The sequence below is a fragment of the Tachypleus tridentatus genome, chromosome 2 (assembly GCF_004210375.1).
Source record: "Tachypleus tridentatus isolate NWPU-2018 chromosome 2, ASM421037v1, whole genome shotgun sequence".
In the NCBI taxonomy this organism is placed as follows: domain Eukaryota; kingdom Metazoa; phylum Arthropoda; class Merostomata; order Xiphosura; family Limulidae; genus Tachypleus; species Tachypleus tridentatus.
The window spans coordinates 90,184,465-90,245,915 of record NC_134826.1 but is presented as its reverse complement, the minus strand read 5'-3'; the positions used below and the strand labels follow the sequence as shown (position 1 = coordinate 90,245,915).

The 61,451-nt window shown below is 33.0% G+C and overlaps 2 protein-coding genes and 1 long non-coding RNA gene across 8 annotated transcripts; 2 read left to right on the top strand and 1 right to left on the bottom strand.

Annotated features, from left to right (window-relative positions):
- Positions 1-2,626: 2,626 nt before the first annotated feature.
- LOC143236200 (uncharacterized) lies at positions 2,627-4,297 on the top strand. Its single transcript, XM_076474490.1, has 2 exons — positions 2,627-2,813; positions 3,471-4,297. The coding sequence occupies exons 1-2, from the start codon at positions 2,754-2,756 to the stop codon at positions 3,678-3,680; spliced, it is 270 nt and encodes an 89-aa protein (XP_076330605.1). The 5' UTR covers positions 2,627-2,753; the 3' UTR covers positions 3,681-4,297.
- A 5,994-nt stretch (positions 4,298-10,291) lies between these two features.
- On the top strand, positions 10,292-26,078 carry LOC143244490 (uncharacterized). Its single transcript, XM_076489276.1, has 2 exons — positions 10,292-10,570; positions 25,938-26,078. Exons 1-2 carry the CDS (start codon positions 10,489-10,491, stop codon positions 26,060-26,062), a joined length of 207 nt encoding a protein of 68 aa, XP_076345391.1. The 5' UTR covers positions 10,292-10,488; the 3' UTR covers positions 26,063-26,078.
- On the bottom strand, positions 11,437-23,154 carry LOC143244491 (uncharacterized). 6 transcript variants are annotated; one of them, XR_013025110.1, is made up of 4 exons: positions 22,924-23,154; positions 21,451-21,624; positions 13,937-14,047; positions 11,437-13,566 (listed from the first exon to the last, which is right to left on the bottom strand). It is a non-coding gene; the product is annotated as an uncharacterized LOC143244491 (long non-coding RNA). The 6 variants fall into 6 exon arrangements; XR_013025111.1 differs by lacking the exons at positions 21,451-21,624; positions 22,924-23,154 and adding an exon at positions 16,804-16,852; XR_013025112.1 differs by lacking the exons at positions 21,451-21,624; positions 22,924-23,154 and adding an exon at positions 14,775-14,878.
- Positions 26,079-61,451: the final 35,373 nt, after the last annotated feature.

Here is a 61,451-nt window from a genome sequence, read left to right as displayed (position 1 = left end):
TTAATTGCTAATATAGATGTAAGTAGTTCCCAATTTCGCCACTTTTTTCGGTTTTGACAAGGTTTTGAAAAACAAAAAATCAGCATAAACATATACTTGGGAATTATTACTTTAAATCCTTTTTCGAAATAGACTGAAGATACCAGTTATCAGTAAAGAAAAGTATAATGTATAACTAGGCAACACCACAATACAACCTGAAAGTGGATCTATGATTGAACTTAAAGAACGCTTGCCGTCTAGTGGATAATAGTCGATAACAATTGAAATATAGTGAAATCGTAATTTGTATTTTGTCTTTTGTACAGTGATATAAAATTAACCCAGCTCCAGGTGTTCTGTATTCGTGACTTAACAGGTAATAATAAAAGAGGTACAGCTGGGCTTGAACTGGTCAACATTCAAGTTACAATTTCAATACATGGTAAATCCTGCACTTGAAAACACAAGATACTTGGAACCGCAATTATTTTCTAAGCAGAGATTCTCCAAAACATATAAATTATTGTTTAAAATTGTAACGCTAAAATTATTTTGAGAAAGGTATGGGCTTACTCCTAGATCTTTGTTGCGATCTCCTTTAGATGGTTATAACTAGCAATATATATGTACAAAAAGAAAGTACATGATTAAACATTTAAAAGTTGATAAAATATTGCTAGTTTCTGTAAAGTAATTTTTTATCGGGTCTATTTACTTTTGTGAATTATTACAGTATATATAATGTACCCAAAGCACAACGTGGTGTTTTCAAAACCTTTGAAATATGTTCTATACACTATAGTTCAAGTAGTTTTAGTGTTGTGCTATACAACAAGAATCTGCATGTGAGAGATTTGGTTAAAATAATTTGTTGAAAGGACTGATAATAACGGTATTAAAGGGCTGCAAGATACCAGAGTATATGCATAGATTTATTACTGTCATTTCTGAAGCTGTGTTGAAATTTGTCCATGTTGAATCATTGAGGTTGAAGATGCTATGTATATGTTACCACCGAATGAACACAAATTGATGCTGTTGATATGGTTGTTTCACATTCTCACTACACCTCCTTTGGATATAATAAAAAATAAAGTTTAAATAAAAATAATAATTATAATTTCTGAAATTTATGCATATCAAATTCTAATTATGATTAAAAACTGCAATCTTGCGTATCTTTTTTTGTTGTTGTTAAAAATATTATTTTTCTTCATACATAGTAACATACATAGCATTAGGTAAGCACATGAATAAAAATTTAAAAGTTTACAAAAGGTTCACTTTATGGAATGATAACATGTTATTAGAGATGTTTATGATAATGTGTTGAAAACATAAAAAAAAAATCTGAAATCTGGAATAAATGTAAATCTTTTATCTATGATATTTTTATAGGACTATAAAATGACTCAGTGTAATTTATCAGATATCGATGCTGATAATGCATGAAATCTAAATTTCTCTTTGTTGTTTAATTCTTTAAAACTATATAAACTACTTTATTCTTCTGGTTTTAAACAATTTAATATTCTAATCTGTCTCTGCTTTGGTAAATTTACTGAGTTCCAGTGTAAAAATCAGGAGTTTAATTTATCTTGGTGGACACAACAAATAGCCGAATGTGTCTTTGCTACAAAAATAACATACACACACAATCTTGTAATTTCAATTTTGGAATGATATATATAACAATAACTAGAGAGTGACCAAGATTTATTAGGTTAATGTGAATAGTGGTAATTTTTATGAACAACATTTTGATAAAACCTGTTATCAAAAAAGGATTAATTCATTAAAGTTTCTAAAATATCTTGAAATTCTAGATTAAACATTTTTTTAAAACTTATCAACAGGAAAACCAAGTATAGATTGCTGAAGCCAAAAGTTTTATTCATTTAACCTCAATTTCTTTAATTATCTTTTCATGTTCGAAAGAATTAACGTTTGCAGTGACCAATTTGATACTCTTTTTTCTTTAATAAGACAATATTTGTGTAAATGCTCTATAATGTATCACCTGTTTGATACTCTTTTTTTTTTTTTAATAAGACAATATTTGTGTAAATGCTCTATAATGTATCACCTGTTTGATACTCTTTTTTTTTTTAATAAGACAATATTTGTGTAAATGCTCTATAATGTATCACCTGTCATTACCCATTAGAAGTAACAAATCTTTAACCATTAATTTTTCTAGCCGTCACAATGAATTTACTTCTTTGGTGTTTGATTTAGTTTGAGAATAAAAGATCAGCTGCATTTGATGAATTCTTACAGAATGGTCCCGAGATTTAATAAAAATGTGATGTGTTACTGTATGATACAATTTATATCTAATGTAATATGTTTGTACACACTTTTCAATAAAGTGTTTAATTTTTTAAATTAAACATTAGTTCTTTATATAAATGTTTAATACAGTTATTTTTACAATTTTAAACAGTTGTTAACAGCCTTATCAGCAAGCGTTATTTTTCATCTAGTTATGCAAAATCTACTCATTCAGTAACTTCTTGCTTGCTCATGACTTCTTCATTGTTTTATAAAAAGAATTTATATATGTTATCTATGTATTTATGAATTATATTCTTAATTCAGTTTATCTAGTTACTAATTATAGTTACTGTTTTCTAACTCAATAAACCTTTTACAGCAATTCACTATCAAACAATAAAGTATAAAGGCAATGAAAAACGTGTTTGTTTCATTCTATCCCATAAGATGAGCTGCGATATACTCTGGAGTCCACTAATGCTGTTTATATTTTAATGGAAAAAGGAATCATTGAAAAAATTAAAAAAGCTACTCAAAACCTTGAGAACTTTAAGGCAAGATTTAGATAAATTTATGTTCTTATGTGTTTATGTTACTATGTATAATTATATAGAGTATACTTTTTTGTACTTTTGTGTTTAGAGATCCAGTGTCTTAAATAATGATATAAGAATAATTTTAAACTGAAAAAGTAAGCTATAAAACGATGTTCTTTTCACAGTCTCTGTATTTAATGTAGAACTTTGTGATAAATTAGACTGGGAAGTATATCAGACTTCCATATACTTAATGAAAATTGATTAGTGTTCAAGTACATATACTGATTTTCCTGCATTTCATATCACTATAACATATTATAATTTACAAAACATTAGATTTTTCCTGATACAGGCTAGTTATGTTTTTTTATAACAACATTTATTGAATTTAAATACTTAAAAATATGTAAATAATATGTGATATCTCTAAAATTATAAATTATATAATATTATAACTTATAGATGTATATTATAACAATACATAATAGGGGATTATATGCATCATTTGATAATTTTACTTAGGAAATGTCACGTATTTTTTATGAAATTACCTTGTAATTTTGCTCTAACTACATAAATCAATGGTGCTGTGAAATACTGAACAGTTTTCTAGAAAGGATAACGGTACTTGATCAGTAAAAACATTAGTTACTAAAGTTATTTTTTATACAGGACGTCTTCGTATTTGGAGAAGCTGAGGGCTGTTTTAACTTTTATGACATAATACAAGATGCTGATGGTTCAACTTATATTGGCCCTTCAAAAATCAACCCCAAAGAAGCTCCCATGATTTTGACATTTACAAGTGGGACAACTGGTTTACCAAAAGCTATTGTTCATACTCACCATGGAATTATTGCTTCGATTATGCAATCTACGTGAGAAGAGCATTATAACTGAATCAGCTTGATTTATCAAATTTGTAATCCTATCTTAATGACTGAAAGATTTATTATCTAAAAACATATCTGTATTTTACTATAGTAGCCAATTACATCTAACAATGTTCACCTACTAGTAGGTAGAAAATAGAACCTTTTTCTTCCAACTTACAATAATCTACTTACTATAATCTTTGTGAATAAGCCAGTAAGAATGAAAGGGAACACCTATAGATAACAGTACATAACAGAAGTGTTTTCAAGTTATAGATTCAGAAAATTTTATTGATTACCTAAAAAACTTTGAATGATTGTGAAAGTAAAAAAAAAAATTCTAACTGCACTTTATAGCTTGTGTCTTAATATAACTTAAAAATTAAATTGATTTAGGAAACCTTACCTATCCATAAGGTAAAGAAAATTATGTTATTCTAAGTATTCTAATATTAGTTGTATTTGTGTATACATGTTTCTCAGTTTATTCAAAAAATAATGCTTTTGATTTTTCACTAGGCATCCTACTTCATTTAAGTTCTCATTGGAAGATATCGTCCTGTCAACATATCCATTTTGTCACTTATCTACCTTAATAATACTAGGCTTAGTAATAAAAATCAATGTATCACTCAATGTGGCTCCATATTACGAATTTGACTTGGTTCTGAAAGTTATTCATTATCACAAAGTAAGAATCTACAAATAAGTAGAATTGTGTTAAATCTTAACAAACAAGTAGAATTTGATGTTGTTATTTTAAATTAAGCACAAAGCTACACAATGGGCTATCAGTGCTCTGCCCACAACGGGTATTGAAACCCAGTTTTTAGCGTTGTAAGTCCGCAGACATACCGCTGAGCCACTGAGGGGCAAGTAGCATTTTAATGAACAGTAAAAATTAAAACAAAGGAGGAAATAAAAAGAATGTGTAAAAATATATAACTGCCATATTTATAATTAAGATAAACATATTATCTAATTAATAAGATAATTCCATTGAGGTACAAAATCAGAAACTTGACTGATAAAAAATTTTTAAGTTGTTGTTTTAATATCAAATAACATTTAATGATAAAAACAAATATATTAAAGAGCTTTTTTAAGGATGCATATTTTCTTTGTTTAGTTGTTTCATCATATCCTCATCTTTTATACTGTTTATGTAAATAAGTTGCATGCCACTTAATTCATCATTTCTTGTAACACATCTAGGTTAAGTAACTGAGCAAGCCAGTAAAAATCTCTTGTAGGCTCAGTAAAGGTCTCTTCTTTCTGGGTATGCTATTGTGGAAGTCTTGGAAGCCAAATTTTCATTCTCAGTTGTTGTACAGGCAAAGTCTTGTCAACTACATAACTATTTTCAATATTCCTTCAAACACATAACAAATATTTCAACATAATTTATTTATTTAAATACAGCAAACCAAAACTCTTTTCAAAAATAATTTTCAGACAAAACATACTGTAGTGGTTAAAGTTTCAGGCTGTTGATATAACGATCTGAGAGCTGTAGCCATGATGTGTTGCTAAACACACTTCACACTTTAATTATGAACTGTGTAATCCTAACTATCAATTATACTATTCAATGAGGAGTTGCCTCAGAATATGCTGAATGGGTTGTCCTCTACCTGTCAGAAATTCAAAATTAGGGATTTTTGTACCTGGAAGTAAAGGACCTGTGACCTTGTTGTTTGATATGTTTTACATAAAGTTTCAGTGAGGTTGAAAGCTAGAAAATCAAAAGACATTTCATGCCCATTTAAGAAGCTGTAAAATTTTGTAATATTATCCCAATTATCATTCGTGTCTTTATTTACAGTACTTTCTTTTCCAGCCAAAAGTCGTTTTTACCATTGTTTCCTTTGTTTATAAACTACTAATGGTGCAAAAAGTTCAAGAATATGATCTTACCAGCATAAAGAATATTATAACAGGTGGAACACCTTTAAATTGGAAAGCAAATGATGAGGTTATCATGAAAAAGTTCCCATTCTTGGAAAGTGTTCAACAGAGTAAGAAATAAGTTTTAGATATCAATTATTAAATATGATGTATCTATATGGTGATCGTAAGTAAATATTTGTTAGAAAAATATTTTTTGAAACACTGCTACAGAGATGTATCTTATTTGTCATCCTTCACACTTAACTATAACTCTGTCACTAGAGTTTAACAGCAACACCCTTGTAAGAGCTGATTAAGACTTCTAGTACTGATATATTTATTTCTGTTTCATAATACTGTCACGTTATAACAAGTGAGATTCAAAAGTGATATTTAAAGTTTTCCTAACATATACATTTTTACGTTTAATATATTTTACACCTGCAGAAAGTAAGATATATTTCCTCTGATACTGTATTGTTGCTTGACATTGCAAGATGTATGCTTAAAGCAGCTATAGTTCCACATAATTAAAAGTACGAGTAGCCTGAACCAAGACATGCACATAATTTTGTACCACAATTACAATTAAAAGAATAATTTTACACCCTCAAAATTTTACATATCAGAATTTATACATTTTTCACAAAAGAAAGTGTGTAAAACTAAGAATAATAGTATCTGCTGAACTTTACCCTCTGGCTTCTCTATTCACACTTATAACAAATCTGAAGTATAAAGGTAATATAACGACTACCTCATAAAAACATAAATGTTAGCAGTTATGGAATAAAAGGAATAGTATATTCTGTATTATGACAGAATAAAGGCAATTATGTTCTGTACAAATACACATTTAGAATCAATATTTAAAATACCTTCAAGAATACTTATAAAAATAACTAAACTTTAAATAATTGTATAAGCTGATAAGTAATTCAAACAAAACCTCTTCTCTGAAGCAGTAATAGCTACAGGCTGGGTTTCACAAACCTTTTATTATACCATAACAAAACAGATAATGTGTTACAGTGAACGTTCAAGATGACAAGACTAATTCTTTTACATTATATGTTAAAGAAATTATCTTTGCTTTTATTTTTCTTTAGTGATATTTATAAAGAAAAACAATAAAATTTACTACATTGTATCAAAAAACAAACAGTTGTCACTTAAACCATAAATATGAAAGCATTAAAATAATAACTCAAACGATCTTTATTCTTGTATTTAGGATACGGTTTGAGCGAAATGATGCCTATCTCATTCATAGAAGAAGGAAGTGTTCTTCCTAATTCTGTTGGAAAGTTAGTTTCATCAACTGAATTAAAGGTTTGTAATTTTAAAAAGTATAATAACATCGTGTAATATATAAATGGTATATTTTAGATTATTACTTTAACATGTAAAGCTAAACTGAAATTTTAACTTTCAATGTCAATAACCTTCATGATCATTTATTCTAATTTTTAGAAATAATTGTATCTGATCAATAAAACCATGATGACAAGAACAAAGAGTGGAATAGTGTGAAGTTTTGTGAAGTACAAACATGAAGTTTATCCATATTTAATGTTTTATAGAAGTACGTATATATCTTTTTTCTAACATACGTAATGTATGATATAGAAAATCAGAAGATCGAAAATATCATAAAATAAAACATGGACACAAATGAAATTCAATAACAAATAAGGAAGATACAGGCATAAAGTCCATTGGAGGAGTTAGCACCGGGCTATTTTATGTCTTGACTCAGAAGTGACAAAATTCATTGTTATTGCCTCCTGTGCCAGAAATATGTGGTATATTGAGATAGAACCTAAATTCTTAGATAAAGTTATTGAAAAAAATGAATTATTGTCACCAAAAATAGCAAACAGTAAAATAGTAGTGAAAAAATATATGAATGGCATTGAAAGCAAATCTGTGTATACAAAAAGTTAGTGTTGGGCATAACAGAGATTCCAATCATGCTACACAACCATGACAACTGATTTTAATAAATGTGTCAAATGGGATGAACGTTTCATGTTAAAAGTTAGTAATCTATGATTGTTTGATCAACAACAAGAACGTCTAGAGAGGGAAGAGTGTAGACAGAGAAGAGAGAAAGAAAGACAGCAATGAAAAAGAAATACAAAAGAAGAAAAGGAGGGAAGGAAGAGACTTGAAATAAGGAAAGATTAAGAACACAAACTGAGAGAAGAGGGGCTACAAATTGTGAGAACAAGAGTACAAACTGATATCATCAAATTCAGCAAACAGAAAAAAGAAGGATCCAAGAACATCATCAGACATGATATTCACTATAAGATACTACACCATCTCTCTCTTGCCTAAAGAGTGACGTTCTTCTGGTTGTCTTTAATCAGATTTAGCAGGAGAATGATTTTCGTGATGCTTGACACTAGACTATTGTTCTCACATTTCCCAAACCTGGGAAGGATTCCAAGAATCCTTCAAAATTATTGCCCAATCACTTTGACTAACTGACTCTGTAGGGACTTTCTGATTACAATTAGCGGATTTTTAATGCTTGTCTTGTCGCTTCTATGCCTCTTAAGTCACAATAGTTGAGAGTTAACTTTTGCACCACTGAAATTAGACTGCATCATTGGAAAGGGTGACACTGTCCATCTTGATTGTGTTTTTAGCTTTCTTTGAGTTTTAGGCCTTTCAATTTTATTTAAATGCTTTTCACTTGATTTTTCAACTTTTTTAAGTTACTAATTTTTTTTTTTGCATTTTACAATTATTTACTCCTGAAATTTTTATCAGTTGTAAAGATGAAAAATAGCCCTATTGTTTTTGCCATAAAATGGCAACCAGTCAATAAAATGGATAATATAGAATTTCCTTCTTCAACAAATACCATATTCACCTTATTTTGTAATTTAAGGATACTTAAATTTTGTACTGCAAAAACTCCTAATGTCAAGAGCATTGGCTTCCAGGTATACCTATGAATATGCCTACTAGGAATGCAAATGACAGTATAATATTGCATTATCAAAAATAAATTATATAAAATCTTGATTTACTTATTATAGTGATATTTTCAGATAATCTTGGGGTAAAATTTTACCTTCTTTTAGGTATTAAGTGTTAATTCTGGTTGATTTGCTATTAGACCTTACAACCACATGTTCTAACCATCAGTCACTGTGTCAGCTTACTTTCTTACTAGTGTATTTAGTACATCTTGTATTAGTGTACTCCTGTCATCACTAGGGTCACTAACTTGTATATCTTCACCACTTGCAACTTTGTTATAATCAAGGGTTATTTTTATTTTGCTGGTCTCTTCAATTACTCTTTCTGTAACTAAATCTTCTTAACAGAATAAAAGTAACCCTTAAACTCTTTTGAAGAAAGAATAATAAAATTTCACTTAATAAATTTTCAGAAAATGAGTGGATAAAGCAGAGATACACGATAAATGAGAAAAAAAAAAACATTCTTCAACTAAGGTTTATGTATGGTCTCATTTCACAGTATAGGATGTTAACTTTCTATAATAAAATAAGTATTATCTGAAACCCACTGAACCACTCCACCATGAGGTGAAACAATGGGAAATAAACATGTCTAAACAGATGTTCATCTATTATTACAATTGTGTAAAAACCAGTAATTCAAAACTTGTACCCACAATACTCACTGTTCATGTTCAACACTGTCTGACCTTACCATAACAGACCAGCCCATTGACCCTGAGATCATGACAACAGTCTACACTAATAGGAATACTAATCAATTGTAAGAGCCCTATCCATCCTATCCTCTCATTCATAGGTTGTCATCCATAGTAAATTTGTGTCTGGTGGTTTGGATTCCAGAGGAGGTAAGCTGTATAAGTAAGAACCTTCCATGAGAGATATTACCACCACCAGAAGTTCATCTCAAGTCTTCACAGCTTATCGTTACAGTATTTTAAATATCTTCAGAAATACACATACATTTGAAACATAAGTGGACATTTAAAAGCTAAAACTAAATAAAGCTACAGATACATTACTTATATCTAGCTATTTTTTTTTACACTTCTACTAATTGTGTATACTAGTTTCATACTAGCTTTATGTTACTGTAATTTAGGAGACAAATAACTATCCATCAGTTTTTGGAGGACTAATTCAACTGAAAAGATTGTTACTAAATAATGTTTGGGTTAAAACTCTCTACAGTCTAATAATATATCTGTCCTCTGTTGTAGGACCAAAAATAAACTTAAAGTTCTTTCACTTTTATTCAAACCATCATTTCTCAAACTAGGGATTCTACAATCAAAGAAGGGTTGTAAAGCTATTGTAGGGATGGGTTGGTCATGACATCATTAAAATAAAAAACAGAATAATGGATAATTCAGTGTATTTGCAGTATTTTTTTTGTTACTTTGGATGTAAATAGGAGTTATCACAGCTTAAAATATTTTCAAATGGGAGCCCAGCAGAAACATTTAAAAATAATTGATTTAAACAACAAGATTAGTCATATACATTTTCATTTTGATAATTAAGTTTTAAAAATACAAATATTTTTTGTTAGACATTTATAATTTGTTTTTCTCATTAGGCAGAAAAAGAAGGATTTGATGATACAACATATTTTAAATAAAAATGAATTACTGCAGAAGTTATTATTTTTATTTATTCTGAAAACTTATGAAAGTTATACTCTCAACAATAGTAAAGCATTTATTTATATTTACAATCATCAAGTGTTTTTGAGACATATTTTTAATATTTACGAAAGGAAACTACGGGTATTATGACTTGGAAGGAAACCTCTACATCACAAACAGAATAAAAGATGTAATCAAAACAGAATATCAACAAGTTTCTCCAACAGAAATTGAGTCATTGTTGTGCAGTCATCCTGCTGTTGATGATGCTGCTGTCATTGGAATAGTGGATTCTTTTATGGAGGAAGTTCCACGTGCCTATGTGGTGTTGAAGCAAGGTTATAACGTGGAGCCAGCAGAACTTCTTCAATTTGTGTCAGGTAAATGATGTTACATTTATGTGTATATACTTAAATTATTTTTGACAATTTTGATTTGTCACACAACAAGAAATATATCACTATGAAATAGTGTTGGTATCCTAAGAATATGCAGCTTTGTTGTTGGAGATATGCTTAGTGTTCAATTGTCATAGAATAACTACATCTATCAAGACTGCTTAGTGAAACTACCTGTTGTGTATCAGGATATAACAATGTCATAACCTGTCACAAAATTCATTATACTTGAATGTCAACATATATGAATGAATTAATGATAAATTTTGATAGAACATACTATTACTTGCAAGAGTCTGAATGATAAATTAACATAACCTAATACACCAATAAAAATTATCGCATTTGATTGCATTACATCATACTTCTCACATAATGTACTTTAAAATTTTGAACAATAGCACCTAATCTTTTTCTTTGCTCTGACCCAAATTACGGTTTCGGGACTAGTTTACAAGCCCATGCATTCAAGTAGTTCAAATGCAATACAATATGTAATGAAATAAATAGGGTGAAATAAATGAAGGATAAGTGACAAAATTTGTACTACAAAGGAAAGTTTATACAGACAAGCACTGGAGTCTTTCTCAACCCAGTTTTGTATCCTCATTCAAAGATTAAAATACACTGCTCTAATAGCAATGTTTTGAACTTCATAATGTACATATCTATATCTTAGGCTCTATTAAAAATGGATTACTGTGGTATTAAAGTCATTGTTTCTACTGATTTTTTTAACCACAATTAATATAAGTTATCAACTTCATATGATGCTTAAATAATAACACTTACATTATTTGTTTCTTTATATTTGTGTTTTACACAATAAGTGATATGAAACAGTGGAGAACAATTTATTCCTTTTTATTTAGCAAAACTGCTATGACATGAAAGACCTGAGTAATACAACAGTTCAACTAAGAAACTAAACACATGTAATATGTGTAAAAACTATAATATAAAGATGGATTGCATGTTCTAAGATAAGTTGGCATATTAATGAATTCCCAACCTCAATTTCACAACAGGAAAAAAAATTGAGACAGCTTTTGCTGAAAAAGGGAGTTTCCATTTTTCTCCCTAGATATTCTTGTTTAATAAAGCATGAGGGCAGCAGTGGGCTCTGGTAGCATGTCTCAGTCCAATTAATGTGAATGCCTTCACTCACAGATTGAAAATTATGGTTACATTACAAAATAGGATCTTCCAGCATAAGATTAATTGGTAATTAACCATACACCAATTCCTCTGATGCAGTTCAATTGGAAGTTTGAAAAATGTCTACTAATTATAAACAAGAGCAATCAATCCTGATTCTTGTACTAATTTTCTGTCACTGTAACTTAGCATATAAATGAGCTATATATCAGTTATATAATTCCATTTAAATGAAACAGTTGTAAGTAACTGGTGTTCAGGTGATACATGTTTACACTCTAATGATGCATATAAACTTTGTGAGGGATCTAGAATGGATCTACATGAAATAAAAAGTTCTGTTTGTTTTGTTTTAAACAGCAAGACTAGTTGTTTATATATTGGTTTTGATAATTATTTTTGTGTGGGAAGAATAAAATATAGTCTAAATTTTCTCAAAATAATTAATCTAATGCTATAATAATGTTATTGTTATAATGACAATTTTGATACATGTAATAATGGCAATCAAACTGTATATAATCAAAAAGACAACTCATTTCAAGTGGAGAATGTTATTTTCATAAATTGCACTTAATCTTTAGTTTTTTTCTAAACATTACAGCTATTTTAACAGGCATTTCTTCCCTTAATACGAGTAGTTAGCATAATTACCAGATATTGTATCTTAAAAATGTAGCTACTGTTCAATTTTCAAATTTGAGCATCAACTTTAATTTTAGTTCAAGGTTGTTTATAACTTCATTTTTCATAATTTTAAAGTAACTTGGTAAGTTATACAAGTATATATGTTGAAAATTATGTATGATTTGTAGAAAATTACCTAAACAATCTTGGATGAATATGAACTCCCTTCAGCAGCTTCCAAATACTGTCCTTCTGGCTTGATCATCTCATCAACATCTTTTGGTTTTCTATTTTAGGAATCTTAACATATCAGTAGACATGTGACCATAATCTGCTCACATATTAATAAATCAGCTAGCTCTTCAAATCTTTCTTCACACTTGACCATGTCAGTACACCTTGTAAATATGGTAGATTTTCAAAAAAATGTAGTATAGTTTCTCTAATGACAGGATTGACCTCCCTGAACTTCAGGTGAAAATCTTATTCTGTAAGGTCATTGTGTTTCAGCAAGCAAGGTCACTTTTAATAGCATCATCTCTGCACATAGTTGTAGGCTTTTTCTGTAAGAAGGGATTAACATATACTTACTGGTCCCTTTTGTCCAAGTCCTTACTTTCTGTCAGTCATTCATAAATATTCAAGATAGCATCTATGTCATCATTCTGTTCAACAAATCAATTTTGGCAATTTACATTGGTTGTTCTTGGCAACGTTGTCATTCCTGGATCCTTCATCTTTCAGTTGGATGAGCTTGATGATTTCAGTATGTACCTTTTTTGTGTCTAGTTCAATAATTTGATAATTGACAATCAGCACTCTTTGCAACCCTTTCCTCAATAAAGAATTCTGGATTTTTTTATGACAAATTACTTAGTCCTCTGAGTGTTTCTGTGTAATAAAACTATAACACACTTATAAAACAAGAGCTGTAATGGAGCTAGGAAATATCTTTGAACCATTTCTCTTAAAAATGGATAGCCCTGTTTGGCAACTTCAGGTCTATAATGAGCCTTCTGTTTGATTAATGTTGGCCATTTCCAAAGTCATCTTTTTCAGACTATCCTAACTGTGTGGCTTCCGTATAAGACGGGTGCTGATGTTCAACTGATAACTCTCTCTTCTCATCACTAGTCTCCCTGCTTGATCATTTTGTCTTTCTCTCCCTCTGACATTGCTGCTCACACCTCCTCCTACAATAAATACTAGAGCAAATATACCAAACCTATGTACCACAGTAAACATTTTAACACTTGTTTTTAAATCATATTAGAAGTAGGGGTTCTTATTTTACATATATATATATGGGCATGAAAAAGTGTGTGACATAATAGTAGTAATAATAACATAATAATAATAATAAGAGGAATAATATAATTCTAGCAATAAATTTATTTTAATACATTTTTCAGACTGTCCGAAATTAGTATATTACTATGTTAAACAGTGTTTTATCCTTAAATGTTTTTTTAATTGTAAAATAAGTACCACAACCACAATTATCTATTGTCTAACACTTTAAAAAAGTGGTAGATATGTTATAATATTTATGACTGTACTTACCTCTTTAACATGCTCCTTGTTAATACAGTGGTATGTCTACGGATTTATAATGCTAAAATCAGGGGTTTGATTCACCTCGGTAGGCTCAGCAGATAGCCTGATGTGGCTTTGCTATAAGAAAACACACACAAATCTTTAACTTACCAAAAACAGTTTAGTCAATGCTTACATTGTATTACTGTTTTTTGTAAAAAAATGCCTTATCTCTAAAGTTAAGTTCTTTGCTGTTTTTGACAATGTTGGTAACTTCTCCAAACCATAAATACACAACTTAGTTTCCAAGATCTCTGACTCTTGATCCTATTAAGACTGTTTTAGTTGTACAGTAAAAATGTATACAGAAAGATATTTTTCCTTTCACGATCAGTAATTTATAAATATCATTTATAAAGTTAATAAACTTCAGTTTTCACTATAACTCTCTATAAGATTTAAAAATGGGTAAGAAACATTGTATTATATCGAGTGTATTTAGTAAATAAAAACACTTATACCTGTATCTAAAAAAAATCACAGACCGCATTGCAATTTCAAGCTACACATTTTCTACATAAAAAAATAATAATATAAATGTTCCTTACGGTGAATGTAAATAAGAGATATTAATATGGTATCTGTTCTTTAGCAAAACAACTAGCTAAAAAAATTCCTAACTTACCAGAATAATAATAATTTGCTACTTGGCACTGTTGTATTAAAAATAAACAAATATTAGAATACAACAATTAAAAAAACTAATATGGCTCCCACAGTAAGTTTTATAATCAGTTTTGAAAATGCCCTTAATTAAAGAGTACAGCCAACCACATTTTTAAAATTAGATAATATTTGATTTTACCAGTATTTCCAAACCATGCATTTGGCTCATTATACTGATATTTCTTGCTTTTTTCTTAGCTGATACTGATAAATCGCCTGTCTGTATGTGAGTTTGTGCTTGGTCCTAATGCAGACTTTATTTGTTATAATAACTGGAGGGAGGTAGAAGTCCAGTGTCTACATGATCCTCAGTGTAACTTTACAATTCCCACTTAAAACCCCCCAACACCCGAATACGAAAAATTATTTTCAATAAAATTAATAATCATGTCGAAACAGCAATGCATTTTACGCTCTTAAATTTTAAGTAAATACAAAGTACACATCATAAGTGTATATCCCACAAGTTATAAGACGATGAAAATCAATTAGAATCAGAGAAACCTCAGTATTCATAAAACAAAAAAACAACAAAGCTCTTGATCCTAATTAGTTCTCCTAAAAAGGCAATACTCTGAGGCTGATAAAGCATCTAACATCTTTGTTGTTTTTAGTTAAGTAAAAAGCGACAAAAAAGTATTTGTGTTCTGCCCATCATAGGTTTCGAAACCTTGGTGTCTAGTAGTATGAGTTATCAGACCACTAGGGGGCTAAAACTATTGTTCAGACTTTTAAATCTGGATACACAACTTTCTTTTTTAAATCAAGCAAAGTGCTTAGGTACCTGAAGAATGGTAAACGAATAAACTGGAACTAGTCTAGACCCAACTAGGCAAAGTTTTGGAACAACTAATGAAACCTTGGTGTCTAGTAGTATGAGTTATCAGACCACTAGGGGGCTAAAACTGTTGTTCAGACTTTTAAACCTGGATACACAACTTTCTCTTTAAATCAAGCAAAGTGCTTAGGTACCTGAAGAATGGTAAACGAATAAACTGGAACTAGTCTAGCCCCAACTAGGCAAAGTTTTGGAACAACTAATGAATGACTGGCTCTCCAAATTCTTTAAAACAACATCTACAAATTACCAGAAGCTAAAAATCGTTTCAGAAAATTCATACAGAAAACTTGGATACATACCTTTAATAAGAAAGAATTTTCAGTTGTCTGCTTTCTTGTTTGTTTGTTTTTTTAATTTCGCGCAAAGCTACACGAGGGCTACCTTTCCTAGCCGTTCCTAATGTTGCAGTGTAAGACCAGAGGGAAGGCATCTAGTCATCACCACCCACCGCCAACTCTTGGGCTACTTTTTTACCAATGAATAATGGGATTGACCGTCACATTATAACGTCTCCACAGTTGAAAGGGTGAGCATGTTTGGTACGACGGGGATTCGAACCAGCGACCCTCACATTACGAGTCGAACGCCTTAATCAACCTGGCCATGCCGGGCCCTGCTTTCTTGCCATTGAAAAAGCTTTCGATAGTGTGTGGCATAAGTGACTAAGGTTTTGAATATCAGGAATGGAATTATTTACTGGTTATCGCGCGAGTAAATGTTGTAGGTGCAAACCCCAAAGGCAAGTTTTCCCAGTTTGTTGACAATACGACAATTTGCAAATGATCTCCTATCCCCTCTATATCTGCAACTACTCTACAACCATCGCTAAATACAGTAGCTAAATATACTGTAACATATGGGCCTATTATAATCATTTTCATAACCATGTGTAGTTTTATTCATTAAGTCTACAAAAACAAGTATACAATCTCTTAAACCATTTTTAGATGAATCTCTTCTCCAGGTAACAAAATCAGCTAAATCATTGGGTATTATTTGAGATTCTAAACATATATGGTCTTAAAAAAATATGTTCAATCAATAATATCTAAAATCTGGCAACTCTATATCAGAAGTCTGACTCGAAAACTCAAGATACATCTACATAAAATATACTCCAAATGTACAAAACCAACATACGGCCAATTACAGTATATACGTAATCGATAAGCACAAAACCATTGCAATTAAGATACCCTATCAAACCGTAGAACGTAATATTAACAGCACTTGTTAGTATCGAGAAGAAAATTGTTGCATACATACAAAAATGTACCGAGTTTGCCAAACAAACTGCTTAACTAGGCGGTTACTGTGCTAGACTTACAATATGCTGGTCACGAGCTCGAATCCCTTACCCACCAAACATGTTCGCCCTTTCAACTGTGGGAGTGTTATAAGTGCGGTTAATCTCACTGTTTACTGGTAAAAGAGTAGCACAAGACACACCTATGAGACATACCCACACATAAATATGATAACGAACCAGCACACGCAAAAACCGAGGCCTCTAGCCAACAGTTGAAAAACATATCCGATACGACAACTCATATGTGATCATTCACTTTTTAAATCAAATTAATGAACATGTTCTACATAATCAACGGATGTACTCACCAACTTCTCTGTTTAACATTAAAACCAATCAAAACACATACTAACGAGATGAAGACCGCCTAAAAAACTCGTAACTTTACTACAACTGATCGCACCTTACCCATAAAATAGACGAAAACAAAGCTTCAGTATATGAATACATACAGGCCATACTCCTCAAAAGAAAAAGGATGTTTAAGGTTGTTTGATCATCTAACAACATTCTTTAATCCTCTCCTAAATGTTGGTTCTTAATTTGGAAGAGTTCCCCGACCTCTCCATAAATATTTTCTCGGGAAAATAACGAAAAATCATTACAAAATATAAATAAGCCATCAAGAAAGAAGGAAAACGTCTATTTTGTGCGTAATCCACTCAGGTCTTTATTAAACCCAAAATTAGATCTCGGTTCCAATGAACCATGATTTTATTTATTTATTTATTATTTCTTGCAACGCATATGTATTTCTTCTACTTTTGGTTCACCCAACCTTAGAGATTTGGTTGCTACTAACTTTCCTATTTCCAGACGTAAAAGAAACTGGGCCTGGCATGGCCAGGTGGGTTAAGGCGTTCGACTCGTAATTTGAGGGTCGCGGGTTCGAATACCTGTCGCAGCAAACATGCTTGCCCTTTCAGCCATGTTATAATGTGATGGTCAGTTGGCGGTGGGTGATGATGACTAGTTGCCGTCCCTCTAGTCTTACGTCCCTCTAGTGCATCCCCAAATTAGGGAAGGTTAGTGCAGATAACCTTCATGTATAATAGCTTTGCGCGAAATTCCAAAACAAACAAAGGAAGCTGACAACTGGAGATGGAGAAAAATTAATGTGACAGCTTCCATAAGAGGCATCACACTTGTTACAGATAAGAAACAATATAATCATATGAATAAATTGTACTCCAGGAAAAAGTGGTCTGTTTTATGAATTATGAAACTGAGTGATCACTTTCCAACTTTCCAGTCTCGACATGCATAACACTAGAAATTATAATGTGTCAAATGCATTTGGCTAAATAGAATTTGTAACGTTTTAGTACTTTAACTGTTTTTAGTACTAATCTCTCTTTTTGACTAACACTTTTACTGTCGTCTACGTATTCTTTAAATCATGTAGCCGGTTCCTTTGAATGAGGAGAAGGCAAACTTTTATATCTCTTCTATTAGTAATGGAGTAAAAAATATTACTACCACTATTTTTTATATTTTAGTACAAGTTATACCTTTCTCAGTAAAGAATATATTTTTTAGATTTTCTTTCTGAGAATGATTACAGCAGCGATCTTCTGTCCTAATAAATAATGCCCCTCTCTGTAAAATCTGATACTTTAATAAAATAATAATTAATCAAAAATAAACTGCTATTTTATTTTCTCCCATTTGGCGCAGCAGTAGGTATGAGGACTCATATCACGAAAAACCGGGTTTTGATATTCGTGAGTAGCATAATATACATAACCCATTGTGCAACTTTGTGCTTTACAACAAACACAATAATATTCTTTCGCACTAGAATGCCCTGCAGTTCTTGTTTTCTCGTCTCGTCTGTGGTACATATGCATCACCAACGATACTTGGTTACACAATATATGTGAGTAAACATAGAGTGAATAAAATCCACCATAACTTTATAACTCATTTTCATTTAGATTGATTAAATGTTTCATCTTATTTTTCTCCTAAATTGTCTTGCAGTTTATAAACTGGTGGATATCTCTCTATTCTCTGGTCAATCATAAATATTTCATCTATCCATCCAGATATATGACCTTTCTTAAACTGATGCTACATTTTATTAATACGTAATTGATTGCCTACTTTGAAATTAAATTTTACTTTAATGATTGGTTTGTTAAGTGTTTTCCACACCACAGACTGACTATAGTGATTAATATCTATTGGTTTGATTTTAATGCTATGATGACAGAATTGATGATAGAAATGTTGTGCATTATTTTGTGTACAGAAGTTAAAATTCACAATAAAACTATAGAGTTTCTGAAGAATAGGATAAATTACTTCACAATGATAAGTTAATTCTTTATTTGCAATCTGTGATTTAACACTTCTTGTTGTACCTTACACTAAACATGAAAACAGTGTAGTAGACAGTTTTCCATCTCAAACGCTAATGGTGGGAGTTGTAATGTGACTTACCTTATTTAGATCATATTTGAATGTACTTGGATCCCTCTCTCAAGGCCCTCCACATAGCTTCTTTTGGGTTCATAAACCATGGTAAGAAGTTAGTTTGATGGGATGCAAATAAAAGCAGTATTCATTTAGAAGGGTGTTAAAGTCTGGAAGGATGTTTCATTTGGTGTAAATTGGACAATAATTTTTCCCTTCTACTAAATGAGTCTTTAAATTTCTGCAAAACTTCTTATGATTACTCAGTGTTTATTTGTTTGTTTTGAATTTCGCGAAAAGCTTCTCGAGGGCTATCTGCGCTAATCGTCCCTAATTTAGCAGTGTAAGACTAGAGAGAAGGCAGCTAGTCATCACCACCCACCGCCAACTCTTGGGCTACTCTTTTACCAGCGAATAGTGGGATTGATCGTAACAGTATAACGCCCTAACGGCTGAAAGGACGAGCATGTTTGATGCTACCGGGATTCGAACCCGCGATCCTCGGATTACAACTTGAACGACTTAACACACTTGGTCATACAGGGCCTTTACTCAATGTTATAGTAGTCGGAAAAAGACTGAATGTATCAGTTATCATAGATTTCAATCATGAAAAGTTTACTTTTTCACTGTTGATAAACTTAAAGGTAAGCCCTATTATCTTAGAGCATGACTTCCCTTCATTGTGTAAATAACTATGGTTTTTGAACCACAACTGACCTGCGATGTTTTAAGTGAACATCCAATTCGCCGGTGAAATATCCATGATAATCTCCTAGAGGTGGGTTCATTGATGCATCTGAACTGTAGACAGTACTATTTGCATCATAATACAAAATAGATGAATTTTTAATGTGTTATGTAATTTCAAATGAGCATGTGCTTGTATGATAGATGCAAGAAATGTGTTGGTTTAAACTTTATGGGGCAGATATTCGTATTAGTCTTATCAATAAAGAGTTACAACGTCTTTATTAATCAAATTAACATCTCTTATAATTTTGTTATCATTCATTAACAAATGTTATTGTTTAACAAAAGTCACGTAAATCAGTTGTAATTTGTCCTTGGACATACCCTAATCATCCTAGGAAGAGTTAATACAAAGTTTTGGAACATACCCTCTGCCTGGATTAAATTCTATATTTTCATGAGACATTTCTACTCCTTCCTTTTCAGCATACTGTTGAATATATTCTTGTTTTATATCTGATGTAACAGATTGAGAGAGCCAGCCTGAACGTTCCTGTTTTGTTTTACGAAATTTGTCTATATACGTTTTTAAAAGTTTTCGATCTTTCAGGAAAATGGCAAATTCCATCAATCTGTATTATCTTATAGCTACACTCGACTGCTTTTTTCACCATCTCTGTAACCCATGTGCCGATAAAAGTTCTGTCCTCCTTCGAGTGAATACATAGTGGCGATATTCTTAAACTGACACACTTTTCAAAGCAAAGAGAGAAAGTCAATTTCCTATTAATTCTCAGAGTTAATATTGAATAATGATATTTCCGTGGAGCTAAAACTTTACATTTAATTAATCCAAAATACCTTTTTAAATTGGAAAAAAAGTCATTATATTTGTTCGATGTCCAACAGCATATTTACAATACTTATTAGTCCATGGATATAAATATTTGAAGTCTACATACTTGATTTTCTATCTTTTACATTGTACAAAAATCTTGTAGCATTAATTCTTCTTCCTTAGACGTCTCGTACTTTATGGCAAGAAACTACTGTTTGGTCTTTAGGAAAATTCATCAACTCAGTGTTAGTAGTTTTAATTTTGTTGATTTCATACTCACGTATTGTTATAACTATGTATCTTAGACCTTAAATTTTTTTCTTATCTATCAGTAGCACAACTTCTTATGGGCCTATTTAAAACTAACATTTTTCATATGATAGTCACAACATATATAGTAACCATGGTTAGGTATTAGAGCTGCTGACCGTGATGGTGTAAACTTACTCCTATAAACAGGCATGCACACAATAGCAATCTTTGTGTATCTAAATAGGTCTACACCTTAGATTGTGAGAAACATTCCTGAACTGAAGACAACACACCTTTGAAGTATACCCACATCACATTGTGATAAAGATAAAAAGAAAAAAAATGACGACATTCAACAAAACAATTGATAAGATTCAATAATAAGATTTTTTTCAAACGAAACATTCTCATGAGAAAATAAAGAATAATTAATGATATGTAAGAATAAAAGTATTTTTCCTTACCTGTACACCTCTTCTTTAAAATCAAGAATGTACATTTCTTCTCGTCACTGACAGCGCCAATCCAGAAACATTTAATTGATGCTGATCAGGTGTCAGGAGACTAAAAACTGACACCAGAAACTGGACTTTGATAGTCTTGATGTTAAAAAATGAGGAAATATCCATTCTGCAATTCTTTGAAACAATGACAAAGATATGGATATAAAATTACAGCTGTCATTTATTCTTATTGCAAATTTCTGACAGTAATGATCATAATTTTTCCACTGTTCACAATAATCTCAAGTTTTACTTTTTGATGAATAAAATAATATAAAGTGACCATCCAAAGTTATCATAATATATATTATCGCTGTATAATTCCTTTGATATTTTTGTCCTGTATTCATTACAATGGTAAAAGTTTGGTAAAATTTATCACACCAAGAATTCTATTGCCTATCATTCATTGATTTATGTTAATTCTAACATTCTACAGATTTATAAATTCTGTTACAATCAAATCAAACAATAGATCGACCCTTCAGACATTCATCACTTTAGCAGACGTTAGAATGCTCTTATCAATAATGTCCATTTTTAAATGCTAAAATTATTTATCACTTTTTGAACAGTAATATTTTATCCCGAGAAAACCTTTCATTGACGTTATAACATCGACAATGTGATCGTGATACCATAAATAGATTTCTCTGATCATAAAGAATCTTTATATATTTTAGAATTAAATATTTCCAATGAACTTACATGTATATTAACATTTAAATGATGTTCAAATTTACTAATACCTCCTTAGCCAAGTGGTCCTTTGTAACATCAACCAAAGAATGTAATTCGTTAGCCATGTGTGTCAGAAGTGGCCATAGTTGATTTCTAATAATATTATATTTTGAATCCTTTTCGAGAGATGCTAAAGCTAATACTAGAGCTTTCGCACAGCAAAGATTGTCATTCTTATTAGTTATAGGAATAACTGATTTTTTCTCCGGTTGATCAAGACTGATAATTGAAAATTTGCATGTGGCGTAACCTATTGGTAATTCAAATGTTGTAGCTTGAATTTTAAATTAGTCATCTTGTGGTACATCTTTTTTACTATGACGTATTTTTTCGACTATTGATTCAATCGATTTAGTTTATTGAAATATTTTTAATGAACACTTCTTCTTACTTCATATTTAGCGTTTATATGCTTAGTTGTACAGTCCAGTATATTTGAAGTATGAATTTTTAATGTGACCAAAATATTTGCCAGTCATTGTGTGTTTTAAAATTAAAAGAAATACTGTAACTAGTAGATACTGTGTAATACTTTTAGACACTTCTACTTTCAGAAGTTTCAATGATAAATTCTCTACTTTTCGTTGAGAATGTTTAGCAGATAAAGTAAAATACAGAGAATATTTCTAAATATAATTTCTAAAGGAAAATTAGTTCAGATATGAGAATCATACATAAGTTTCAAAAACATACCTCGCATTCCACGGTAGACGATTTCTTAATACATTGACAAGTTTACCTTCATCGGTGTGTGTCAGTAAAAGAAAAAGTAAATGACGTGAATTAAAATATAATGAAATCTAGACATTAATGACTTGTACTGTGACAGTATATTTGTTAAAAGCATATGGTCATAATAGTGATTAACTGCATGAAAGTAGACCTTTCTAAAACATGTTTAAGACGCCACACACACAAAATATGAAACTTTTAACTCGTCATCTTTGAGATGATGTGATCACCCCTTCCTCTCCCAAACTTCCATTTTATACGTGACGTCACTTTTGTTGCTGAAGTGAGGCAGCTTTATTTCTATATTACAAGATCCGCTTTAGATGACTAAGCTGATAGTCAAGTAGCGAAGTTAGCTGTAAAAGAACATTTAGAAAAGCTGGTACATCATAAACATATCAAAATTTAAGCGCATGTTTTTAATTGTAAACAATTACATATGCTTAGACATTGAGTGTTCAATTTTCACAAGTATCTTGCTGCACATAAAATGTATATTTTACAAAGATATTTTGTTTTGGATTTCGCGCAAAGCTACTCGAGGGAAATCTACGCTAGCCGTCCCTAATTTTACAGTGTAAGACCAGAGGGAGGGCAGCTAGTCATCAACACCATCCGTTAACTCTTGGACTATTTTACCAACGAATAGTGGGAATGACCGTCACATTATAACGTTCCCACGGCTGAAAGAGCTAGCATGTTTAGTGCGACGGGGATTTTCGAACCCGCGAACCTCAGATTACGAGTCGAACGCCTTAACCCATCTGGCCATGCCGGGCTTATAGATTTGTGGTTCACTTGCTGGCTCGCCCTTTTTCAGGGATATTAAAACGTCTGCTAAGTTTCAAGCGACTAGTTCTTCGGCCGATTTTTTATGACAAAATAGAAATTACAACTACATGATCGTAGAAACGCAGAAGACATTCCATAACTAAAATATGTTTTATGCATCGTTGCTCTTTTGGCATTATGCTTATCCTTTTATTGGGGTGCAATATATCGGTGATAGGTTTAATAAGTAGCTGTGTTGCAATATCCTCCTATTTTTTGTTTGATTTACGTGTGATGCGACCGAAAAGATAGATATAAACAATACTTTGTAAATGTTTATGTTGTTTACTTTATTGTTGAAACGTGCTCATTCTGATTTTATAGTCTTGAGTAACTATTTGTTCCCTTTTCCTTTGGCTCGGCATGGCCAAGCGTGTTAAGGCATTCAACTCGTAATCCGAAGGTCTCGGGTTCGAATCCCAGTCGCAAAACATGCTCGCCCTTTCAGCCGTGGGGGCGTTATAATGTGACAGTCAATCCTACTATTCGTTGGTAAAAGAGTAGCCCAAGAGTTGGCGGTGGGTGGTGATGACTAGCTGCCTTCCCTTTAATCTTACACTGCATCATTAGGATCGGCTATCACAGATAACCATCGTGTAGCTTTGCGCGAAATTAAAAACAACAACATTTTTTCCTTTACAAAATCACTCCTACAACATCCAAAACCTGTTTCATTGGGACATAGTAGTTCATAATTAACTTTGTTAAACAATGCACAAACTAGATAGTAAGGATGCTATTCACATCATGCTTATAAAATAACTCAGACACACAATACAGTAGAATGTTAACGTACAAAAGTAGAACAAATTAAATTGTAATATATATATGTTAGAATACGTTAATTCTTGTGTATGATATTGTGCCGATATGACGCAAATGTCATACCTACTATCTTCTTTATGTTGCTTTCGTTGGATTGATAATAACTATCCAAAAATTTACTTCCCTTTTCAAACGTTTTTATTTACTTATATATATATAGATAAATAGATACAACAAACGTTTGTGTACAAAGCAAAACATTTTAACTAGCTTGGGTGAGTTTATTGCTTTTGTCATGAATAATAAAAAAATTGTTCCTTAGAGAGGCAATTTTTTAAACCTTTCTCTTATACCATTATTTAACTGCTGAATCTGCAAAATGTTCATACTCATCTATAAGTGTCTTGAGGTTATTTCTCTCTTCTTTAACTTTTGATTTAATTATCATAATTTCAACCTGTTTTGCACTGAAAATGTATTCAGTTATATAAACAAAACTTTTTAGATTTCTGATCTTTGTATTACTGACTTTTAACGACACATAGTTTTACTATAATATTTTTTGTTCAATATCATACAGGTTTCTCAAAAGTATATACTTTCTATTATACTCTTTTCCAATGGAAGACCTCTTACTTTTCGATATGTCCCAGTACATATACATCAAAATAAAGAATATTAATCACGAAAAGCAGGAGAATGCATAAAAATTAATTAAAGAGCCAAAATCTTCCAGGGCTCTAAAGGCACATTTTCCATATCTTCGTTTCATTGAATAATCCTAATATTGTTCCTTTACCTTTATATTTATATCTTGGTGGTGTTTAGAAATAAAAGTTGTCCAGCGAACAAAATAAAATCCTTAATAATGCTTAAAACAGATCCACAAATGCTTCTGGTGTCCAAAATTTAATTTATACATTCTAAATTTTCAAATAATGAACTGGATTTTTATGGGTTTTTTTAATAAATAAGGTCTTCAAACCAATTTCATACTATATTATTTTATGAATAAGAAAATATATTAAAATTACAATAAGATTATTGAAAGCATCTTTAACATTGATTAGAATTCCCGTATTCCTTCTTCTTTATTGTGTCTTAAAGTAGCAATTGCAAAAGAAATTTCATTGTGTTTTTTATTTGAAATAGAACAATGTTTCAATGGATTTAAGTAAACAAATAATTGTGTTTGATATCATATTAATTCATAAGCTATTTAACTAGAAACTCGTTAGTTTCTTAAGAGGATTAACTACACTCATAATTTACATGTAACAATAAATTCAAACTGCAAAATAATATTTCATTCTAAAATATATTTGTGTTAAATTTATTGTAAGTTTTTTAGATCTTCAATATTTATATTTGTGTTGTAGATCGTGCATCACGTCCCAAACACCTAAAAGGAGGACGAGAGATCTTGGATAAAATTCCCAGGTCTGAAATGGGAAAAATTCAACGAAGAACTTTGCAGAAATACTATTATCAAAATAACAAGTAAACCGAAGCTTTGTAACCTCCCTATATTTTTAAAATATTGGTATGATTTTGAATATTACATTGATTGTTGTTCTACTTTGAAGAGTTAATTTAGTTTACTTCAACAATAATAGGTTCTATTTTTAATTTTCACTTTCCTTTTTATTGTACCTTCAGAAGGGAGAGGGACTCACACTAAACCTATAAGAGAGAAAGAGGAACGATAAAAAATTTCTGTCCAATTTATTTTGTTTTCAGTTCTACAACTCTATTACAAACACTTGACTTTCTTGTGAATTATTTATTCATTTGTATAGTTGTCAATTTACAAGTTTTAGTTGTTTGCATTTTCTATATTGACACTTTTCTATGAGACCATACTTTATGAAATAATATTAGTTGGATCTTCTGTTTAGCAGACGTTACATATTGCTTTGTCACAACGCCCAAATAAAACTGAGTGCTTCTAAAACATTTCATTGTGTGTTACTGAAAATAATCAATCATGAGTAGATAAAATATCAGGCGAACAGGTTTACATTTGTCATGACACTTGAGCTCTACTATTGGTGAAGTTCACTTTCAACAGATAATTTCAACTGCTTACAAATACATGAATATATCTCAGTCTCTTAAATTCCAGAGGAAGCTCTTTGTTTGACTTCATATGTTTTTGATACTTGTGTTCCATTGTGTAACTTATTCATTTGTTTTACCTAACGTTCATGAACGATATTATGCCAGTGATGTTTCAATGTCTATCGTGCTGTTATTAGATGCTGTCTGAAAGTTATTAATCCAGAACATTTTGTAAGCACCATAAAAATGCTCATCATAAGAATTTAGCCAAATTAAGAATATTCAATTGCAATGATTTTAGTAAAGACTGACATCCATTTATCAATATATATTGAGACCAGCCTAAGATAAATGCAATTTTGCACAGTAAAATCCATCTTCAATCCAAGATGAACAGCAGCATTTTTGTTTCAGAAAATTACACAGTAACTCAGAATGTAAGGGTCACAATATACTTTTTGTTCAATTAATCTTGCCATCAAAAACTATCCTAATAATGAAGTGATGAACAAACAGTGAATTTGAGTCAAAAGTTCTTCTTTAGCACCATGAACAAAATTAGAGTTATCGTGTGTGTTTTCGCTAACCTTATTCCTCATCCAAATTGTGCAGCTAAAAGCTGTAGTGTATTAAAAGTAATGAAGATTGCAGAAGCATTTCATTATGAGGTCAAACAAGATGAGTGAATTAATTTTGAAGTGATTACGAGACAAATTAGAAGTTTAAAAATAATAAATCTTCTGAACCAGATAGTATTTCTTTAAGGGTTTTAAAGAAGGTTAAGGATTGGATATGTGAGTCATTATTACTACTTTTTGTCAGTTCTTGAATAGTATACGGGTATCAGACAATTGGAAGTTACCTAATGTAGTTCTTTATTTTAAGAAGGTTGAAAAATTATCTCAGTAGTTATGGATCCATTAGTCTTTTATCAGTTTTAGGAGTTTTTTGAAAAATATGTTAAAATATGCTTTCCACAGTCATTTACAAGAGTTTATAATTTTCATCGGGTAGTCAACATCGTGTCACGAAGGGAAAATTTTGCCTTATAAATCTTTTGATATTCTTTGATAGGGTTACTGTTTATACAGATGAGAGTAAGAATATAGATTTAGCGTATTTCCAGAAATCATTTGACAAGGTGCAACATAAAGGCTTGGAAAAAGTTCTCTCTGTGGGTGTGAGGGATAAGTTAACAATTTGGAAGAAGATTGGCTGGAGGACAGAAAGCAGTAGATTCTTATAATTTGAGTTCCGTCAAACTACAGTAATGTTACAAGTAGTGTACTATAGGTCTTAGTTCTAAAACCTCTGCTCTAATTTATTTACATCAGGGACATAGATAAAGGAACAGGCAATAAATTCCTTAAATTTGCCAATAATATAATAAATTGAAAATACCCTGATACACTTTCACTACCCTGATGAAATAGATTCTGTACAATGTCAAACACCAACAAAATCACATTGTGACTTCCACGTGTAAGAATTTGAGAAACTCGTTTATGCTCACCGTTTTCCCTCGTATGATTGTCAAAGCTAAAAAGATTTGGCTTTTCAAACTGTAAGTAATCATGAACCCTTTCAGGTAAGTCTTTAACAAATTAAAAGCTGGAATGTTGTGCATTAATTTTGTGTACAAAAGTTAAAATTCACAGTAAAACCATACAGTGTTCTCAAGAAGAAGATAAATTACTTCACAACGATAAGTTAAGCCTTTATTTACAATCTGTGACTTATCACTTCCTGTTAGACCTTACATTAAACATCTGTAATAGACAGTTATCTACCTCAAACTCTAATGAGACTTACCTTATATAGATCATATTTGAGTGCACTTTGGACCCTCCCTCAAGGCCCTCCACATACCTAATTTTGGTGTCATAGACCATGGTAAGGAGTTCGTTCTACGGGATACAAAAAAAGCAGATCCATATGGAAGATTGTTAATGCCTGGAAGGATGTTTCGTTTAGTATAAGCTGGACTATAATTTTCCCTCATCGTAAATGATTTGAGTTCTTAAATTCCTGCAAATCTTCTTATCATTGGTCACTGTTATAGTAGTCGGAAAAAGACCGAATTTATCAGTTATGATATACTCCAAACACGAAAATTTTAATTTTCACTGTTAATAAAATTAAAGGCAAACCCTATGATTTTACAACATGACTTTCCTTAATTGTATAAATAACTATAGTTTTTGAACCACAACTGACCCACGACGTTATATAGTGCCCATCAAGCTCGTCTGTAAAATATCCAAGAAGATGGATTAATTGATGCATCTGAAATGTAGACAGCAGTGGAAAGTCACTGTACAGTTTTGTAATCATATTTTATTCAGTCTATTTCAAGCCAGCGACTGATAGCGGTGTTTAGAAACAAAATAAGAAGGATCCAGGCCTGTATTGATGCCAACGGGGGTCACTTTCAACATTGTATATAATTGTCATTCATATTTACCTCCTGTATTCTATATTGAAACATGTCTGTTAATAAATATATAAGTGCACAGTGACTTTCCGAACACCCTGTAGTAACTATTTTCTTATTCCATAATCCTTTATTGAGTAATTTACTATTAAACAACAAAAACAAGGATATTGAGAAACATCAGAAGGTTATATGGGTTACTTAACGTGATGTTCTTGTTTTTTTTTATGAAAACCTCCTGGTTTTCTTTCCGTACGATATTAGGAATGTGCATGCCTGAAGTTGTGAATAATTTATATACAAAAGGGTTGAATTTAAGCACAGTAAGCCATGTTAAGCGTTGAAATTATAGGTATAAGAGAATTATATTGGTTGCTTAATGAAACTGTTACTGTGTTTTCTTAACGAAAATGCCCTTTTTTTCTCTAAGTTATGAGAAAGGATTGAATTTAAGCATATTAAGCGAGGTTAAGCGTTTTCTACATTAATTGTCGATGGGTTTTTTATATATATATGGTTTCCTTAATGAGATTTTATTTATTTTTTAATTAATGAAATATAAATTTCTTCTGTAAGGTATCGTCATGTTCTTACCTTTAAATTTTCAGAGTACGTTTCCAAAATATTTAAATTTCGGTACATTAAGCCGCGTAAAGCTTTCACTAGATTAAGCGTCGGAAAGTGATATTGGTTGTTTGAATAGACTCACTTTTTTCTTTAACGAAAATTTTCATTTTTTACTGTAAGATACTGGGATGTGCTGAGCTTAAATTGTTCAAAATTTGTATGAACTTAAGTACATTAACATAACATGATATAACGTTTTGGAACGATATGAGACATATTGGTCCGTCTCTGTTGTTCCATTCTCTAAGCTAAAGTAAAAGTATTAATAAATAAATTTTAAAAACGCTTAAGGTTAGCCCTTATCAATCATATATTTATCAAAGTTTCTCTTAAACTCACTTAAATTTATTGCCTCTACAACATCCGAAAATAATCCATTCGAAAGACCAAATACCTTGTTAAAAAAATAAAATTGTCTTAGCTGAATATAACAAGTACCATACCAAGTGTATTTTTTGTTTCTCCTTTGTCCTACTATTCTCACTATTGACTACGAAATAAATATAATACATCAACACTAATAATTTCCTCTTCAGACTTCGAAGCCTCAACCAGATCACACTAAGCTCTTCTTCTCTTAAGAGAAAACAATTTGAAAGATTTCAGCCTCTCCTCGTTTGACAACCTCTTCATTCGAGGAACCATTCTAGCTAGACATCTTTGAACCCTTTTTGATAATTTAAAGGTAAGGAGCCCAAAATGGACACAATATTCCAAATTACGCCAAATCAGTGACATGTAAAATAAAGTTGCAATCTCTTCTGACTTATTTTTAGTATTTTTGTAGATGTTACTTAAAATCCTTCTTACTCTACCACTAGAGCACACTGCTTGGGTGACTTTAGAGACTAATAAAGTATTATACCAGCAGCATTTTCTTTACAGCTAAGAAAACCTAATACCGTGGTATCATTTGCGCATTTAAATAACTTATTTATCATTTTTTCATTTTCGTTAAACGTTGTCTACATTAAACAATTTTATTCTTTTTTGTTTGTGTTCCTATTATATACAAAAGTAGAGAAGCATATATTTGTGTTATGCCTACCACGGGAATCAAAACACGGTTTCTAGTAGCATAAATCCGCAGAAATAGCACTGTGCCACAAGGGAGCATTGTTTCCTTTAAGAAAAATTTCAGTTTTTCTGTAAGATATTGGGATTAAGTAACATTTATTTGTGCAACGTTACTATTCGATACTATTTCTACATAAGCACACGAAGCCACCTTTATAACTTAGATTACACATTAGATGTTGGGAGTTTATATGGGATGCTTAAATTGATATTTTTATTGTTTTCTTACATTTTCTGTTTGTGATTCTTTGAACATACATAAATATTAATGGCCAAGCGCGTTAAGGCGTTCGACTGGTAATCCGAAGGTCGTGGGTTCGAATTCCGGTTGCACCAAACATGCTCGCCGTTCAGCCGTGGGGGCGTTATAATGTGACGGACAATCCCACTATTCGTTGGTAAAAAAGTAGCCCAAATGTTGGCGGTGGGTGGTGATAGCTACCTGCCTTACACTGCTTAAATTAGGGTCGGCTAGCGCTGATAACCCTCGAGTAGCTTTTCGCGAAATTCAAAAACAAACAAACATCAATATAAATTATTATACAAGGGAAGATTTACAATTATAATGCAAGTTCTTTGCTCAATATTGAAATAAAAAATACAGTTGTTTAGATTGTTGTCAATCCTCACCGTTTCTGTAAGTATATAGACTGATATGATGACTGTTATTTGTTTTTTAGGTAAAGGTTTTACTATATACTTGTAAACAATGAATATTTCCCTCTACAACGTTATGCTCAGTATTACACTTTGGTTGGGTGACTTCAGTTGCAGCTATTTTGGTCCTCTTTCTGCCCTATCCTTCACATTCCATTCTTGCCTCTTTCTGGATCTGAGTGTTCTTTTCTTGGCCAGCCTTAATAAAGTTCTGTCACTTCAATGAGCCTTAATCATAACGAAGAACAAAATGTGATTTTTATTGTAAGTATAAAAATACTCTTTTTCACCGTAGATTTTTTTAAATTTTATTTCCATAACCTGCAGAATCTCCTGAATGAATATCAAAAATTTTAAGGTTGGTGTTTTATATTATATTATTTTATAAACTTATCTAAGATTTTAATACCCTATCTAGTGCTTGAAGTTTTGTTATTAAGCATTAAAACCATCCAGTTCATGGGTCTGATTAATTGGAAAGGTTTTCAAGAACTGTACACTAAATAATACATACTAGACTTCCACAAGAGTTAATTTAGTCTCTACGATTCAGTATTATATACCTCAGTCATGTTTCTGTTTGTGTTATTCATAAAAGAACTGTTTTGAAACGCGAAAATAGTCGATAAACCAGTTTTTTGAGTCCTAAAAATTTAAAACTTACATGATAAATCTAATTAAGTAATATTTAGAAATCAAATATTTTGTCACAAACTTTTTATATCATTATGCTAAAAAAAAATGCGTAATAAGAGTTGCACCGATTGTGCTTGACTTACTTTCAAGGAAGTCTCTACCAGATGTAGAAATCAGTTAAATATACGTATTCGTTAAATTTACTTAAGTCAAAAAATTGTTCCGTATAATACGACACAATAACAAACAATAAGTCATAGGGTGAAAAGTTATATTGTCTAAATTTCCAGCATGAAGTGGATAATGAACTTATTTATGGATTTCAAATGCACGATATCTTTGGTAGAAATTCTAAATGAAGAAACGTTTATGTTTTGTTGAAAAAGATTTATTACATTTAATGACTTACATGCTAGAACACTTGAATATCAAGTAGGTTAACTGTGAAATCAACTTTTTTCTGTTTTTCAAACTATTTAACTGGATGTGGGATATTAATCGGAAGAAGTGACTTCGTGTAAACAACTGAGAACTAAATGTTCTTTTCAGGGCCATCAACACTTGAGAAAGAGAAAGCTATGTTTATACATATCACCTCTACAAATATAACTGTTTCTCACATCTAATAATAACAATCAATATTAATCTTTCTTGCAAACATTAGCAAAATATATTTGTTTGTTTAGAATTAAGCAGAAAACTACACAGTGGGTTATTTTTGCTATGCCCACCATTGGTATCGAAACCCGGTTTTTAGCGGTGTGAGTCCCCAGACATACCGCTGTGCCATTTTGAGGTTGTACAATAGATTTTACATACTATAGGAAAAACAAAACAACTAAAGCAGGGCAAATTTCAAGAGCTTTCTGGATCACGTGTTTATGTCAAACTATATAGAATATAGCTGAATGAAAAACGTAATCTTAGGGTCGAGGGTTCGAATCCCCGTCGCACCAAACATGATCGCACTTTTAGCCGTAGCGGCGTTATTATGTGACGGTCAATCCCACTATTCGTTGCTAAAAGAGTAACCCAACAGTTTCCTACGGGTGGTGATGACTAGCTGTCTTGAAATGTGTGATACGTCTTACAGAAGTGAGAAAGATCTAGCCTAATTAAAAGAAATGTCGTATGTCTTGTTCACCCTTGAATGACCTCCAACGAGACGGCAGTTGGCAACTTTCAATATTTCTGAATGATACGCTATTGGAACAACTATTTGATAAACTATAGATCTGTCCTCTGAAGCTGGTACAATTGGTAGACTGTTTTCATGAGTACACTATTTTTGCCAAATTAACAATTTGGAACTTTCTGTAGTTTATCTTTTGGGAGTGTATATTTAAATAGTGAAGAGATCTATGGATCCTTTTTTTTTTGCTTATAGATCAGTTTACCGTTAACAAATGGAACTTCACCAGGTTAACCAGATCCTTCACGTCCATCATTGGCACTGAAATACTTGTCAGTAGGATAATTTACTATATTCATATCAGACCCAAAACATATCTGTTACAAATCTGCAATGTTGTCCTCTGAACAAATGTGCAATATTTTTTTTTTGTTTAATTTCTCAGTCGAGTCACAGCACGTAAAGAAAACACTTTTAGGTTGTTCTCTACAACGCCATCCTTCGATGATACAGATATCGGCTTGCTTCCTATTTGGGGTTTGGCAACAACTTCTGCCGCATCCAAATAATTTTCCAACAATCATGATACACCCTGGTTTGCAGAGTAGAACTTACTAGAACCACAACTAGTCCCGAAACTATATCTGATGTAAAACAAATGTTATGAAGAGGAACATTAATAAAACCATCCTCAATATTCTGAGCCATAATAGAATCACCAGTGGCAGAACTAGAATTTAAAGGCGATACACCTTCAACAACATTGACTGAGCCATTCCAGTATCACATAAAATATGTACAAGTATGGAATTAGCAGTATGATTTGTCAAAGACACAAAAACAGTGGATGCAAAGGATCTAAAATCTTCCCTAACAACATCAGCCTTTTAATAAGTGGCGAAATCAAGAAAATCGGGTGAATTGGTGAAACTTTGTACATAAGTGGACACAAATGCATTGAGTTGTGCCTTCTTTTCTTTTTAGAACTCCCACAATCAGACATCACATAATCAGACTTATCACAAAAATAACAGAGAGGCTTTGAGGGTTTTAATAAAATCATATGGTCGTCTGAAGATTTCAAATCATAGGAGCTGTATGTTTTAGAAGAATCCTAAACTTTAGTGGATTGGACAGTAACTAGTTTCTGCTGAGATGGCAAGAATTTTTTTATGAAAGTGGTTTTCTAAGTTAAAGTATAATCCTCGAAAAAGACATTGCTTCCTGTAGTGTTTGAACTTCATTTTCTTCCAAATATGTTTTGAGGTCGTCACTTGTTCAGCGTTTAAATTCCACAATTATCAATAATTGTCTTAATTTGTCGATACTGTTGCTATTATGCATATAACTACACCATCTATCTAAATAAACCTCTTTTTTTCTTGCAGGCAATTCCATATATGTTTGGTTTTCTTGCTTGCGATAACCTTAAAACTTTTGACGACAAGTCTCCTGTAACAACTCTTATGTTTCAAGGATAGCTACTTTAACCTTATCATAATTGGTGCAGTCTGTCAGAGAGAGAGAGAGAGGCATAAGCTTCTTGTACTTTACCAGTCAAAGTACTTTATAATAACAATGTCCACTTTTCTGTGGGCCATTCGATGGTTTGGGCAACTTTCTCAAAACATTAGAAATATTTATTAATTTAATCTCCGTTAAATGGTGGTACCTTAATATATCGATTGAGTTAAGTTGACATTTTGCCTTTGTCGATCGGATTAGAATCTAATTTTCATTTTTTTCAACCTATTTTTTTTTTCTGCTTCGATATATACTTACTTTTTCTTGACTTTGATACAGGCTTGTTCGGCCTCAAGATGTTTACTTTCTCTCTCCACTTCGATACAAACTGGCTTTGCTCTTTTTCCCTTTGAGCCTCGATGCGTGCTTGTTCGAGCTCAATTTGTTTCAATTTTAACCGGATTTCTAGTTTATCTTTATCACTCAGCAATAGAGTATTCTTCCAATGCTTCCTCAAACAACAAATTATCATGACTAATATTTCAATAATACACATTTTAGTTCAATTTTTCCTTGTTGATTTTTTAACCTCTAATTCTAAAATTTTGACAATTTCAAGTAATCCATTTTTGTTATATTTTTTCTACATGTTCGAGGGAGGCGTATTCAAGAAAAACTTGATAATCAGACATGATCAAATATTGTTGTGACTGATAAATGTAAATTGAATTATTGTTTGAATTTAAATTTATTTCGAATTCTGTCTTTGATTCCGATTTTGGATACGAGTTCCCAGTTTATTACGTTACGTATTATAATTTGTTTTGAACGAGTATCCGTGTTATTATGTCATGCAAGTTAACGTATTACTATTTCAAATATCCGAAAATTTGACTTTGGATTTAATAGTTAATTAAATGGTATTATTTATCAAATCTACAGTATTTGTCAAGAAGATTGATACACAAAATTTTCTTTTCAACACAAATATGTTGTATTATAGAAACTTAAAAACCAATACAATTTATAATAACGGTTATTACTAAGTTATTACAAATGATGCTTTATATACAAGAGTTTTACAAAGTTACAAACAATACTGAGTCTTATATCCGGTCTAGTACTGAATATTTATCGACGATCCAAATCCACGACGAGCAATTTAATTTTGAGTTGATATTGTCTCACAACTAGCTTAAACTAGCTGGATGTCGTTCCTTATCGCCTCACACCACTAACAAGTATACTTCTTAACGATGAAAATATTTAATGCCGTCTTAGAAATAATAATGTTCGAAGTAATTTACCGAAGGTGAACGGTTTTTAATGTTCGAAATCTATACACGTTCCTGGCCCAATTATGTAGTTTTATGATTAAAAGGCATTAATCATAGTTACAGCAGCCGAGACTGTACCTAGCCAATCTCGAATAATCACACTTTTTATAGGAATCAATCGGTTTAAACAAATTTTGTTAATCTTCTAGCACAGTCGTCAAACAAGTATTGTTGATTTTTACACACAAGATTGTTCTACAAATCACGATAACACTATGCAGAAACAAACACAGGCAATAAACTCAATCTAAAACTGTAAAACCATTACACTTTTTGAACTGTTCATTCGAAGTCAATGTACTAATCTGAAGCCCCAAAAGGATCAAACCTTTATATTTCGCTTTCGAAAGAGCTGGAAATTGCTTACACTAAAACTCAAACAGTCGCCATCTTTACCTAAGGCCTTTAGATGCAGCTTTTTTTGAGCCCTATTCAAAGTCGAGTAGAGGTGAGAAAACTCTTTTGTGTCAAACATACTTTCATATTCATCGTTGTTTGATTCAAGTTAACTGTATATGGATTTTGCTTCATTATCCAATGCTGATTTCCTGCTCTGTTATTTCATTCACACAAGAAACATTGAAACATTATATGATCTGGTTGTTTACCCGACAACGTTCAAAGGAACGTTAAATCGATACAAAGCAGCTGGCTATACTCTTTTGTATTTGACCTTAATAAGAAGTACTGACGGTAAACGGAACACAGATTGCTCGTTGTGTGACTCTTTGGTTAGCATAACATTAATTCCATCAAATCTTCTAAACCAACAGATTGAGTGCGATTTTACTATGTCCAATGACCAATAGCGTGGAAAGCAGAGGCTAACACTTCCTTCCATTTATTGGTTTCTCAACTAATGACTCTTCTAGTTTATGTTAACTGTGGTAAATTCCAGTCATACTGATCATGACGCTTAACAATCTTTTGGAGCTGTTTCTTATTGCTACATTCACTACTTGTTAATTTGGATATTCGCAGTTTGGATGGTACGAAACATTATTTTTTCTAGTTGCTTTTCGTGAGAGATGTGCCTCTCTACTCACATCTACATTAACAACATTTGCTAAAATGAATCAAGTACTTACTTGCTGAGTGGTGGCTTTACTTGGAGTGCATTGAACACAGATGCAGTAAACAGTGTCCTGACAGGTCTTGTATCAAACAAGAACTATATTGTTTACCCCTGCGACATGTTTTTGCAATTATCTATTATTATATCAGCATGATATTCTTCTATATTCAAGTATTTCAAGAACAAAACATGTAATTAACTAAACCACATGTGCTAGAGCGATTCTGTTAATTATGTGATCTAAACAAAGTCAACAATTACACCACGATAAAAGATAAACGAATCAGAACATTTGATGGAGCTAAATAAAATTGTAAATGTTAAAGATTTCATGCTTAGATTTGTGTTGGGGTATATACGTATAGGAAGAAGAAAATTATTTTATAGGAAACATTTGAATCAGCAAAATTTATGTAAAGAGTTGAAAGTGTAAAACAGTTGAGAGCTATTATCGGAAAATTATGACATGGTAAATATACAAATTATCATATCTTAAATTTTTACGAAGGAAGACACAAATATTACGAACCAATCACATCTTTAATGTATTCGAAAAATATTGATGTGAAAGATATCATATTAAGTTCTGAAATTATTAGAGAAAAGCTGGGAACCTCAAAATTGATAAATTTCCTGGACCAGATAACTTTTATCCTACAGTTTTAAAGAAATTTGAATATTTTATTTGTGAACTACTAACTAATACTTTTTAATTCATTGAGTAATGTAAGAGTATTAAAAGATTGAAAGATGGCTAATGTTAGTCCAATGTTTAAAGAATATTATTAACTTTGTCCAGGGCAATAGATGAGGAAAATACTGTGGATTTTCGGAAAGCATTTGAGAATGCGCATTACAAATACCTTCTTTCAAAAATTAAATATGTGGATGAGGGATGTAATTAAATAGAATTGAAAATTGGCTGGAGAGCAGATTTTTGTTTGATTTTTGAATTTCACGTAATTCTACACGAGGAGTATCTGCGCTATCCGTTCCTAATATTGCAGCGTAAGACAAAAGCGAAGACGGCTAGTGATCATTACCCACCACGTATTTTGTTCTCCCCACTGTCATGTCCAAAGTTGCTGTAAGCGTAGCTACCAGTTCGACCGCTAATTTTGGTTTTATGCTTTTTAATCATACTCTCAATACTTTTTGATAACACTTTGTTTTTCACCTCTAAGTTGTTATTTATTAGATATCATAACTTTTTGTCAATAGACACCGACAGATATCAATCAAGAAAGTGACACTCGATTGTAACCTACATTTATTAGGTTTAGGATCGTAACTCTATTATTTGGAACGTAGATTTACTTTACAGAATCAAAAATATATTTTTTATAATACATGGTGGTAGTTTCCTCTTTATGACAGTGTTAATAGCTTCCCTTATTGTAATGCCATGGAATTTAATTTAACAATTTCTTGTATTCATCTGTATGCAATAAGTGTGTTTGTGTGTTTTTCTTATAGCAAAGCCACATCGGGCTATCTGCTCAGCCCACCGAGGGGGATTGAACCCCTGATTTTAGCATTGTAAATCCGGAGACATACCGCTGTACTAGCGGGGGGCGTGCAATAAGTAGAGAAGTATCAAACATTTCGTGGAGGCTAGATTCTTTTTTTAGAATGTCCAACAGTCATGAAGATACCCTTAGTATGATAACATTAAAAATATTTGTATATGTTGCTATTCTTTATCAGATATCTTATTCTAGCTTTATGTGGTTGATGAAGTTCTTTTTTAAACTATTGAAATGTTCTTTCAAGTTCAAAAACCTAAAGAAAAAGTTTTTCATAAGTTTCATTAAAAATTTACTTTCCAGTAAATATGCTGTGTTTTGTTTCTGCAGTTATGACATTTGAAAAGTGTGCTGATTAAAGATCTGTTCACTGTATTTTACACTGTGTTAAAACCTTTCTCTGTTTCAGACTCATTCAAGTTCTGATTAATTAGATATGTGCCATATTATGTTTTATGTTGTACCTCCTGCTATTAATACGAAACACGTTACCTTGGGAAATATGTGAATTAAAGAATACCACAGGATAAGCAGAAAGGAGACTGCAAGAGACTAGCTATACAATACTCAATATTTTAAATGTGTGTGTATAAGTCCATCATGTGCACTTAAAGACTTATGTTACTTCTCAAAACAAAAAGTAATTCAGGTTGTTATGAACTGGATTGTCCTATATTTGTTACTCGTGATAAGAAATGAAGCAATGGAATGACTTTTATAGGTAATATGCAGAAAATGGTGTTTAGCTGGGACCTAGATTGAATTGTGACGGGATGAATATGCCAGGCTCAAATCACATTAACAGAAAAGACTGAGTTCAAAAGTTAAACAAAATTTTGCCTGCGATAATTCGATTTGTGACGTAGACAAAGTTTATTGAGTTTGACAGCTTGTCAGTGGCACCATGTTACACACTTATAGGTATAGAAATGTAGATAATGGTTAGTTTGTTTGTTTTTGAATTTCGCGCAAAGCTACACGATGGTTATCTGCGCTAGTCATCCCTAATTTAGCAGTGTAAGACCAGAGGGAAGGCAGCTAGTTATCACCACCCACCGCCAACTCTTGGGCTACTCTTTTACCAACGAATAGTGGGCTTGACCATCACATTATAACGCCCTTACGGCTGAAAGGGCGAGCATGTTTGGTGCGACCGGGATTCGAACCTGCGACCCTCAGATTACGAGTCGAACTCCTTAACACACTTGGCCATGCTGGGCACCTATATCAATGAAGCTTGCCTTATGACAAAGACTAAAATTTGGGATAGCCGACCACTTACAGGAAAAAAAAAGCATAAGGTACCTTAAGATAAATCAAATCTTGATAAGTAAGATGTCGATAGGAGCAACATTGAATATGAATAGGCAGTTAATATAATTCAGAATATAAACTTTTAAAATAACGTGCGTAGAGTACCGCTGTAAAAAGCTAGAACCTGTGATTATGCATCTTGAAGATAGAATGACCTAGCCAATCATAGACGAGAGAACCATAATACAAACAGTAGCAAATAAAAGTACAATATACATATAATGAAACACATCTAATAATGTTCATAGCGTTCAGTAAAAGTTGCTTCTAGCTGAAAAGGCCTTTAACTATGTGAAAAAGATTAAGATTATGAAACAGATATAGATGCTTCTATCCTAACTGAAATGGCAGAATATTACTCTGCTAAAACACCGACGTTACCAGTAGTTATGCTTCTGTAGAAAGGATGATGATATATATAGTTTTAATATGCTGAGCTTTCTTTTCATTCTTCTATGAAGAACATTATCATGAAATAGAGGGGTTAATACACAAGAGATTACTATTTGCACTACTTCTATATTGGCTTCTCCCACCATAATGAATACAAGTGGGATGTCTATGATAGAAAGTGTTGGAAGGACTCACCTTTCCAGCAAAATGCACATATATTACGATCCAGAAAAATTTAATTAAACTGTCTTAAAACCAACAGATACAGGGAAAAAAGAATAGGTAATAATCCGGACATTAGTTGGTGAATGTTTCTAATTTCTATGGAGAGATTCTTGTTTACTGGTGTAGTACTTTGGCATTGCAGATTGAAAATAATGTCCTTTTCTGGAATATCATAAAGGAAAACTATGGTAAACAAAATATTCCAGCAAAATGCACATATATTACGATTCAGAAAAATTTAATTAAACTGTCTTAAAACCAACAGATACAGGGAAAAAAGAATAGGTAATAATCCGAACATTAGTTGGTGAATGTTTCTAATTTCTATGGAGAGATTCTTGTTTACTGGTGTAGTACTTTGGCATTGCAGATTGAAAATAATTTCCTTTTCTGGAATATCATAAAGGAAAACTATGGTAAACAAAATGGAAACTATTGTCCTAAGATGTCTGTGGCCAAATAAAGGTGGTTCTAACTAAATCTTCTTAACAGAACAAAGGAAATCCTAAAACTCTTTTGGAAAAAGAATGGTGAAATTTTACTGTATAATTTTTTTCAAAAAATGAGTCGAAAAAACACAGAATACATGATAAGTGAGAAGAATATTCTTTAATTTAAACATTTTGTTTTGTCTAATTTCACAGTATAGGATGTTAACTTTCGATAATAAAATAAGTAATATTTGAAACCCACTGAACCAACTCATAATGAATTGAAAAAAGGGGAAATAAAATACGCCTAAACAGATATGAATCTAATATTACAGTTTTGTGTGAGTACACCAACTCTAAAACTTGTATCCACAACACTGACACTTGTACTGATCTTACCATAACTTACAAGCCCATGGCTACACCATGACCTCTGTCTACAGTAACAGGAATGATGATAAGCAATGTGCAATCAATTGCTATAATCCTATTCATCCCATCCTCCCATTCATAGCTTAGCCTGCAGAGTAAACATGTGACTGGTGGTTTGGATTCCAGAGGAGGTAAGCTGCTTTAATAAAACCTTTCATGAGAGATCTTATCATCAACAGAAGTTTATCTCAAGACTTCACAGCTTATCAATACAGTAATTAAAATATTTTTAGAAATGCTCATACATTTGTAATATAAGTAAACATTGAAAAGCTGAAACTAAAGAAAGCTGCAGACATACTTCGTCATAAACAAGAACAATCTAACTATGATTCAATTAATTTTATGTCATTATAATTTAGCAGATAAATAATTATCAGTCAGTTGCAGGAGATCTAATTCAACTGAAAACTGACTAATGTTAAGGTGATAATTTTTTTACAGTCTAATATTATATTCTGTCATTTGTTTTCGGACCAAAATAAACATGAATTATACCTAAAGTTATTTTACTTTTGTTCAAACCATCATTTCTCAAACTAGTGGTTTTACACCAAAAGAAGAGTTTCAAAGCTATTGTAGGGATGGGTGGGTCATAACATCATTAAAAACACATTACAGTAATAGGTAATTCGGCATATGTGCAGTAATTTGCTGCTAGTTTTTGTGTGAATATGAGTCATCACGACCCAAAATATTTTCAAATAGGAGCCCAGCAAAGAGGTTTGAGACCCACAGATTTAAACAACAAAACAATTTGTTATCCACGTTTTGATTATGATGATTATTAAAAAACCAAAACTATTTGTTTCTGCTGGACATTTCTAATTTGTTTTTATCAGTATACCGGAAGGACCATATAAAATTCATAATAATTCATATAAAAATGAATTATTGCAGCAATTATTATTTTTATATTTATTCTGAAAAATTATGATAATTACCATCAAAAGAACAGTAACTCTTTTTTTTTGTTATGTTTAAAACGATGAAGTGCCTTTGATACAAAGTTTGGAAGTTTACAAAAGGAGACTATGGGAATTATGACTTGGAAGGAAACCTATACATCACAGACAGAATGAAAGAAATGATCAAAACAGAATTTCATCAAGTTTCTCCAATTGAAATTGAGTCATTGTTGTGCAGCCATCCTGCTGTTAGTGATGCTGCTGTCATTAGAATAGTGGATTCTTCCATGGAGGAAGTTCCACGTGGCTATGTTGTGTTGAAGCAAGGATATAAAGTGGAGCCAATAGAACTTATTCAGTTTGTGTCAGGTAAATAATGTTACATTTATGTAAATATAATTAATCGTTTTGACAATGCTTGATCTACTTCACAACATCAAAATATATCACTATGAAACACTGTTGGCAACCTCAGTACATGCAGCCTCGTTGTTCGAAATATGCTTAGTGTTCATTTGTCATAGAATAACTGCATGCAACAAGACTGCTTGATAAAATTTTCTGTTGTGTGTTAAGATACAAGATTCCTCAGAACACTGTCAAAACCTGTCACCAAATTGGTTGTGCCAAAATCATGTAGACTTACCATAATTTCCAAGCCTCAAACTGGAGCAGTTTTCAATTTTTATAATAGGTACCGGCACTGGTATAATAAAGAAGTGCTTTCACAACCTAATTACCCCTTAAGCTTTAATGCTACCACTAAAACAGGAATACTGGTAGTTTATATTTCTAACATTTATTTAAATTCAGCAAGGCAAGGAACATCAAAATTTAATTAATTTTTCACTCATAAGTGACCATTCATATTTTTCATTTGAATGAACTTTCTTCAAAAAATCTCTATTAGTTTTTAATTTTTCAAAGAACTCGCTACAACTTAAGTCAGTATTGAGTTTACGATACAACAGTCCTTTTACTATTGATTCATCCATTAGGCCTCTTTCTTGAGACTGAAAGTTATTCATCACTGAAAATACTCTTTCAACAGGGGCTGAAGTGCCTGGTAAACAAAAAAGGTACTCCATAACTTGCCTGAGATTAAGTACAGAAATACTTTAACCTTTAAAGTGGTTGAAAAGTTCTACCCATTTTTTTTCACAACCAATTTCTTTTGCTTTCAAGGATTTGGCAAGAACAACTTAAATAAACAGATCATGAACATTGATTGCAGCATTTTCAAGCGTTTCATTAATGTTTTCAGCAGCTGCTTCTATAGAAGACCACACGAAAACACAGTTTTTTATCCAAACAAAGTATTCCTCACCACCAAAACCTTTCCCAAAGCTCAATACAAGAAGACAGCAATCATAAAAACTGGTAAATTCCATCCTAATAAAGTCTACCTGGCATCCTTCCTCTTCGTCCACCACACGGAGTATTATTTTCACCACGGAAAATATAGTAATTATCTCGTCTTTCTTTCAAGTTCGTTTTCAACTTTTTACGTTCTGCAACAATATCACTTGCAGTTGTTTTTGTTTTCTCCATGGCTAAAATCACTTTGTTGAACAAACCTAGTTATCCATGAACAAATCATAGATACATTTCTCCAGATTTACTCTCAAAATGTTTTTATCAATAATGGACACTGTCCTTGTGAACAAAAATATGACTTCAATCCTTCATAAGTCCAGAGAATTCTCTCAACAGCTGGTAGCAAAGACAGAAATCACATATTTCCATATCGGAAAACCTTCTTGTACTCAATTTCTACAAACTCACTCAATTCTTTCAGGTGTATGCCACTCACAGTGTAAATATAAAAATACTTGAAAGTTTTGACCACCAAGCTTTCCACTTCAATTCATCCTAAAAAAGACGCTTAACACTAATTCATCAGTTAATTGAATTTCATGTCCCAAAAGTTGCTGTAAGCGTAGCTACCAGTTTCACCGCTAATTTTGGTTTAATTCTTTTAAGTCATACTCTCAATACTTTTTGATAACACTTTGTTTTTCACCTCTAAGCTGTTAGTTATTAGATATCATAACTTTTTGTCAATAGTTATTTCACTGCACAACAATTTTTTTCAAAGTTTTGCTTCCTGAAAAGGTTTTGCTGATTGTGACAGGTACCTGATGGGTATGCACAAATACAGTTTTGGTTTTGCTTCATCACGTAGGAACTCTGAGAAATAGACAGTTAACTGTTTACTGGCAATAACGTATTTAATTGCGTTTATGTTTCTAATACGCTATTAAGTTCAACATAATTAAAAGTGTTTTTCTCCTGATTTTCGTTTGTATTCAATGTCCGGTGCATCACGTTGCAGTGTCCAACAGTAGTCAGCAAGCATTGACGGATTCTAGTTGCGCTGATATCGTTTTTCCATTGTAGAAATGCCCTGGTGAAACATTTCACCGTGACACCACCGAGATTTGCGAGGAAGAAGTCCAAGTGTGAGTCTTGATCACCAATTTTACAGCCGAAGTACAGATGATATGCTTTCTTCACAAGAGCAGTCATTGAGCGTCTCTGATGAAAAAGCATATATTCGCTACAAATATAGCAGAATGTATGACGGCTGTTATGACATTCACGAGACACATTGACTGACACCAATGATCCCGTGAAACGTCTATAACATCTAAATTACTTGTTAGAGTGCTATATTCTGAAACAATACATACACACTATAAAATCTATATTAATCCAATGAGCAGCATCTGTGTATGCAAGCCACTTTTTTTATAGCTTGCTGAGACAGTGTCAAGCTGGCTCCGGCCTGCCCAGGCATGCCCAGATTGCATACTTCCACAGAACAGCTTCAAATCTGGCCTTATTTCATGTCTGGACATGCCCAGACTGCACAAAACATTGTTCATAGGTCTTTTACAGAAACGAAAATTTTTGACACAAATTAAAAAAAACAAAACATGACAAAACTGAAGATTTCGATGAAACGGTACGTGATGGGCAAATTGGGATGTGATTTTCGTGATCAGCATCCAATAATCTGTAAGGAACACTCCATAGTGTTCAAGAAGCAAAAATTGTGTTGTGCAGTGTTTTTAGTGATATAATAATATATCAAACAGTATTTAACGTAACACAATTATACTCACTTACCACGCACGTTCTACATGTATGTATGTATAAATGGCCCTAAAAATGTTGATATCATACAATAATTAAAACTTATGGTTTATTCAACAATTTGCATCATCAATAAAACGTTTATTATTCAATAACACTTTTACTAATTTGTAACATAATTTACACATGTTTCCTTATCACATGTTTTACAAATGCAGAGTCCGAAAAGGAATGCACATTAAATTTCCTTTCAAATTATAAGTTCTGAAAGGACGATATCTTACTTAAAACTTATTCTTTTATTTATCAACCAAGTGTTTAAATATTTTCAGTGGTATAATAAAATATCAAAAACAACATTTCACCTGAGATGATCACAAATATATACGTTTTACTACACACATAATACATTCTGTATGCAAGAACAATGTTGTACAATAATTAAAATTTTCACTTTATGCATCATATAACATCGTCAATAGAACGTTTATTATGCAATAACACTAGTAATATTTGATGACAAAATAATTTACATGATTTACAAAGGTGAACTTTTACATATAGTTAATCATTGTTATTATTGTGAGATATTATCAAATATACTGTGACAGTATAAGTCATCAACGTTTTGATTTCAATATGTAAAAATTCATTATCTGTAATTGAAAAAAAATTGAATTACTTACATTTTTTGTATAATCATTTTCCAGTGAAAACCGTTCACAAAGCTTGTGAAAGTGTGTAATATATTTTCAAACTATTCATAGCTTCTTACAGGCAATGCTCGTCATGACACTGTTTCACAAATCATACATAACCAATAATCACCCTTAGAGCTAAATGAATGATTTACTGATTACTAATTCTTAAATACCAAAACTTTCAAATAGTTTATCACAAAACACGCATACAAACCACTGTATATCATTTCTAAGTTCAGAAAAATAAATAACTTGTTTTTGATTTACACGATATAGACAATTATGTGTAAGATCATGTAATTAAATGTAAAGCTTGGAGTTATTGATGTAACCAACACACAGATTATCAAAGCTGTTACTTAAAATACCAGAACTTTCAAACTGTGTAAAATAAAAACACTAATAGCAAATCACGTAGGTACAATCTGGAAACAAAAGTATAACTACAAATGTTACACACGTTAGTGTGGACTAGCGTCAAGACAACATTTTTGGAAGGTGTCTGTATTATAATATAGAGTGTTTAAGTACAGCGTAGGGCTTTGACTTCGCCAATCGATAACCTCTGCTCATTAATCACATTGAAAAACATTATGTACATTTCCTATCAAAACATTATGTACATTTAAACATAGTTGTTTTTCTAATACACTAAACAATATTACCTGTATTTTTTATCATTTCGCTTGATAGATAAATTACAAAACAGTATTCTGTGATTACATATTTAAAACTCATATTTGTCATAGTTCAAGAAAAACTGTCATTGATATTCAAATCACTGATTGTTTTGATTAAGAAAGTGTACAGATTTAAAAAAAAACAATAGAATAAGAATGACCAAGTCAGTTTTGCAGTAACTAGATATCTAGTCCAAGGACCAAGTGATTAATGTTTTAAATTATTGTTTAGTGTTTGCCATATATGCATACATATTGAATATAGTTACTATAATGCTTTTATAATATTAATATTTTCTTTTACATATCGCTAAGTCAATTCAATTAGACTGTAATTATAATACAGAAAATATTTAATAATGAACTTTATATACTAAGTTATATTTTAATTACTGAAATTTAAAAGTTATTTGCCTAACGTTTAAATGATTAATTTATTACTTAATGTAGGTTATTATGTAAAACTATATTATAATATAAAGTGTTTTAGTCCACATAAAATAAAATCAAAGTTATATTTAAACGTGAAGTTTTATGTATGGAAAACTTCTATTAAATTCAGTTATATATTTATAATATATTTAATGTTTACATAAAAGTTTTTATTAGAATAAAAGTCAGCTATAATACTCTGTTCCTATACATGTACTTACAATATATTTGAAATATATGGTTCACTGTAAATGCATAGTGACACATATTAGTTGATAACTTTTTTTTTCAATTTAATTAAAGTGCACGTTTCTAAAATGCAATTATCAATAATGAAACACTGTCGCTGTCTATATACGTTCATTACGTAAATCATACAAAAGACTTAAATCTATATTCTAAATATTTCATGGGTAAATCCGTACCATCTTGAACTTCTGTCGAAGATAATCACATGATCATTTATGCTGTGAGTGTAAGCACGATCATAACATTATCTTAATAACGTCATCAATGATTAGAAAGAAGATACAGTAACTATTTTAGAGGATCATTATATATATTCTTTAAATAATTAGTTTAATGATCTTTAAAATTACAAAATTTTACCATTTTGTATATAATATTCATTTTAACTCATGTCATACAAATAAAATAGATACAACTTTGCAGCTGTAATTCTGTCACTGAAAGCCACTAACTAGTATATTTATTATATATAAATAAAATGTCGGAAACACATATTGAAACATTTATTTATAAAACACCAGAATACACTGTGATACTATGTACAAAAAGTTATTAGTTTATAAATAAATGTGAATTTTAGTATTTTATGATTAACTTGCACACTATAACTATTACTTTCTAACAAACCTCTGTCTGATGTAGGAAACTCATGGTTCATCATTTACCGATGTAAATGTGAATATATGTATGTAAAATCACGTATTTAACAATCATACTGACGTATTTGCGGACTAAACTTCAAGATAAACTGATATGCTATTTCATAAAACTACTTAGTTTATAATATACCGACTTACACTTCAATGTAATAATACCTGCCATACGTACTTGATCAAGTTGATTAACATAAATCTGATATGAGTGGCAAGTAATCAAAGTTTCTTTACTCCAGGAACTATATAAAATATCTGAACACTAAAGTGTTTGTTCCACTTTCGTGCGGATTATCACAAACCACTTTCATACATCTTAAAAAAACATGTATGTAAAGTATCGCACATACATAGGTTTACTTTCTATCATTACATAATAAACTTTCTAACTAAACTAAACTGTATGTCCAGCATTCTGCATGGCTACTCCATGCATTTCTTGAATAAAATTACTTTCATTTTCTTAATTAATTTATTTCTCAGTCTATCAAAGATACCCACTATACCCAAACTTTCCTTAGACACCTGCTTACCTTATTTCGGGAGATAAAGCTTCAAAATCACAAAATGGTCAAAAGGTATGTAATATTTACTATCTCGAACTTGAGCTGAAAGTTATAATGAAACCAAATTTCAAAGGTAAAATATTCTCGCTACAAACATCGTTTACTTATACACTCGCAAAGACAGTGAACATATTGTGAATACGTACAAAATCTGGAGGCGCAACATATGCACAATACCAAAACAGGATAACCAATTTCTCTCTCTAACTTTAAACTTCTCTCAAGAGTCAAACATAACACTGTACTTCTTGAAAAAGAAACATTATACATAAGACTAGTCCACGTTCCTAAATCTTACACAGCTTTCATTTGATTAAAACTTAATTTATTTATTTCATTTTCTAGTCTTTTATTTGTGTATTCAAATTGTTTTAAATGTGTCGTTTCTGTGTCTTCGAAAACATCTCTATACCATCATGATGGCCATGTATATCTAAGTTGTAGATTGATCTCATTGATACGCTTCTCTAAAATTAATGTAACTTCAAATCAAACTGACACATTAGCGAACAACGTAAAACGACGATGTCAGTGTCAGGTGGGTATTACAAAACTGGTTTATAATACTGGCAAGTAATGTTTATGATCTTAATAGTTTCAAATAATGAAACAACCTGTTTTAAGAAGTATCAATCAATCATTACTAGACATTCCTAACTTTCCTTAAAGCTACTTCTTAACGCTTCTGACTATATGATCCTCATAAGTCTCAAGATGTTGCCTACTGCTCAGGTAACCATAACGTACAGTACAAAATCTTACACCCATGGTAACATAGGTCACGTGTTGTGTTCAATAAAATATCTGGATATTTGAATATTAATCCATGACAGATATTTTACATATTTCTATTCCAAGAAATATCCAATGAAGGATAAATATCAAGACAATTCTTTGATTCTATTTGCCAGTTTACTTGTACAGGGTAGATAAAACGACATTGTATCTATAATTATAAATATAGTTCTGCAGTCTCTGATAAAAATTTAATTATCGGTGGTTTTTTTTTTCTCCATAACATTCGTATGATTACTATATTGTCGTTATATCTAGTTTAAATTCACGGCAAAAGCATCAGGTATACGACAAATAACCACTTATTTTGCGTTTGTTTTGTTTTTATTCCTGGCAGGTGTTTCGTTTCAATGGAATAAACATTCCTCTTTGGAGTGTATCTCAACTATATAATAATTACCTTTAACCAACTCGTGAAGTTCAGTTTAAACTAAAGTTGGTTAATTATATTTAATTAAGATGGGCTTAATGAAATTAGTATTATGACATTATCCATAATTTAAATTTATCTCTGAGAAGTGGTGAAGGTAGAAATGAAGAAGTGAAAGCACAGATGGCGTGGTGAAGGTCAATACTGGCTTGTTTTTCTTTTTGGTTTTGAATTTCGCTTAAAGCTACATAAGGGCTATCTGCGGTAGCTATCCTTAAATTAGCAGTGTAAGACTAGGGGAAAGGCCGCTAACCAATTCTTGAGCTACTCTTTTACCAACGGATTGTAGGATTGACCATCACATTATAAAGCCCCCACGGCTGGAAGGACGAGCATGTTAGGTGTGATGGGAGTCGAACTCGCAATCTTCGAATGACGAGTCGAGTGCCTTAACCACCACTGACTTCAATAATCATCAACGTCAAACATTGACGGCCCATATTTTGTATGAGTGAGTTATAGAGTCGTTCGTTTGGTAAACAACAAAATTAATTGTCTTCAGTTCTATATTTGTATGCATTTATTGGTATAATCAACACACGTAACTTAAATACAATGCTGGTGATAACAAATACAAAGTACAAAATTAATGAATTTCTATAATGATATCAGATGTATGAAGCATTAATGAAAAATTTGATATGCACACAGAACAAACATATTTCCTACAGAATACAAAAGGGCAACAGAGCACAAAAAGCCCGTATGGTATAGTAACAGGTTAACAAATCATATTGGGGATAAACATAATATTTAAGAAATTTAAACTTACTGGAAATAATAAAGAATTGGAAGACTATAAGAAGTTAAGAGAGTTGACAAAAAAGAAAGTTAAAAGAGCAAAGACTATATATGAAATGGGAATGGTTGAGAAGTGTAAACTTTAAAGAATTCTTTTGGTATATGGTGGTTAAGCAAAATGTTAGCAAGGAGTTTGGATCTTTTAGAAATGATAGTGGATAGCTGATCTCGAATGATGATTAAATGGTAAACTTATGACATTATGTTTTATTCAATTTTTACACAGGAAGATTAATGTATTTTGACTCAACCACAGATCTTAAAGTATTCGAAAAATATTGATGTAAAATATATAATTTTATGTTCTAAAATTACTATAGAAAAGTTGAGAAACCTCAAAATTGATACATTTCTTGGACCAAACAACTTTTATCTTACAGTTTTAAAGGAGGTTAAATATTTTATTAGTGAACGGCTAGCTAATAATTTTATAGGTCACTGAATAGTGGAAGAGTATTAAAAGAATGAAGGTTGCCTGGTATTTATCCAATATTTAAAAAGTTATAAACTTTGTCCAAGCAACAATATAATAGTTGGGCAGATTTTGGAGAGTGATAACACATGCATTGTACACTCACTTAAGGCAGTATGATGTAGTGTCAAAGAGCCAGCATGGTTTCAATGAGAAAATGTCTTGCTTAACAAATATCCTGATATTATTTGAGGATTGTGATGCAATAGTTAATGAAGAAAATACTATGAATATGGTTTACCTTCATTTAAAATAAAATTTGATAATGTGCCTCATAATATTCTAGTTACAAAAATTAAATCTATGGGTGAGGGAGAATGCTATTAAACTGAACAGAAAATTGACTAAGGATTAGAAAGCAGAACATTTTAACGAATGGAATTAAATTAGATCTGACTGAATTACTGTTACGAGCGATGTGCCTCAGGGTTCTGTGCTTGATCTTCTGCTGTTTATGACTTGTAGTAATGATATTGACTCTGGGATGAATAACAAAATTTGAAGTTTGTAGAGGGCATTAAAATTATTTGGAGTGGCCAACTCTACGAAAGATGCTGTGAACTTAGGAAGACCTAGATAATTTCATGATGAAGATAAACCCACTTGAAGTTAAAATCTATTCTAATGACGGCTGGTATATGTACTAAAATTTTATTCAAAGTAATGTACGGAACAACGTTTCGACCTTCGTAGATCATCTTCAGGTTAACACAGAGAGATTGAAACTGACCATTGCCGGGCATATGACTTGAAGACGAGATAGTGAACGGGTATGGCATTGTAAAGAGCGTTGTAGTTTGATATTAGGTTATTAATTAATGTAGGTGCTCTTCATAATGGGTCTATTTCGGTTTGGGTTCTTGTATAAGTAGGGCTCCTTTGATTTCGCGTTTATTTGTATTTGTTTTTGTACTTAATGTTTGATGTTTTCCATGGTTATTTTGTGTTTTTTAATTTACAGTGTTTAAAAGTGTGCGAAGGTGTTTTTTTAAATTGCTTTACATTTTACTGCAATGCTTTCTATACCATAGAAACAAGCTATTATGGATTTTAGTTCTGTACCTCAAGTAGTACATTGAATTACGAGAGTTGACACAAAGATGAGCTTCTGGGATGATATCTGAGATGGTAAAACTGTTCTAACAGAAGAGGCTAAAATTTCTCGAAATTTGGTTTGTGAAAGAAAGCTTAGTAGAGCACATCTACTGAAAATATTGTGTACTACCAGAGTCTGATATCCCAGAACGAGAAACATCACTGAGCTATCACCTAGTGTCTTGCAGTGATTGTTTCTGTTGCAAATTTCGCGCAAAGCTACTCGACAGCAATCTGCGCTAGCCGTCTCTAATTTAGCAGTGTAAGACTAGAGGGAAGGCAGATAGTCATCACCACCTACCGCCAATTCTGGAGCTAATCTTTTACCAACAAATAGTGGGATTGACTTTGACTTTATAACGACCCCACGAATGAAAGGACGAATTGTTTGGTGCGACTAGGATTTGAACCCGCGGCCGTCAGATTATGATTCGAGCGCCTCTACCACCTGGCCATGCCGGGCCACACATAGAGTGCTCAGAACACTATGTCAGTCCCTATGATGCTGCTTATCTCATTAAACTCAACGTAAAGCATGTTATTGCATTTTTTCTCATTCCAGTCAGATTATCCTTAGCCGATCAATTTGCCTTAGCAATACTATAAATTATAATTCATTTATGAAATTAATTTTGCTATCGAGAACATGTAGGTTGTAAAATAAACTATCCATGGTTGTGTGTGGTTTCTTGAAGTAAAGCCACATCGGGCTATCTGCTGTGTCCACGAAGGGGGAAGTAAATCTCTGATTTTTGCGTTTTAAGTCCGTAGACCTACCTCTTCCCCAGTGGGAGATCCCTGGTTGTGTTTGAAATATTAAACAGCTAAGACAAACACAATATTCTGATTATAAATGGGTGTTTCTGTCCAGGGACTCATGGTCCCTCTTCGCAATCAAGAGAATGATACATCACAGTAGTCAAGTTGTGTCTCAGCTCTGCATGATTTAAACTAATTTTGTCACCATTTATAGATCTAGTGGATCACTTATCATAAAACAGCTGAAGTGAAACTTCTACATCACCTTTTTCCCCGCTCATAGTATCGATTACTTTAATTACACACAGACGTCAATCTCCAGAGGAACCTCCACTCTCTTCATTGTGTAGGGTGATATCTATAGTGTCCCTCAATCCTAGTTATTCATATCAATCTTGGTGCTGTGTATTGACGAAAAAGCTTAGTATCATCATATCATCTCTGTGATATATGGGTTGTACATATTATTTGTACATTTAGGTTAAGCATAAAAACAAAACAGGTTTTGGCATTACAGTCTTCTAAAATAAGATACTGTACCAATTTTATTTGTTTTCGTACATAGTTCTATAGGTAATAATATTAGAAAGATGTGATCACCAGCTATGGTGGAATGCTATAGAAGCACCTTTACGTAAGCATTTCAATAAGAGTACCCAAGTTATTCAGTTGGGTAAAAATATTAATTTTACAATTTTTTAGAAGTAAAATTTGTTCTTTTTTTTAAATTTCGCACAAAGTTACACAAGGGCTATCTGCAGTAGCTTTCCCTCATTTAACAGTGTAAGAATAGATGGAAGACAGCTAGTCAACACCACCCACCGTCAACTCTTGGGCTACTCTTTTGCCAACGAATAGCGGGATTGACCGCCACTTATAATGCCCACCACGGATGAAAAAAAGAGCATGTTTGGTGTGACGGAGATTCGATTCCGCGACTCTGTGATTACGAGTCGAGCGCCCTAACCATGTGGCTACGCCGGGTCTGTTTTAGAGATAAATAAAATGAAAACATGATTGGTATTGAAACAATAAGAAGAACATCAAGTGTCATAATATATAGCATTTAGGAAGTAGTGCAGGATGTGGGAAAACATTAAGACATTCTTCTCTACAATGATGTATTTGATCATCTAAGAGCTTCAGTGCAGCAGTGTCCTGATATCTCGCTCTTAACTTTCGGAATCAGATATTTCTTGGGAATATTTTACTCAAAATAGTCAAGTACCATAGGGAAGTTTGAAGTTTTCACTCTGGTTCAGTAATAATAATTAATCTACAGCCACCAATCTTTTAGCATGAGTTTGCACACATTGGATTAGCTTGGATGATGAACCTTTGGTGAGCATCTCTCTTTATTTGCAAATCTCTGGATTCTATTTGCAGTTGAATGTTCAGTCATTCCATGTCTTACGTAAAGTCTTTCTTTTAACTTCTTCTCTGTTTCCCTTTTATATCATTTTCCTCCTATTTCCGATCCACAATGTTTGCTACGTCTTGAGAACTTGATATTGTATCGTTTGGACAAGAAAGCCATCAAGACTGTCCTTTGTACTGGTATGTGAAGTATGCCCAACACCTTCATATCCACATATCTCTACAATCGGGCAGTTTTGTCTCCCTTGACATATTGATCACCTCCATTTCTCATTCTTCATATTATTCATCATCTTTAAAAAGGTAACGCATCTTTTACTCCGTTACCTATGACATGAAGTGACATTTAATTCCATTATGGTAATTTACTAAACTATACACTCTTATCATTTCCATAGCTACACTATTCTTCATGCCTATATGACTCATCGTGTGTAAATGCTCAAATAGTCACCAAACTTTTCTATTCTTCACAACAACGCTTTGCCTTTTTATAGAACTATCTAGTCGAAAAGTACACTCTATATGAAATGAATGTCGTCTCTATGCGCGTTACTCTTCTAATAAATCCTCACTGTAGTATTGCCGCTCAGAGAACTTTTCAGTTACTTTCTTTGAAGGAAATTCATCTAGGTTTTTACAATTATTCAGGCCCATCCAGACATCGAATTGAGACTCTAGCTACTGTGTGAAGTGAGGTAAAGATATCATTTTGGAAGTTAACACTTTCTTTACTTAAAACTGTATTTCCGATAGACACTTAATCACTGTGCATTACTTCTTCTCCTCTGCTTTATATTGTTCTTGCTTCATTTAAAAATTAGTTAATTTTTTCATACTTTCCATTATAATAATTTTTCTGAATATAATGCGTCTTCTAATTATGCTTCTAATTTTCCCATAAATAGGTATCAAGTATTTATTAAAAATGAATGTTTATGTTAAATTCTTAAATTTGGCTGCTGATATAGTAAGATATATGAGTAATTTACCAAATAATATACGAGAAACGGAAACTCACTTGTGTTATTTATTTATTAAAAAAGGAAATTCAGTTTTACGTTTTATCATTATAGATGGCGTACGATAATTATTCCTCTCACACCAACAAGAAAGTTGCTTTACAGAGTCGTCGATTTGCAAGTGCACTCATGCGGCAAGGATTGGAACAAGGAGACGTGTTTTGCGTCTGTGTGACTGACAACATGAATTTCCCAGTAGCAGTTCTAGGAGCAGTTTGTGCAGGAGCAGTTTCTGTTCTTGGAAACCTTATGAAACCGAAAGTAATTTAGATTCGAGAATATAATCTAATTATTTTGTTTATACATAATAAATTTAAACTGAAGAAGATTTGTATGAATGAAAATGCCCTTCTTTTTAACCTTTTCTTCAAGTGTTCTATAATGGTTTAAAAATTGCAGTGCACCGAGTGCATTTATGGCATGGATAATGTAATCACTTTCTCTCGACAAAGCATGAGTTAGTCGTGGTTTTCTTTGACAAAGTGTTGCACAGCGTTCAGTTATGGATTTTGATTTTCGTGCAACCTTGTCGATTTCTTTAACTTTGATATTATATTTTCGGGTACGAAGTCTGTTATTATTTTTATCAGCCCCCTCACACCTTAACATGCTTGCCCTTTTAGCTGTGGGGGCGTTATAAAGTGATGGTTAATCTCACTATTCATTAGTAAAAGAGTAGTTCAAGAGTTGGTGGTGGATGGTGATGACTAACTGCCTTCCTTCTAGTCTTACACTGCTAAATTAGGGAAAGCTAGCGCAGATATCCCTCGTATAGCTTTGTGAGAAACTTTAAAAACAAAGAAACAAACATTTATTAGGAAAGCTGCTAATCTAACATCCCCAATTCTTTCTTTGGTATCTAGAGTTTCTCTTCTGTCCCCGTCGCGCTAAACACGCTCGCTCTTTCAGCCGTGGGGGCTATTCGTTGGTAAAAGAGTAGCCCAAGAGTTGGCGGTGGGTGGTAGGGACGGCTAGCACAGATAGCTCTCGAGTAGTTTTGTGCGAAATTCAAAAACAAACAAAAAAAAACAAGCTCTTTTGTCAGGGGGATCCTTTCTAATAAGAATTGTCCATGTCTGCTCTATTAAGAGATGGTAACGTACATTCTGCACTTTGTTTTTTTCTATTATCGTGGGTAGAATTGAAACTCTGCTCTCTGGCCTATTTATGTACCAAGTCAGCTTCAACGAATTCGATCAGAACCAAACACCTATTTTTTTTTCTTCAAACAAACTCTAACAATTGTAAGATTTAAAATTTTCTATGTCCACTTTGAGTCTACTCTTTCATTGTCGATAGAAAGGGACTTTTTAGTTTTCCTCCTTATATTTCTGTTTCATACTGCAACATTTACTGTTTGATTACGTGACATTATAGATAGATTTTGAACACTCATTTGTCTGTAAAACGCTTTTTCTGACTCCTGTGGACATATATTTTCTTTCTGCAGATTAATAAAAAAAATCAACAACATTCAGATTACTATTCGGAACCAATAAGATTTTCGTCTACTTGTCGACCATTACTCTTGATCTATAATGTTTCTTCTTCCCTGATAATTTTGGCAGCTTTTTTAATTATCCCCACTTCAGATTGTTGTAAAAGGAGTTTTCTTTTGACTTCTTTCATTGTCAATGGACTTTTTCTGTTCCTTCATTAAAGATATCTTTAAGGAGTTTGTTTACCTGCCGTCGCCTCTCTGTTTCACAAGTGGCTTCTTTTTACCGTTATTTCATGTTCGTGGGTGTTCCAGCGGCATACTTATTCAACATTGATATCACCAGTTTGCCTCTATCATGATGTTCACCTCAAGAACTTCTTTGGCTCTAGCAACTGAATAGTTTCATATCTTAGTTTCAATATTTGTAAAAGATCAATAATAATAATACTTAGAAGTGGAAGTTACAACAATAATACTGATGTACTTTTTTTTACCTTCTGTAATATTGCTATTACCATGTTTTTTGTCCTTCTTACAATCTTTACTCTCTGTAGTATAACACATTCACTTGTCTCTCTCTCTCCGTGTTTGAATTGAAGCAAGTATAATATAAAATAACAATCAATTCTCTTATATTTTATGAAAAAATGATATTAAAAAGGAAAGGAAATTGTATACAAAATTTACAAATCAAGAAAAAATTAAACCTGAACATCAACAGTTACCTCAAATTTTACGTACTTAGGAGCAAAACATTGTCAGGGATATTTCCACCACTGCTTGCCCCCATTGCTAGGGAAATTTTCCCCACTGCTAACCCCCCGTTGCAAGGTAAATTTCCCCCCACTGCTCTCACACTGTTGCAAGGGAACTTTTCCGGACTACTTGCTCCCGTTGTTAGAGAAATTTCCACCAATGCTTCCTCCCGTTGCTAGGAAGATTTACCTCACTGCTTGCCACCCGTTGCTAGGGAAATTTCCCCCACTGCTTGCCCCCCGATGCTAGGGAAATTTCCCCCACTGTTTGCCCCCCGTTGCTAGGGACATTTCCTCCACTGCTTACCCCCCGTTTCTAAAGGAATTTCCCCCACTGCTTGCCCCCGTTGCTATGGAAATTTCCTACACTGCTTGCCCTTTATTGCTAGGGAAATTTCCACCACTGCTTGCCCTCCGTTGCTAGGGAAATTTCTTCCACTGCTTGCTTCCCGTTGCTAAAGAAATTTCCCCTACTACTTGACCCCGTTGCTATGGAAATTTCCACCACTACTTGCCCCCGTTTCTAAAAAAATTCCCCCCCACTGCTTGCCCTCCGTTGCTAGAGAAATTTTCCCCACTATTTGCACCCATTGCTAGAAAAAATTCCTACACTGCTTGACCCCGTTCCTAGGGAAATTTCCTTCACTGCTTGGTTCCGTTGCAAGGGAAAATTCCCCAACTAAGTGCCCCTGTTGCTAGGGAAATTTCCACCACTGCTAGCTCCCCGTTGCTAAGGAAATTTCACCCACTTCTTACCTCCCGTTGCTAGAGAAATTTTACCACTGCCTGCCCCCAGTTGCTAGGGAAATTTTCCCCACACTTTTGGCCCCCGTTGCTAAGGAAACTTCTTCTACTCCTTGCCCTAAGTTGCTAAGTAAATTTCCCCCACTTCTTGCTCCATGTTCATAGGAAAATTTCTTCCGTGCTTGCCCCCAATGCTAGGGATATTTCCAGCCCTTCTTGCCCCCTTTGGAAGGGAAATTTTCCTCAATCCTTACCCCCAGTTGCTAGGGAAATTTCCCCACTGCTTGCCGCCATTGCTAGAGAAATTTTCCCACTTCTTGACCTTCGTTGGTAGGGAAATTTCCCTCCAAGCTTGCCTCCCGTTCCTAGGGGAATTTCCTCCACTGGGTGCCCTTGTTGTAAGGGAAATTTCCACCTTTTCTTGCCCCATTGCTAGAAACATTTCTGCCACTCTTTGGCCCCGTTGCTGTGGAAATTTCCCCCACTTCTTGCCCCCATTCCTAGGGAAATTTTTTTCCACTGTTTACTCCCATTGTTAAGGAAATTCCCCCACTGCTTGCCCCTGTTGATAGTGAAATTTCACCACTGTTTGTTCCCCGTTGCTAGGGAAATGTCCTTCAGTGCTTGCCCCTTCATTGCTAGGTATATTTCCTTCACTTCTTGTGCCCCGTTGCTGGGGAAATTTTCCTTTCTAATTGCCCCCCATTCCTAGGGAAAATTTTCCCACTTCTTGTTTCCCGTTGCTAAAGAATTCCTTCCACTTCTTGCCTTCCGTTGCTATGGAAAGTTTCCCCACTGCTTGCACCACGTTGCTAGGGAAATTTCATCACTGCTTGTTCCCCGTTGTTAGGGAAATGTGCTTCACTGCTTGACCCTATGCTTGGGAAGTTACCTTACTTTTTTGCACCCCGTTTTTAGTGAAATCTCCCCGACTTCTTCTCTCTCGTGCTAGGGAAATTCCTTCCACTACTTGCTTCCCGTTGCTACGGAAATTTCCTCCACCACTTTATTTTCTCGTTGCAAACGAAATTTCCCCACTGCTTGCCCTTTGTTGCTAAAAAAATTTCCCCCCTGCCTGCCCCCATTGCTAGAGAAATTTTTTCCACTGCGTCCTCCCGTTGCTAGGGAAATTTCACCCTCTCCTTGCCTTCCGTTGCAGGGAAATGCCCCCACTGCTTGCACCTCCTTTCAAGGGAATTTTCCCCACTTCTTGACCCCATTGGTTGTGAAATGTCCCTGAATGCTTGAACCTCCGTTGCTAGGGAAATTACTTCCACCTTTTGCCCCTTGTTGATTGAAAAATTTCCCCCACTTCTTGCCCACGTTACTAGGGAATTACCACCACTCTTTGCCCCCATTGCTAGGGATTTTTCCCTCACTTCTTGCCTTCCGTTGCTAGGGAAATTCGTTCCACTGCTTGCCCCTCATTGGTAGGGAAATTTCTTCCACTGCTTGCCCCCGTTGCAAGGGAATTTTCCCTCACTCTTTGCCTCAGTTGCTAGGGAATTTTTACCGCACTTCTTGAACCCGTTGCTTGTGAAATTTCTTCCACTGCTTGCCCGCTGTTGCTAGGAAAATTTCCCCCAATTTTTGCCCCCGTTGCTATGGAAATGTCCCCCACTTCTTGCACCCTTTGCTAGGGAAATTTCTTCCACTGCTTGTTCCCGTTGCTAGGGAAATTCCCCCACTCCTCTCCCACGATGCTAGGGAAATTTCCTCCACTCCTTGCCCCCTTTGCTAGGGAAGATTCCCCCACAAGGTGCCCCCGATGCTACGGAAATTTCTTCCACTGCTTTATCTTCTCGTTACAAGGGAAATTTGTCCACTTTTTGCCCTTCGTTGCTAGGGAAATTTCCCTCACTGTTTGCTCACCTTTGAAAGGGAAATTTCCCTCAAATTTTTCACTTCGTTGTTAGGGAAATTTCCCACACTTCTTGCACCCTGTTGCTACGGAAATTTCTTCCACTGCTTGCTCCTGTTCCTAGGGAAATTTTCATACTTTTTGCCCCCGTTGCTAGGGGAATTTTCTCCACTTTTTGTTCCCCGTTGCTATCGAAATTTTCCCCACTGCTCGCCCTTCCCATTGCTAGGGAAATTTCACCACTTCTTATGCCACTTTGCTAGGAAAATTTTCCACCTCCTCGCACCAGTTGCTAGGAAAATTTCCCCCACAGCTTGCCGCACGTTGCTAGGGAAATTTCCTTTACTGCTTTTCCCCTTGCAAGAGAAATTTCCCCCACTCCTTACCCCCATTGCTAGGGAAATTTCCCCACTGCTTGCCCCCGTTTCTAGAGAAATTTCCCCACTCCTTGCCCTTCGTTGCAAGGGGAAATTTCCTTCACTGCATGCCCTCGTTGCTAAAGAAATTTCTTCTACTGGGCGCTTTCGTTGCTAGGGAAATTTCGACACCTTGTTGCCCGATGTTGCTAGGGAAATTTCCGCCATTCTTTGCCCCCCTTTGATTCGGAAATTTCCCCACTTCGTGGTCCCCGTTGTTAGGGAAATTTTTTAAACTGCTTGCCCATCGTTGCGAGAGAAATTTCTCCCTCTGCTTGCCCCCCGTTGCTAGGGAAATTTCCACCACACTTTGCTTCCCGTTGCTTGAGAACTTTCCACCACTTCGTGGTCCACGTTGCTAAGGAATTTTTTATACTGCTTGCCCCCTGTTGCATAGAAAATAACACCAACTGCTTGCCATCCGTTCCTAGTGAAATTTCCTTCACTGCTTGCCCCCCTTGCTAGGGAAAATTCCCCCACAAGGTTCCCCCATTGCTGGGGAAATTTGCACCACTGGTAGCGCTTTATTGCTAGGAATATTTTTCCCACTTTTCGTCCCTCGTTGCTAGGGAATGTTCCCCCACGTCTTTCCACCTGTTGCTAGGAAATTTCCCCCACTTCTCCACCTTCGTTGCTAGAGAAATTTCCACCACTGCTAGTGCCTCGTTGCTAAAGAAATTTCCAACACTGGGTGCCCTCGTTGTTAGGGAAATTTACACTTCTACTTGCTCCCCGTTGCTAGTGAGTTTTCCCCCACTGCTTTCCCCCGTTGGTAGAGAAATTTCCCCACTCCTTGCCCTTCATTGCTAGGGTAAT

Bases quoted from the DNA above. Each gene is read 5' to 3' on its own strand.
- LOC143244490 (XM_076489276.1), top strand. From the start codon at position 10,489: ATGGAGGAAGTTCCACGTGCCTATGTGGTGTTGAAGCAAGGTTATAAC. The intron at 10,571-25,937 runs GTAAATGATGTT...TTTGTGTTGTAG, and splicing joins ACTTCTTCAATTTGTGTCAG to ATCGTGCATCACGTCCCAAA.
- LOC143236200 (XM_076474490.1), top strand. From the start codon at position 2,754: ATGGAAAAAGGAATCATTGAAAAAATTAAAAAAGCTACTCAAAACCTT. The intron at 2,814-3,470 runs GCAAGATTTAGA...TTTTTTATACAG, and splicing joins AAAACCTTGAGAACTTTAAG to GACGTCTTCGTATTTGGAGA.